Raw genomic sequence first — 63,011 nt, forward strand, 5'->3', positions numbered from 1 at the left:
ACCAGCCCTGTGGTGTAGGCAAGGGCCCCCTGTACTTGGTAGCGCAGCCTCCTCCTTGGGGTGATGCCAGAGGAGCCCCAGTTCCCACTGTGGGTAAAGAAAGGCCTTCCTAGCACTTGAAGGGAGTTGGCGTCATTCTTCTGGGGCTCACTGCAAAAAGTGTAGCAAGCTTCCCCTTTGGACAGAACGCATGCGTGCGTGCGTGCTAAGTCACCTTGGCCACGTCCCACTCTTTGTGACACCGTGGACTGTAGCCCACCAGGCTTCTCTGCCCATGGGATTCTTCAGGCGGAATACTGGAGTAGGTTGCCGTGCCCTCCTCCAGGGGCTCTTCCCCACCCAGGGATGGAACCCTGGTCTCTTGTGTCTCCAGCATTGGCAGGTGGGTTCTTTACCACTAGTGCTACTCAGAAGCCCTGAGACAGAACACAGACCACAGTTACATGGAAAGCCTGTCCCTGAAAGCAGCGGATCCAGAGATTTGGGGAGTTCACAGATATCAGGGGAAAAGGGGGAGGAGGGGAAACAAATATGTATTTGCTAACTTTTTATTTTATCAAGAAAGAGTTTTTTTTTTTTAACTGAAGTATTGTTGATTTACAGTACTATGTTAGTTTCAAGTACATAGCAAAGAGTTTCCATTATATATTTTTTCAGATTATTTTCCATGATAGAATATTATAAGATATTGTTTTATTCCCTGTGTTATATAGTAAATCCTGGTTTTATATCTATTTTATATATAGTAGTGTGCATCTGTCAATCCCCTCTTCCTAATTTATCCATCCCCTGCCTTGCTTTCCCCTTTGGTAACCATAAGTTTGTTTTCTATGTCTGTGAGTCTGTTACTGTTCTGTAATAGATTCATTTGCATTTTTTAGGTTCTACATATAAGTGACATCATATAATATTTGTCTTTCTCTTACTTCACTCTGGGTCTAGCCATGTTGCTGAAAATGGCAAGGTTTCATCTTTTCTGATGGCTGACTAATATTCCATGATATGTATATGTGTGTGTGTGTATATACAAATATATGTATATCAGTTCAATTCAGTTCAGTTCAGTTGCTCAGTTGTGTCCAACTCCTTGCAACCCCATGGAGTGCAACACAACAGTCTTCCCTGTCCATCACCTATTCCTGGAGCTTGCTCAAACTCGTGTCCATTGACTCAGTGATGCCATCCAACCATCTCATCCTCTGTCATCCCCTTCTCCTCCTGCCCTCAATCTTTCCCAGCATCAGGGTCTTTTCAGATGAGTCAGCTCTTCACATCAGGTGGCCAAAGTACTGGAGTTTCAGCTTCAACATCAGTCCTTCCAATGAACACCCAGGACTGATCTCCTTTAGGATGAGCTGGTTGGATCTCCTTGAAGTCCAAGGAACTCTCAAGAGTCTTCTCCAAACTCTCAAGAGTCTTCTCCAACACCACAGTTCAAAAGCATCAATTCTTCGACACTCAGCTTTTTCCAACTCTCACATCCATACATGACCACTGGAAAAACCATAGCCTTGACTAGACTGACCTTTGTTGGCAAAGTAATGTCTCTACTTTTTAATATGCTAAGTTGGTCATACCTTTCCTTCCTTACATACACACACATATATCTCTCATGGAATATATGCGTGTGTGTATGTGTGTGTGTATATATACAATTTGGACTGTAGCCCGCCAAGCTCCTCTGTCCATGAGATTCTAGAGGCAAGAGTACTGGAGTGGGTTGCCATGCCCTCCTCCAGGGGATCTTCCCAACCCAGGAATCAATCCTCAGTCTCCTATGTCTCCTGCATTGCCAGACAGGTTCTTTCCCGCTAGCACCACCTGGGAAGGCCTTGCTTTACACTGAACCTCAAAAATATGTGCATCCAGGGGAAATCCCTGACAGTCCTGCAGGAAGGACTCTGCGCTTCCAATGCAGGGGGTTACAGGTTCGATCACTGGGAGGGGAACTGAGATCCCACATGCCCCAAGGCATGGCCAAAACATAAAATAAACCTTTAAAAAAAGTGTATCCTTCGCTTCTGTTATTTCACAATTGTGTTCCAGGAAATAATTGAGAATGTGCAGACTTCATGTTCACTAAATATCCAACAGTAGGAAGTGGTTTAAATCAGTTACGGTCTATGTAATGGACCAATGGAAGTTTAAATGATATGGGCTTTGTGTTGAAATAGACAGTGGTTCAAACTTTATTGTTTTAAAAAGAGCTATAAACAATAAGCATACTGTTTTGTTTACTCATTGTTTCATTCAACAAATATTACTAAACAAGAGGAATACATTAAAGATCAAGATAGTTCCTTGCTCTTCTATTACATCACATTGCATTTCATTACATTTACTGGGGTGACAGAGTCTGGGGATTGGATAGCAATGAATAAATTAGTGAGAAAACTATCAAATTGTGATAACTGCTATCAAGAGAATTGAAGTTGGTGACTTAATTAATGGGCTTCACTGGTGGCTCAAATGTTAAAGAATTTGACTGGAATGCAGAAGACCTAGGCTGGATCCCGGGGTCAAGAAGATCCCCTGGAGAAGGGAATGGATACCCACTCCAGTATTCTTGCCTGGACAATCCCATGGACAGAGGAGCATGGCAGGCTACAGTCTCTAGGGTCTCAAAGAGTGGGACATGCAAGACTTAATAAATAGATTTTTCTGGCATTTTATACTGAGCTCTGAATAACAAGCAGCCGTGAAGAGATACCCCATGCCCAAGGTAAGAGAAACCCTGACCTTCGCCGCTGGATCATGGAAAAAGCAAGAGAGTTCCAGGAAAACATCCATTTCTGCTTTATTGACTATGCCAAAGCCTTTGACTGTGTGGATCACAAGAAACTGTGGAAAATTCTTCAAGAGATGGGAATACCAGACCACCTAACCTCCCTCTTGAGAAATCTGTATGCAGGTCAGGAAGCAACAGTTAGAACTGGACATGGAACAACAGACTGGTTCCAAATAGGAAAAGGAGTACATCAAGACTGTATATTGTCACCCTGCTTATTTAACTTCTATGCAGAGTACATCATGAGAAACGCTGGACTGGAAGAAACACAAGCTGGAATCAAGATTGCCGGGAGAAATATCAAGAACCTCAGATATGCAGATGACACCACCCTTATGGCAGAAAGTGAAGAGGAGCTAAAAAGCCTCTTGATGAAAGTGAAAGAGGACAGTGAAAAAGTTGGCTTAAAGCTCAACATTCAGGAAATGAAGATCAGGGCATCTGGTCCCATCACTTCATGGGAAACAGATGGGGAAACAGTGGAAACAGTGTCAGACTTTATTTTGGGGGGGCTCCAAAATCACTGCAGGTGGTGACTGCAGCCATGAAATTAAAAGACACTTACTCCTTGGAAGAAAAGTTATGACCAACCTAGATAGTATATTCAAAAGTAGAGACATTACTTTGCTGACTAAGGTCTGTCTAGTCAAGGCTATGGTTTTTCCTGTGGTCATGTATGGATGTGAGAGTTGGACTGTGAAGAAGGCTGAGCACTGAAGAATTGATGCTTTTGAACTGTGGTGTTGGAGAAGACTCTTGAGAGTCCCTTGGACTGCAAGGAGATCCAACCAGTCCATTCTGAAGGAGATCAGCCCTGGGATTTCTTTGGAAAGACTGATGCTAAAGCTGAAACTCCAGTACTTTGGCCACCTCATGAGAAGAGTTGACTCATTGGAAAGGACTCTGATGCTGGGAGGGATTGGGGACAGGAGGAGAAGGGGATGACAGAGGATGAGATGGCTGGATGGCATCACGGACTCGATGGACGTGAGTCTGAGTGAACTCCGGGAGATGGTGATGAATAGGGAGGCCTGGCTTGCTGCGATTCATGGGGTCGCAAAGAGTCGGACACGACTGAGCGACTGAACTGAACTGAACCAACATGACTTGCTAATCGATGGCTGACTCCTAGAACTTCCCCCTCTTTCCTCCTGTTCCCATCAAATGCTTCCAGCTCTAATTCTGGCCCTTCTCTACCAAGGTTAATGTATACCTCCTGCTTTTGGGTTCTGTTGGATGACTTGGACCATAAACTGAATCTCCCTTTCCTCAAAGCTAGCTCAAGCTGGTTTTCATTCCTTGCAACCTTGACTGAGGCTATCGAGCAATAAGAGGGGCACAGCAGTGGAAATAAGCAAAACTCCAAGAGATAAGGCAGCCTGTCCAGTTCGGAACAGCAGAGCAAGGATTCAAACCCCAGGTATTCAGAGCCCGCAGCCAACACTTCCTTTTCTGTGCCATGTGCCAGACTGACGTGATGTTGCTAGCTGTTCACCAAATACCACCAGCTGTCCACCAAAACTGAAGCTCCCTTGTTCCATGGAAAAAGAACAACAGCTGCCTAACTCTATTAATTTCCCAGCCTCCCTTGCAGCTCGGAGTGGACCTGTGACCTCACCCAGTGGACTATTAGGAGAAACGATGATGCAAGCAGAACCCATTTGTTTATGGCTTTGATTATGCAAATCACCAAAAGGCTCTGGGGAGGATGGAACAATGACCTGAAAATAACCGGAATCCCAGAATGAGCACATGGAGTCTGAAGCGCCCACCAGGACAGTGAGAGAAAAAGTTTATAAATTTTATTCCCTAAGTCATATTCTTGTCCAGTCTCTTGATTACAGCATTGTAGCCTTACCCTAACTGATCTATATGTTTTTAAATGCCAGTGGCCTCTTCTGTTAAAAAATAATTTAACCCTATAAACAATACCTCCAGACAATGGGAGATCCTTGTTGGGTCCCTACTCCAATCTGTGACTGAATTTTTCTTCATTTGTGGACTAGATTCAATACCTGGTGTGCTCACAGGAGTGTCTGTAAAACCCAGTTTGGGTTGGAAAACAAAATCAACAAGACCTCCACGCATGAGGTAGGAGAATTTCTTTCTTTCTTTTTTTAATGTACTATTGTTTATGTGTAAAAAAAAATTTGAATTAAGTACTTTATTTCTTGTTCTTTATAAATGCTTAATAATTGATAAAGCAAAGTTTAAAATCATGAAAGTGTTAGTCGCTCAGTCATTTCCAATTCTTTGGGATCCCATGGGCTGTAGCCCACCAGGCTCCTCTGTCCATGGAGTTCTCCAGGCATGAGTACTGGAGTGGGTTGCCATTCCCTTCTCCAGGGGATCTTCCCGACCCAGGGATTGAGCCTGGGTCTCCTACACTGGCAGGCAGATTCTTTACCATCTGAACCATCAGGGAAGCCCCAGATTGTGAAATCTAATATTAATTCAGCTGGAAAAGAAATAGATTTTTATATTAAGTTTATTCCAAGAGGACCAGATTCTGGGGATCAAGAGATCTGGCTTTCACAGGTTAATGAATCATTTTACTAAAGATGTTGGTTAGTCAGGGAGCGAGGTGAAAACCCCAGTTGATCAATGAGAATTTATTTATATCAGTCAAGGAGCTCCTCTCCAAAGGGTCCAAATTTGAACACCATACTAAGAGCCCCAGGGATGGCTGTGACTCGGTTGCTTCCCGGGAAGCACATCCAAATATTTAAAGGAACCCAGCAATCTCCCTGCCCTTCCCCTTGGTTCACGAACTGACAAAGCCTTCCAAAACCTACCAGAACAACATCCCATCAGCAGATCTTGCTCCGTGAACATCCAAGGGCCTGTGGCTGGAGTGATAGCACTACATATTTCTCCACCAGCCTTGGCAGTGCTGCCAAATGTAGGGCCCAAGCTTGCTCTGCGGAGTTGTGAGCATTGATGTTTCCAGCTTAAACCTGAGCAGGAGAGGTGGAGAAGGATGGTCAGGAAAATGGGACACATTCTTAGTGGGAAATGCACTATCTGGGGACTCAGACATGGATTCAGATCCTGACTATACCACGTGTTCATTCAGTCATCGACTTCTCTGAATCTCAGTTGTTGATAAAATAAGAATATCTGCGCCCATCTCAGAGGGTTGCTATGACAGAAAGCTATGATAAACCTAGACAGTGTACTAAAAGGCAGAGACATCACTTTGCCGACAAAGGTCTGTATAGTCAAGGCTATGGCCTTTCCAGTAGTCGTGTTCGGATGTGAGAGTTGTTGGACCATAAAGAAGGCTGAGTGCCAAAGAAATGATGCTTTTGAACTGTGGTGCTGGAGAAGACTCTTGAGAGTCCCTTGGACTGCAAGGAGATCCAACCAGTCAGTCCTAAAGCCTATCAACCCTGAGTGTGGGTTGGAAGGACTGAGGCTGAAGCTGAAGCTCCAATACTTTAGCCACCTGATGCAAAGAGCTGACTCATTGGAAAAGACCCTGAAGCTGGGAAAGATTAAAGGCTGGAGAAGAAGGGGACAACAGAGGTCAAGATGGTTGGATGGCATCACCGACTCAACAGACATGGGTTTGAGCAAATTCTAGGAGATAGTGAAGGGCAGGAAAGCCTGATGTGCTGCAGTCCAGGGGGTTGGGTTGCAATGAGTCGGACACAACTTTGCGACTGAACAAAAGAGAGCACTATGAGGAGGAAGGAAGCATCTATAACATAGAATGTTCTGGCACAGTCAGCATTCAGTAAACAATAGCAAAGCCAAACCCAAACTGATCCTGCCTTGAGACAAAGAAATCGGCAAGCCTTGCCCTTCTGGCCACGTCATCATGAGGAACTGTGGTGCCAGCTGCTCCCCACTTCCTCCATTTCTGAACTGTCAAAAACAGGCTTCTGTGGATGCTGTTGTGGGGCGGGTGGCTATGCTTGCCCACCACTTTCCAGCTGTTCTCCTGCAGCTGTGGCTGCCCGAACCCTCCAGCTCTCCTCCTGGCTAAATCAGTCAGAAAAGCCTGCCTTTTCCACCACCTTATTCTATTGTCCAAAGGCATGAAACGACAGTAAAGAGATGTTTTCTTTTCTTTCTATTCCTGAGCTGATGGTTTGCTTACCTAACCAAAGAAAGAAAAAACAACCTTTATTTTGCCTTACTTTGGTCCTTACAGTGGTGTCTCAGATGATAAAGAATCCGCCTGCAATGTAGGAGACCGGGGTTTGATCCCTGGGCCAGGAAGATCCCCTGGAAAAGGAAATGGTTGCCCATGTCAGTATTCTTTCCTGAAGAATTCCCTGGACAGAGGAACCTGGCAGGCTATAGTCCTTGGGATCACACAGAGTCAGACACAACTGAGTGACTAACACAACACCAGACACCAGTGACTGGCCTGTGGGGAGAAAAGCTGCAGAGAAACAATGAAAACTAGGGCTGCTTTTCTTATAATGAGCACAAGCACTGGGTTTTAGTTTAAACTTGCATACATGCTGTCAAATATGGAAAACAGTGATTTTCTCTATGGAATTTTGGGGCTCGCCCCCCATGCAAAGACACTGGTGATTGGCCCAATCGCCATCTACCCCCTTCCAAGCTTCTCATAACTTCCCAGTCTCTGTAATGAGAACTCACCCCATCCGGCACCTACCTTGATACTCCTCTGTCGTCCACTTCTACAAAGCATTTGGGTCTTCTACAGCTCTGTACCTCCCAGTACAGTCTTAGCACCCTGGGTCATGCTCCCAACAATAATGTGTCAAGATTAATAGACTCTTCTGGGTGGTTCCCCAACTCTTGTCTCTCCAAACCATCTTTTATTGACCTGCCTAAAGTGCAGCTTCACTTCCGTTATTTCTCTACTCAGTAACCTTCAATGGTTTCCTATTAGTCCCCCTGCGCTTCTCTACATGGTGGCCCTAACCTCCTTCTCCATCACATCTCTATTCCAGCCCATAAATTCCAACTAGACAAAACCATTCCTTACTGAGCTTCCCACATTTTGCTATCTCCAGGACTTTATTCATGGGGCTACCCCCCACCCTCCGCCTGGAACATTCTCTCTGCTCCCCTAACATCCACAGATTAAAATCAAGTCCACCCATCAGAGATCATCTCCAATGACACCTCTTCCATAAAGACTTGTTCCCAATCCTTCCAACTAGTGATGAACCTACCTTCTAAATCCTATGACACTGTCTGCCCCTTACCTTGTAGTGTCAACTCCAGAGAGTCGATAGCGACTTATGAGCAGCAGTCTGGTTGGGAGGCAAGGCCAGAGTCTGGCCTTAAAGCTGCATTTGCACAAACACTCTGTGACTATAATCATATGAGGACAGAGGCTGATGAAATGAAAAATGGAGCTGCTGAGGCTCCGCCCCCCACAAACCCCGGCTACTGAGACTTCACTGCTCTGCCTTCCTTTCTCCCACTGGACTGCAAGTGTCTTATGGGCAGAGGCGGTGTTCCTCAAGTAAGTGCCTGCTCCAGGGTCCAGCACAGTCCAGCTGTAGAATAACTGCTTGACACAAAACGCGCTGGGTTTATCAGAGCAGGCAATGCCTCTGCGATGCAACCCACTCCGCGTGGCTTCTTCAGGTCTATGCCGAACGAGTTAAGTCCTCAGCATCCACTCCCTCCTTGTGTCTCACTGAAGCCAGGTGTGGGACAGCCAGTCCCTCTCTAAGAGGCTCCTATGACAGCTCCTGACCTGCTTCTCCTTTAAGCCTCACTTTTACTTTTGAACCTGAATTTACCCAGAAAATCATGACGAAGTGGTACCCAATCCAAAGTGACAGTCGAGGTGCCAGCCCTCAGTGGAGAGCCACACCAGTTCACTGCACACTGCCCGCTGGGAAGCAGCCTTGATCAGCTTCATCGGGAATTTACTTTCAGAGGGCGCACTCTCGCCTACAGGTGCCACCCCTCGCCAGAAACAACTCGGCGCTCCACACCCCAGTAACACAGGGCTCCCTGCACTGGGGGGTGGCGCCTCCTCCCAAAGGCTCCAGCCCGATCAGCCTCACCCACACGGCACTCTTCCCAGCAGACTGAGGCTCACTGTGGAAACCAGAAGCTTGCGCAAGGGACTTGGATTGAGCATCCGGGGCTGGACCTATCCCTTGCAAACAAGAGAAAAGAAAAAAGTAGCCGAGAAGGGGTGAAACCCCAGCCCTCCCATTCTCCTCTATAAATGTAACCTCTCCCAGCAACTCTGTACATGGAACAAGATAGAAACTTACAGATATTAATCTCAGGCTGCATTAGACCTTCACTCCCCTCCCCACCCCTTTCTTCATAATGGCTTTAATTTTTTTTTTAACTCTTGGACCCAGGTGAGCCCATTTCCTGTTCATCTTTTTCAAGAAATTCAGATCCTTTGCAGGAAAGAAAGACAAGCATTCCCTGGAACTTGATATTAGGAGTGTTTCTAGATGGTTGGTTGAGAGCATGTACATTTATTCATTTGCACCCTAAACACACTCCATGGCCTCATTTAAGTCTGACTGCTCATGGGTGCATTGCAACTGCCTTTGCCTGGTTCCAACTTAATCAAGCACTTTAATGAGTAACATTCATATTCGTTGTCTCCTCCACAGGAGCCGGTGCTCATCAAGGTAAATAGCAGCTAGCTGTCTCTACGGCCTTTGGTTAAGCTGGAAATCGTCTGTCCTCATCTAGACAGTGAACTGTTTGTCTCCCAAGAAGGGAAAACCCTGCTGGGTCCTTTCCAAAGGTTTCATTTTAAAATGTTTCCACTTACAGATCTTTTTAAAATGACAAGGGAGTTGGACAAGCAGTAAGAAATTGTCTATTTGGGTGATAGCGATTCAGAGATTCTTGTGGCATGCCTGTCAAGTGCTAGGCACCATACTAAATGCTGGGGACGCAATGAGGACCCCAAGTGGTCCAGACTCCTGCCCTCAATGTGCTTACCGTCTGATGGGAGAAGAACACACTAGGTAAGGGTCATGTTAACCAGTGCATAACTGCAAAGTGAGATCACTATTAGGAAGGGAAACATGTGGTGCTGGAATAGCCATTCCCTAAGGAGGAGAGGTTAGAGCTGAGTTGAAAGACAGAGGAAGGAAGAAATCAGTTTTCACCAACTGTTAGGGCTGGATCTCTCCCCCTCCTGCTCCCTCTCCCAACATGTAGTACAACTCCTCTATTTATAGGTGAGGAAACTGAGGCCCAACAAAGCTAAAACTCTTGCCCAAGGTCAGAGCTAATTATAGAAACCAGCGATCCCAATACCCAATCTCTTCCTGCTAAATCACATGGATTTTATTTATATCCCAGCTATAGACTGTCTCAATGCCAGTAAAACACAGAATGTAGAGTTCAAACCACATCCCTCAGGACCACAAGCATAAACAACGATCACGTTTTAATGTAGATAATACCTTTTTATTTTGCAAATCCAGAGGTCTCATCACATCCAAATCCAAAGACAGCTTGTTTTCTGTTAAAAAAACAACAACAACAAAAACGCCAAGGGCATCACGCCGTCTGAAATGCGCTGGCCAATTTCTCCAGCCGCGCAACGCTAACAGGGGCGTGAGCTGTGTGCTCAGGCTGACTTCAGGGCCCAGCTGCAGTTTCAGATTTTGCGGGGCGATGGGGTGGCTCCTTGTGTGTCGCTGCAGGGATCCAGATCTTTCTCCGGATTCTGCACGCCTCTGGGGAATTTATCGCAGCTCAAGTGGCCGTGTTCTCGCCAGTGTGTGCGTGCGCCGCGCGGTAAAACATTTCTTTTGAAAAGCCCGTGAGAATCCACTTGCAATCCGCGCGTGTGCGGGTAAAAGGGCAGAGCAAGGAGTAGAAAGACCCGCAGCGGAGCACACCCGACCCGAGGTGACCGCTGGGGAGCGGCTGCAAGGTGGAGGGGACGTGGCGCGGTCGTCTTTATTCTCTAGATATGGCTCAGCTTTGTACGCAGCAACGTATTCGTGCACTACACATTTAACATACTTGTGTTAGTTTTCCAACAGAAGAGTCTTAAAACAAACATCTCAGTCTGCAACTAACGTGTGTCTCTGGAGAAAGCAGCGGCGTTTCTCCTGGAAGCGAAGGTCTATTCCAGAAACCTCAGAGCAACTGCTCCCGACCCCGCCCCGGTCCCTGACCCTTGGACCACCTTGGAAAGGATGATGGAAACGTGCTCTCCAGGGCATCCCAGCGGGACATTAGGAAAGTTGGAGGCGCCTCGAGGGTCGCCGCACTTGTCCCCCGCGCCCCTCTGACCCGGGCGCGGTTTAGGGAAGTCTCGATTTGCAGCATGCGCACTCCCAGCCCACCCCTCAACCGGTGCTGATGCGGGAAGGTGCGGCCGCGGAGGGCAGGGCAATCCGAGTCCGCACCGCCGCCTCCTCTCCCGCCCCCCTCCCCGCGGGCCCCGCCCGCCTCGCCCCCCGCCCGCGCCCCGGGCGCCCGGCCCGCCCCCTCCCCTCCGCGCGCAAACGAACCTCGCGACGCCGAGCGCTCGGCGGCGGCGGCGGGCGGGGGCCGGGCGAGGGAGGGGGCTGGCCCGAGCAGCCCGACTCGGCAGTCGTCTCCCGAGCGCCGGCTGCGCCTCCGAGCCTCTGGGCTGGGGAAGCACTCGCCGTTCGCTCTCGGGCCGGCTCCTCCAGGCGCTCGCAGGCATGCAGCCCGGGAGCAAGCGGCGCGCCCCGGGCCGCTGCTGAGCCGGCAGGGGTGGCGGGGACCAGCGCCTGCCGAGCCCCTCCCACCTTGCCCCGAGGCCGAGAGCGGCGCCCAGGCACCCCCTCTTCTCCCGCCGCCCGGCCAGCGCCACCCCCCGCGGGCTGCAGGGGCTCATGCAGCCGCCAAGGTAAGCGCGCGCCGGGAGCCTGACCGACCCGGCTCTGACAGCCCCGAGGCGCCGCCGCCGCCACTTGCCCGGGCCACCGCACCGCTTTGGTACCCCCCCCCCCCCGCCAAACCACCCAGCGTCTCATCTTGCTTTCATCTTGCCCAGATTTGGAGCTTTGCTGCGCCTCGATCGCTTGAGCTCTTGGCAGCAGTAAAGTTTTTGTGGTTTGGTATTTGCTCTTTTTTTTCCCCCTAAAATGCTCTCCCCCGGCTGCCCGCAGCGCGCGCGGTTGGGCACACCCGGCGACCGTCTGTACCACTTGCGCGTGCTGGGAGCTCCGTTTCTCCCGCGCGGCCACCTCCTCCTCGGGCGGCCCTTCCGATCGGCCCGCGGGGCCTGGGACCGAGCGGGCCACCCGGCCGTCCCGCCGTGAGCTTTCACTGGCCGGACTCGCCCGAGCCGCGTCCCCCTGCCCTGCGCCAGGCTACCTAGTTAGAGCCTCGGCTGGAGCGCCGGCCCCGGGGCCGTAGACGCTGCGCTCCGTGTGGGCTCGGGTCCGAGCTGTCCCTTGCCTGGAAGGGCAGGTGCGCAGGAAGATGAGGGGCTTGGGCTGAGTGCTTAAGGGGTAGGATCCCGGGGGGCCCTGGTGGTCCTAAGCGGACAGGTGGACCCGGCGAGCTCCGAGCAGAGAAGGCTCCGCGCGTGGTTCGAGCCGTGGCCCATCCCAGGGGAAGCACCGGGGCAGGGAAACAGGTGTACCCAGGGGGAGGGCCGATGAGGGGGCCTGTGCAATTCTTGACTGCAGCCTGTTAATGCGATTGCGTTGGATTTGCTCGGACGTAGAGTCAATTCCCCCAGATTTAGATTTTTTTTTCTTTTTTTTTTTTTCCCCTGATGGGAGCCTGCGAGCTGCTATTATGTGATGTGGTTTCGGAAGGCGTCGGATTGTATTTATTTTTATAAATCGGGTGTCTTGCGGATGGATTAGGGGACATCGCGCCATCTAGCGGAAATGATGAGCCGCGCGTTTCTTTTAGGCCTCGAAGTTGGATGTTCTCAAAGTGGGAGACTCAAAGTGGGCGTCTCTCTGGGAGGCAGGAGGTACCTCAGGGACGAGTTTTCCCCGCTGTATTTATTTACCTTCCGGCTGAGCTGAAGCGCAGCGACGACAGAGCTCCGCGCGCCCAGCTTATGGGTCAGAATCGCAGGTCACACTGAGTGGCAGGCTTTCACCTGGAGAAGATCCGTCACCTTCTCCTCTGGCTTTAGGGTCCTCTCTCACAAGCATAGGGCTTCCCGGGTGTCTCAATAGTAAAGAATCCATCTGCCAATGCTGGAGACGCAGGAGATGTGAGTTCCATCCCTGGGTGGGGAAGATCCCCTGGAGGAGGAAATGGCAACCACTCCAGTATTCTTGCCTGGACAACTGCATGGACGGAGGAGCCTGGCGGGCTAGAGTACGTGGGGTCGCAAAGCGGGGACGTGACTTGGCCACTGAGCACACACAGCACAAACATGACCTAGAATGTTACCAGCGGTGAGCTTGCGCCTGTTCTCTGGACACGCGTCCAGAAATTGGCACAACCTGTGCATGGAAGGTGACCTTTTCCTGTGCATCACAGACACGAGGGATTTGTCAGGGGAGTCTTGAGCCCTGACCCCCTAGAAAAGAGATGGGCTGTGCTCTGGAGGGCAGCTGAAGGAGAACTGGAAAAGAGTCTGGCACAAATCCATCCAGGAGAGGTATAATATACAAAAATGGCTTTTTTTTTTTTTTTTTGTGCAGAGACTTCCTGCTGTTCCACTCCCAGGGCAGGCAACAAGCAGGCCTCCTTTATAAGAGACGTGATCCCCAGTTAGCAACTGGGGCAGACTTTGTTGGATGGCAAACAGAGCGGACAAAGGCTGTGGGTGGGGCACCCACACAGCCAGGCGGGCTCCACGGTCTCTCGGAGCCTGGTTTTTGCTGCCACCTTCCAGGCCAGATGATATTAGCAATGAGCTGGACTCTCCCTGTTCTGAAGGGTCAGCCGGTTCCTTATAGAGCAGTGTGGTGCTCTTCTTGTGGGGAGGGTCCTTGCCCCCTTGAGAGCCTCTGAGCTGTGGTGATGGTGAGGGAGGTCCCCAGCATCCTTTTTTCAATAACCCTGCTCCCATCCTTTACCTCTCAGGTGGTAGACAGGCACTTACGCTCTGAACAGACATTCCAAATGAGAGGCGGCTTCTCCGCTCACTCCCCACGCTATTGCAAACTGTGTCCCCCTTTGCAGGTGTTTAGTTAATACCTAGATTTAGGACAAAAAGGGTCTTGCCGTAATCCGGCATCTTATTCAAAGAGGGCTTCTGTGACCTTCGCTAGGAAACCTCTGTCTGCTTTCTCTCCTTCCAAGCCTCTCTGAGGCCTGATTCCATCCTTCCCCAGTGTGTGTAATAATAAACAGTGGAGGATGAGAAGCCCCTAGCTCACACGCCCCTTGACTTGGCTTTTAAACCAGCCCGTGGGGGCCAGATAGAGGAGTCCTTAGGTGAGGAGATGCGAAACAAAATGATTAGGCACAGAGCATTCCTAACACAGGGACAGGGCGGCCGGCTTTCAAGTCTCACAGTGATGCTCGCTGCTTCCAGGGAAGCGGTCAGGAAGAGGTGCTGGCGTTTCCGCCTCCCAAAACTGATGCCTTAGAGAGGTGAAGAGGTGTAGCCAAGGTTCTGCAAGTTTAAAGGGCTTTTTTCCTTCAGCCTTGCTTCCGAGCGAATTAAACTCAAGCGCTTGCTTTTGCCAAGTAGTAGGAGTAGTCTGTTGCTTAGTCGTGTCCGACTCTTTGTGACCCCGTGGACTGCAGCCTACAGGCTCCTCCCTCCATGGGATTCTCCAGGCAAGAGTACTGGAGTGGGTTGCCATTTCCTTCTCCAGGGGATCTTCCTGACCCAGGGATCGAACCCGAGTCGCCTACATTCCAGGCAGACGCTTTAACCTCTGAGCCACCAGGGAAGCCCAAGTATGGTCCCCAAATTAAGTCATGTCTTAGGGGGATACTCTCTCCCAAAGTCTGCCACCCAGGAAGAGAGGCAGGATACACCCAAATGAAACTGATCCTAGAGTTGCAGGCTTATTGGCATCTCTTCCATGAAACGAAAGGGCACCCCTCCTTAAAGATCACTGTTCTAGAACTTGACTTATAACACCACCGAGTGTAAGTTCACCCAACTTTTAAGTGTCTGCAGTGTCCCTGTGGCTCTCAAGGAGAATGGCTTTGCTTTTCAAAGAACATTCATTGTTTATTCATTCAACAAACCTAACAGAGACTTAACTTAAAGAGGGGAGATCCAGCCTTTCAGATGACAGGCCTCTCCTTTCCTCATTTTGACTGAGTGACGGTTTCAGCCTCCCTTCCCTTAACAACGTTGCTCTGAAGAGCGATGAACAGGACGGTGGAAAAAATTAAGGACTGCCTTGCCCAGTGTGCAGACAAAGTCAGTCAGAAGTCAGCTTCCTTGGTGAAAAAATGAACATCTTTTAAAAGGATGACAGTTTCTTAGCCAGATCTGACCCATAAGGAGAAAATGCTATATCACATTAGAGCCTAAGGATCAAGAGGCAAGAATGCCCACTGAGGTGTGAAACTCTATAATTCTAAGGACCGGAGGAAAAAGAAATTTGTGATTTGGGCAGAAATTGGGGGAAAAAAAATGCCAAATGCAAATATCTTTTATAGCCCCCTTTGAAAGATTTAAGAATTTGTCTCTGCAGCTTAGAGGGTAAAGAATCTGCCCACAATGTGAGAGACTCGGGTTTGATCCCTGGGTCGGCAAGATCCCCTGGAGAAGGGAAGGACTGCCCACTCCAGTATTCTTGCCTAGAGAATTCCATGGACAGAGGGCTATAGTCCACAGGGTCGCAGAGAGCTGGACATGATCGAATGGCTAACAGTTTCCATCAATTCTGCAACCATTGTGGAGAAGGAAATGACAACCCACTCCAGTATTCTTGCCTGGATAGTCCCATGGACAGAGGACACCAGGCTCTGGTGGGCTCCAGTCCATGGAGTTGCAGGAGTCAGACACGACTTAGCAACTAAACCACCACCACCAAAAGATTAAAAATCACTGCTACTTGACAAACATAAATGCGTGCTGCTGCTGCTAAGTCGCTTCAGTCATGTCCGACTCTGTGCAACCCCATGGACTGCAGCCCACCAGGCTACCCTGTCCCTGGGATTCTCCAGGCAAGAACACTGGAGTGGGTTGCCATTTCCTTCTCCAATGCATCAAAGTGAAAAGTGAAAATGAAGTTGCTCAGTCCTGTCCGACTCTTCGCAACCCCATGGACTGCAGCCCACCAGGCTGCCCTGTCCCTGGGATTCTCCAGGCAAGAACACTGGAGTGGGTTGCCATTTCCTTCTCCAATGCATGAAAGTGAAAAGTGAAAATGAAGTTGCTCAGTCCTGTCCGACTCTTCGCAACCCCATGGACTGCAGCCCACCAGGCTCTTCCGTCCCTGGGATTCTCCAGGCAAGAGTACTGGAGTGGGTTGCCATTGCCTTCTCCGTGTGCTACATACCTTATAAAATTATTATATCCAGATTTACTACAGTAAAGAATGAAAGTGCTGCAGATACTGTTTATGCAGAAAACTATGACAAAATTGCCAGTTGAGTTTACTTTTCTTTTTTCGATTGTTTTGTTTAAAGCAACACTCCGAGATGAAGAGCTTTTAGGAATCAGGATCCTGGGTTTGTCAGAGTCTGAAAATCTGGCAGAAAGTTAAAAACAAAAGATTCCGTCAACAATCTGGTAAAATACAGCTAGGTCTTTTAGACTCCGTGTCCTTCACAGGACCCGTAGCAGGATGAGCCTATACGAGTTCACTTCTATCTCACCAGGGCATCTTGTGGGCTTCCCAGGTGACGCTAGGGGTAAAGAACCCGCCTGCCAATGCAGGAGCCGAAAGAAACTCAAGATCGATCCCTGGGCCGGGACGATCCCCTTGGAGGAGGGCATGGTAACCTGCTCCAGTATTCTTGCCTGGAGAATCCTGTGGACAGAGGAGCCTGGCGGGCTGCAGTCCCTGGAGTTGCAAAGAGTGGGACACGACTGAGCAACTGAGCATGCCCACACGCACAGGAACAAATCCGCTGGGCTGCTGAGGGTTTAGCTAAGCTACCCCGTGGTATCGCTGCCTCTGCATCTGTTTTGTTCTGCTAGGAGGGCTGTGGGGAGCTTAAATTGACACCAGCCCCCTCATGCAAGTGCACGCCATGATCCACAGTCTCTCCTTCTCCCCAGACCCCACTGCTTGTGCCCCTCCTTAGCTGAGACCCCCTTCTGGCTCACTAGAAGCCCACTTTGTTGGTTTGAATTGACCAGTCTGGCCTTAGGTCAGGAACCCCGGCACCCTCTACCCACGGCCCCTAAAGGTGTGTGCCCCGAGTCCTGTCTCTCTGTTCACCCTTGGCCGTGACCTCCCCGTGTGGCCCCGTGAGGTATAGCAGGTCCGTCCTGCAGGACTGGTGAGTGGTCACATCCTTATTTCAGTTTGTCCCGTGGTGAACCGTGGCTTCCCATCTGGCAGCCGGCGAGCCACTGACAGTGGATACACCCCACACCAGAGTGGGGGTTTGACAGATCCTCACACAAAAGCACGTGGGAGTGCGAGTTTCATCCACAGAGTCGTAACAGCTACCAGGTTTCCTCAAAACAGCGGGTACCTTGAAGAGAGTGAGAATTCGTGTTTGTTTGGAAGTTTGGGTATATAACTCTCATTTGTGTGCTGAGTTGTGCTTAGTCACTCAGTTGTGTCCGACCCTTTGCGACCCCGTGGACTGTAGCACGCCAGGCTCCTCCGTCCATGGGATTCTCCCGGCAAGAATACTGGGGTGGGTTGCCGTGCCCTCCTCCAGGGGATCTTCCCAGTCCAGGGATCAAACCCAGGGCTCCCTTATTGCAGGTGGATTCTTACCATCTGAGCCACATTTAATTTAATATTCTTTATAGAAAAGAGGTAAAATATAAATAATAAATAGATTTTTAGTACAACTGTGTTTTCTCACATGGGCTTCCATTTATGCAAGCACAAAGAAATACAGAGCTTATAGGAGTTCCCGGGTGGTCTCGTGGTTGGGATTTGGTATTTTCACTGCTGTGGTCCAGGTTCAATCCCTGGTCAAGGAACTGAGATCCTGCAACCTTTGTGGTGTGGCCAAAATTTAAAAATTGAAACTGTAGCGCTTGAGGACTAGCTCACCTGTAGACGTGAGAAGGTCCACGGTCGCTTCCCTCACAGGTCCAGACCTGCTAATAATTCCTCACTGCTAGGTTTGGTAGGTCATTTCTACTACAGAACAAGGAGTTCATGGGAGCTTATGTTGTTTTGCATCAGTCAGTACAGCTAAAATAGTTGGAAAGTCAAATTTCTGAATGCCAGTTTCAAAGCGCTCCCCTTACTATCCTTGGTTTTGTATCCTTGGGTATCTCAGGTCATGTGGTAAGGAAAAGCTTGATGCAAACCTCTTCCATGTGGTGAGGTTTTACATTGCTTTGACTTTTCTCTGCTGAGAGCATTTTGAGAAAAGAGATTCCTACACTCCAAGCATCTGGTTTCTTCGTGAGCAAATAGATGCTATTGGCAGAGCCTGCTGACTTCAGGGGTGCGTTGCTAGGGAACGTATTGCTCCCTACATGTACGCACCTGGGCCAAGAGTCAGTGAGGGCAAACAAACCCAAGCCAAGACGACACCCGAATCAAACCAAGATGGCGCCAGGCCTTCCCTTTCTGGGTCAGTGACCAAGCTCTAGGTGGAAGCCCATCTGATTTTGAATTTAAGACAGGCTCTGAATGGCTTGAGGTCTGAAGGGACTGCAGTGAATTGATACTGTAGATAACAGTCCCTAAACATCTTGTTGTCTAATATTTACCTGTCGGTCAGAGCCTGTCGGCTTCGCGGGTGGCTCAAGTGGTAAAGAACCCTCCTGCCAATGCAGACAGGAGACGAGGGTTCAGTCCTTGGATCAGGAAAGACCCCCTGGAGGAATAAATGGCAACCCACTCCAGAACTCTTGCCTGGAGAATCCCAGGGACGGAAGAGCCTGGTAGGCTGCAGTCCATGGTGTCACAAAGAGTCTGACACCACTGAGCGACTTCCCTTTCACTTTTCACTTTGATGCATTGGAGAAGGAAATGGCAACCCACTCCAGTGTTCTTGCCTGGAGCATCCCAGGGACGGGGGAGCCTGGTGGGCTGCCGTCTATGGGGTCGCACAGAGTCGGACATGACTGAAGCGACTCAGCAGCAGCAGCAGCAGCAAATGCTCTATGAAAACTTGACCTAAAAATACCTGAAAGAAAGAAAAAAAATCTCTGTTTCAACTTCCTAAGTTTTTGTGGGGATAGAGTAGGGGAGATGGTTCTAGAAAATTTTTCTTTTCTTAAAACATTTTAATATCTTTCTTTGTTTATGGAAAACAGTATATCCCTAAACATGTGCGCATCTCTAATCATGAGCCATCATTATATATATGGAGCGTATTATTTGACTAACAGGAAAAAGTAAACCCTGGTGAAAATGAGAAATAAGTATGATTTGGTGGGAAATACATCGGACTTGGCACCGCAAGACCTGGGTTTGAACCTCTCCCTGCCATTTATGTTCTCAGTGACCTTGGACAAGTCACTTAATCTCCCTGAGCCTCAGTCTCCTCATTTTGAAACAGCTGTGTCCATCACATTGTTGAAACAACCCTACAGTTACGTGGGAGACTTTGTCTTATAGTGGCTGCTCAATAAAACTTGAGTATAACTGAGTTCTAATGCACTTAGAACCCACCCAGAGGTCAATGCTCTCTAAAAGTCATTGGGCACTAATTCAGAAAGATATCATGTACCCCACTATTCATAGCAGCATTACTTTCAATTGCCAAGATGTCAAAGCATTTGCAGCAACATAGATAGACTTGGAGGGCATTATGCTAAGTGAAGTACATTGGACAGAGAAAGACCAATGCTGCATCACGCCGCTTACATGTGGAAGTTTAAAGATACAGCAGACCAGTGAACGTAACAGAATAAGCAGCAGCCTCGCGGGTAGAGAGCACACACCGTGGTTGTCATTGGGGGTCGGGGCGTGGAGGGTACAAGCACTGGGTGTGAGATAGGCTGTAAGGATGTACTTGCGCAACACGAGAAATAGAGCCGATATTTTGTAATAATTGTAAATGGAGCATGACCTTTACAAATTATATAAAAAGTAATTTTTTAATTTAAGAAAACAAAATAAAAGTCTTTGGGGGAATTCTGCGGATTTCCCCTCAATTCCCACACCTCCAAAGGCTCCTAACCTATAGTAGACACTTTGTCACAATCGAAACGATGGTTCTTATTGGTAATATAAGACCAACATTGGCAATTACTCATCAACACTTGCCCTGTTCCTAGCATCTGTTCTCAGCGGTCTACCACTGTGTTAACTGGTGCGATCTTCACAATCATCCTAGAGGCGGCCAAAGTATATCCCCATTTTCCAGTCGGGATAACTGAGGTTTACAGGATCTGTTTAGACTTTATGTTCTTGACCAGCGTGCTATCCTGACTCTCTAAGGTAAAAGTGAAGACAGTCACTCAGCCTCCAACCAATTAAACAAAGAAAACCATGGTGGTGGAGAAAATGTCACGTAAAGCAGTACACTGGCTTTTTCCTAGATTGGCACCCTTCCCCCCCACCCATCAGCTGGGGATCTTCTTTATTTCAGCTTTGTATTACCCATTCTAAACAGTTTTGAACTTGATGAATAACTTGGTTATCTGTTCCTATTGCTAAATGCCTATGGTATTTGTGCTTGGCACCAGCTTGTTCATTAATCCAAATACCGTGGCCTTCTGCTCGTTGGGAGAGATGCAGACGCACTGTCAGTTCAAACAGTTGCCATTTGGTGGATAAATGGGTCCAAGCTGGTTCTTCTCCCAAGAACTTACTGGAATGAGAAGAGGAACATGCTGGGTGGTCTGTTCTCCCTTAGAGGAACCTGGGGCATCTTAGTATAGGCACCCCAAAGTTGTTTTAAAACAAGAGGCTACTAAGTGTTTTCAAGGTGTGGTTTCAGGTATACGGTCATATTGCTGGGAATGATTGCTGAAGAATTTCATGCTGGCACTAAAACATACAAATGTCACTTTTCAAATAACATTTTGTACTTGCTCATCAACATTTCGCTTGGGGGAACCCAGAAATCGTCCAGATGGGGCCCCAGAGTGGCTCCTCGGAGTCAGGTATGGGCAAGGCCATTTAGTTACAGAGCTAATACCTGGTCACTGAATCCCTAGAGATACCAGACTGTGACGCTGGGAGACACCACCCCCCAGGGGAGTGGGGCACCCAGGTCATGATTCTGTAGATTGAGAAGCTGTGGGTCCAGAGATAGGATGGGACAGGGGCCACACAGCTAGACGTAGAACTGCCCCAAACCCCAAGGTCTCGCTCTTTCTCCATCTCCACTTCAGTGTCTAAAAATTCTCAATCTCGGACTTCCCTGGCAGTCCAGTGGTTAAGACTGCGCACTTCCACCGCGCAGGTTCAATCCCTAGTAAGGAAGCTAAGATCCCGCATGCCGCACCGTGCCGCCAAAAAAAGAAAATAAATAAAAACTCTCAATCTCAACCCTGACAAGTAAGCAATTCGCAAATGCTATCACTCCGTGCTGACCTTTGCAGGCAGAATTGGCAGCTGTAGCCCAACTAGCAGGTGTGTGCTGGAGTCACGGATAAGACCTGGAGAGGAAAGTGAGGAAGACTTTCATAAATGAAACTCCAACTATATGCTGGTTGACAATCCCATCTAGGGAGAAAGGGAAGATGTAGCGAAGACATGAACGGAGCTACTCCAGGAGCTTACTGAGAGTCTCAGCGGCCAAGAAGGAGAGGCAAAAAGAGGTGAAAGAAGGGGCTTACATTATGGAAATGTGACACCAGAAACTGTTAGATCATCTGAAGGCCTCCAGCTCAGCTGGAGATGAGACTGGGGCATCTCAAAGGGAATCCTTCCTTCTGTCCTGAGTGAGATGAGCACGTATTAATAGATGGACAAGGGTCAGTAGAGGCGGACAGAAAACCCACCATCTCTGTCCCTGGGCAGGAGCCAGTGAGCTCATCAGAGGTGGCAGGTGACTGCTGGGAGTCACCCAGACCTGCCCAAACCCCACTCAGCCAGCTGGATGACCTGACGCAGATTATTTACCTTCCACCTAAGTTGGGCTAAATGTGGATTTACTAACTTACAGATGAGAGAAGACAGAATACATGTTTTTGAAAATGGGAATTAAGTCCAGGAGAAAAAGAGGATGTAATTTTTTAAAGGCAGCTTGCATTCCTCACATGGACTATTTTATTTATTTTCATTTATTTTTAAAGTGGGGTATAGCTGACTCTACCAACATAGGTCCATATAGTCAAGGCTATGGTCTTCCTGGTCACATACAGTTGTGAGAGCTGGACTGTAAAGAAGGCTGAGCACTGAAGAACTGATGCTTTCAAACTGTGGTGCTGGAAAAGACTTCCTGAAACTCCCTTGGACAGCAAGGAACTCAAACCAGTCAATCTTAAAAGAAATCAACCCTGACTACTCACTGGAAGGAGACTGATGCTGAAGCTGAAGCTCCAGTATTTTGGTCACCTGATGCAAACAGCCAACTCATCACGGATGCAATGGACATGAGCTTGGGCAAACTTTGAGAAATGGTGAGGGACAGGGAGGCCTGGCATGCTGCAGTCCCTGGGGTCGCAGAGTCAGACACTACTGGGCAACTGAACAACAGCAACATAGCTGGCGTACAGTATTATATGTTACAGGTGTATAATATAGCGATTCACAGTTTGTACACGTCTTTCTCCATCTATACTTATTACAGAATATTGGCTATATCGCCCATGTTGTACAATATACCTTGAAGCTTTTTAATGCTTAATAAGTTGTATCTCTTAATTCCTTACCCCTGTCGTGCCCCTCCCCACTCCCTTCTCCCCACAAGTAACCCTTAGTTGGCTCTCTGTAAATCTGAGTCTGCTTCTTTGTTCACATGGACTGTTTTATATTTAAATCTCTCTGTACGGACGTATATCCCCTTTGGCTGGGGAACTCAGTTCTTAATCTCTTCAGCTCCTGCCACGAGTGGAGGGACCTACAGGGCTACTTCACTGAGAGACAGAATGAAATAGGAAATACCTGCTGGGGAGGGAGCATTTGGGGGCTTGCTAATACTTTTTGGTAAAATGATAGCTAGCTAGCTAGAGAAATCGATTGCTCGATTGGTTTTATGTGTGCTTATATGCATACGGAAATATCTAAAAAGATACGCATGTAACTGTAAATAATCATGACCTCCAGGGATAGTGAGTTGATTTCATTTAACAGGAAATTGACTTTTTTTAACATGTGTATAATACTGTTTCAATCTCTTGAAATAAATTTGATGTTAGATTGAAGAACACAGAAAGTCCAGGAAATTTGCTCTCTGTTTTCTTTAAAAAAAAAAATCCTTTTTATATCTTTCCAGCACCGTGAATATGCACATACATGTCTACCAGCAGAGGTGTGCTTCTGGAAGGTTCCGGGGCAGACACTCCACGCAGATGTAATGCCAACGTAGTCCTCCAAGGAGGACCCCTGAGCGGGGGTGCCACCCCACGGGGCAGTCCGGTGTGCTTTGCTCACAAGGTGGGACTTTGGCAGACGGTGTTCCAGTCTGGAGGCCAATAGTGATGTAGCTGTCACCATACCTGGTGCTAATCATGTCTTGCTCTGCAGTCAGTGGGCCAGTTCCTTAAAGAAGCTACTGACAGAGACCCCAGTTCTGAAAGACTCCCCAGCTTTGTTAAGTCCCATGGTGATTTGTGGCAACCGAATGGGAGATAAATATGAGGCTCCTGAGACACCACACAAACACCCCTCTCAAGAGTCCTCAAGACTAGAATTCTTCATCTCCACATCTGACTGCCCCCCCCACCCCGGGGTTCCAGGAAGGGGAGCCGAACTGTCTGCTGCTCATCTGAGAACCCCCAAAACCTGCTCAGAGCCCAGTACTCAGTGCGTGTTTGTTGAATGAATGAAACAGGAAAACTCATTAAAAGAATCTGCCTTGTAGCAGTGGAGGGATCTTACTGACCTGATCATAGACATTAAAAGATACGTGAGGAGTATTAGTTGCTCAGTTGTGTCCAACTCTTTGCGACCCCATGGACCATAGCCCACCAGGCTCCTCTGTCCATGAGATTCTCCAGGCAAGAATACTGGAGTGGGTGCCGTTCCCTTCTCCAGGGCATCTTCCCCACCCAGAGACTGAACCCGGGTCTCTTGCATTGTAGGTGGATTCTTTACCATCTGAGCCATCGGGCAGGCAAAAGACACGTCCAAGAGCAAATAAAATCTGCTAATGTGTTAAATCCATTGAGAGGTTTCAAAGAGAAAGTGAAATATTTATTCAGTTTCTAAAGAGAGCCATTGGAATGTCAGGGAAAGGTGTGTTTCAAAAAATCCATCAAAATATTGTAAAAAAAAAAAAATGCATGTTTTAATTAGTACGAATAAGTGTCCCTCAGGATGAGGGACAGAGCTCAGAACCAAGAAAGCAGTGTGCACACAGAGAGAAAGGAAGCCTGAAGCAAAGAAAAAAAAAAAAAACCAACCAGATAAGCCAAAACGGGAACACACTCTAAGCTTTCCAGAATCAACGGTAAAGAGGTCTCTTGATGCCAGAGTAAGGACAGTGAGGACCATACTTTGGAAGAAGAGAAGCAGGGAGATTCCTAAGTTGTCATGGAAACAAACAGGTCAAGGAAAGCCTGTGGCCCTCTACCCCAGGACCATCTGGAGGAAAGGGAAAAGTAGCAATTAAAGATGGCAGTCATATCTCGGTGGCCAAGAAAGGCAACTTTCCTTCCACACTGGCCCTCACCCAAGGGCGTACATGCCTGCCCACAAAGGAAGCCCACCCATCCAGGAAGGGTCACATTTAACAGTCACTTTGGTGGAACAGATACTAAAAAAGTAGTGTCGGCAGGCACTTTGTAAAGTCCTAATTAACTGGCCAAAGCACAACACACTTTCTGAAAAGAGAACATGAAACTGGACCAGTCATCTATTAGCATTCCTTGAGGAGGTAGAAATAGGCCTGGAGAAACACAGGGAAGAATTATGTTTAGACATTCAAAATTCCTTCTGACAAAGTTCCACCCCAAAGGTCATTTCCAACAGTAAGTTCCTCCAGAATGCAGGGGGAAATCGCCATGAATCGGAATTGTCCTTAGAGATAGGAAACAAAAAATATGATAAACAGGTACTTTTCTAAATGAAGAATTATAAACAGTGGGGATCCCCAAGGATTGCCAGTGCTCCCAGACTTTGTTTAAGTGTCCATAGATCATCTGGAGGAATGAATGGTTCCAGGCCTGCAGATGAAATGGTTCCAGACTCTGTGGAGAGATGGCAAACAAATGGTGATTAACTGCAGGACCAGTTTATGAGTTTACAAGAAGATGCATATTAAGCTTTCGCAGGGGCAAGCCTCATCCAATGCATTTAGGAAAACATAATCCAAATTACAAAAATAACGGACTGTGTCCAGGCTGTTTATAGCTCCCAAGGAATCTTGAGGGTCTTTGCAAAATGTTTGTTTGCTAAAGGCCATGCAGGACCAAGCATTCAGAAATGGTATTGGACACTAAGCCAAAAATAGTGCTCTCCCTGGGCTCTACCCAAACCTGGCAGTTTTATGACCTTCTCCTAGAGAAAAATATCTCAGAACTGTAGGAAGGTGAGCAATCGCCCAAACAGAAGGCTTTCCCTAGAAGCTGGCGTGCTTCGTTCTTGAAGGATGTCAGCGTGGAAAGATGAAGCCAGAAAGGTGATATGATCAAAAGTCTATAAAACCTTAAAGGTTACATACAGATTGAGCAGCTCTAGTTCATCAAATCTGAGGTGGCCAGGCTCAGTGTAGCCCTTGAAGTCTGAAAGAGGAATTTGAGCTGTATGATGCAGGGAACTTAAATCTGGGGTTCTGTGACAACTTAGAGGGGTGGCACGGGGTGAGAGGTGGGAGGGAGGTTCAAGACAGAGGGGACCTACGTACATCCATGGCCAATTCATGTTGATGTATGGCAGAAACCAACACAATATTATAAAGTAATTATCCTCCAATTAAAACTATTTTTTAAAAAAGAGGAATTTGAGGGATAATTACAAAAGAGGATTGGGTCCCCCTAAACAACTGAGTTCCTCAAATTGTGGTACAGGGAAAATTTATTCAAATGTGAGGAGTGGAGGAGGCTCAAGAAATTTTGCCAGTAAATGAGTTTTTCCAGCCAGAAAAAAAAAAGAGTGCCATTTCCCACTCCAGGGAATCTTTCTGACCCAGAGATCGAACCCTGGACTCTTGCATTTCCTGCGCCTCCTGCTTTGGCAGGCGGATGCATTACCACTAGCGCCACCTGGGAAGTCCGGTGGATTAAGACCCATTGACAACACAACAATGGAAACAGTGGGCTCCAAAATCACTGCAGCCATGAAATTAAAAGATGCTTGCTCCTTGGAAGAAAAGCTATGACCAACCTACACAGCATATTAAAAAAAGCAGAGACATTACTTTGCCAACAAAGGTACGTCTAGTCAAAACTATGGTTTTTCCAGTAGTCATGTATAGATGTGAGAGTTGGACCATAAAGAAAGCTGAGCACCGAAGAATTGATGCATTTGTACTGTGGTATTGGAGAGGACTCTGGAGAGTCCCTTGGACTGCAAGGAGATCTAACCAGACAATCCTAAAGGAAATCAGTCCTGAATATTCATTGGGAGGACTGATGCTGAAGCTGAAACTGCAGTACTTTGGCCACCTGTTGCAAAGAACTGACTCCTTGGAAATGACCCTGATTCTGGGAAAGATTGAAGGCAGGAGGAGAAGGGGATGACGGAGGATGAGATGGTTGGATGGCATCACTGACTCAATGGACATGAGTTTGAGCAAGCTCCAGAAGTTGGTGAAGGACAGGGAGGCCTGGCGTGCTGCAGTCCATGGGGTCACTAAGAGCTGGACAACTGAGCAACTGAGCTGAACTGACAACACATCCCTGCACTCCTGAGGATGGCAGAAATACTTCCTGGGACCAGTATTGGGCCTTAGCTTTCTCCTGATTGGTCGGGAATCTGCCTAGACATGAGAAGACCCAAAATCAAACCAGTTTCAGCAAAACTAGGATTTTGTTGGCTCACATAGCTGGAACAGACTCTTAGGTGGCTCCAAGGAGCTAAGACAAAGCTTCAGGGAGAATCACACACTAAAGAGTGGTGTGGGGGTGGTTAGCCCTGAAAATCTCCATCAGTTCCTGAAAAGCTCACCAGACACAGTTCAAGTTTAATAATAAAGATATATATATGCCAACTCCGCAGATAACAGCTTCAACCCACAGCATTCTTCAACATTCACCTTCCTGTTAGATTACTATCCCCAGATCCATCTTACGGAGGAATCAGAGATCAGAACTGGGCGCTTCCTCATGGCAACAGTCTCAGGACAGGTTCTGATTGGTCAGCTTGGGTCACATGCCAGTCTCTGTCTTGCCTGGACTGTAAGTCCAAGAGGATGAACTGATTGACTCAACCTGGGTCTTATGTGCACCCAAGGTTGATGGAGGGTGATGGAACTTAAAACTTACAAGTCCCTACACATTTGTCAGCTGGGAGAGATCATTAAAAATGCAGACACCCAAGGCTCTACCTCCTGAGATTCAAATTCAGATGCTCCAAGTGGCACCTGCATGCTAAGTTGCTTCAGTCATGTCTGACTCTTTGCCACCCTATGGACTGTAGCCCGCCAGGCTGCTCTGTCCATGGGGTTCTCCAGGCAAGAACACTGGAGTGGGTTGCCATGCCCTCCTCCAGGGGATCTTCTCAACCCAGGGATCAAAGCCTGCATCTCCCAAGTCTCCTGCTTTGGCAGGCGGATTCTTTACCACTAGCACCACCTGGGAAGCCCTGAGTGGCACCGGGCATCTGTATTATTGTTAAGTCCCCTGAGATGGTCTCCCAAAGGAATAAATCCCTCTTCTTCAGGAGGCTTTGGGTGGGGCTCCTGATCTCTAAAGATGCACACCCTCGCAGAGTACATGCTGGCCTTGCAGAGGCTTTCCCAGGCTCCTACTCTCTCTGTAGCCTCACCTCTTTCTCCTATAGCCATCATCAAGATCTTCCAGCTCCTCAGACAAGCCACAGCTTGGTAAATGGTATCTTTGGTGTTCCTTCTACCTGGAAGCCCTGCCCTGTGCTCCTCCCTTGCCCACCACCTTCCCCTGGCACACACCCACACTGGGAAAACTTCCCACGCTGCACCCTAGACTGGGCTGGAGGCCCCCAGTGCCTATGTTCTGGGCCTCCCTGTCAGAGTCCGTTATTCTTTATTGAAAGAGATTGTTCAGTTTATCTGTCTTGCCTTGACTTTAAGCCCAGTGTGGACTTGCATCATTAGCATGAAAGACACATATAGCATGTCAGGGATGGGGTTTGGTGTGCTTGGCTCTGCAGTTTATTAGCTGGTAATTGGGTGAGTACTTAAGTTCATCCAGCCTCAGTTTCTTCATCTGCAAAATGGGGATAATAATAGAACCTACCTTAGCGTCAAGTGTCTAAAAATGTAACGCACTTAGCCGGCACCTGACATAACGTGAGAGCACATTGAAGCATAAGCCATTATTATTATCATTCTCTTCTAAACTGTATTATTTATTTGGCTGTGCTGGGTCCCTGCTGCTGCGTAGCCTCTTCTCTGGTTGTGGCAAGCAGGGGCTGCTCTCTAGTAGCGGTGCACAGGCCTCTCATTGCAGCAGCTTCTCTTGCTGCGGAGCACAGCCCCTAAAGCGTGGACTCAGTCGCTGTAGCCCGCAGGCTTAAAATTGTTCTGAGGCATGTGGGATCTTCTCAAATCAAGAATCGAACCTGTGTCTCCTGCACTGGCAGGCAGATTATTTACCACTGAGCCACCAGGGAAGCCCCTGTTACTATCATTCTTTCTGAAAATGAATCTTTGAAGACACCTCGCAAGATTTTGGGTCAAGCCTTCCCCAGGTAGTCAGCTGTTCACTTCTGACCTCTGCTTTCTCCCCTCACCTTCCTCTAATGTCTATTTCAGAAGACAGGAGTTGTCTTATTGATTGCTTTGTCCCCCAGGGACTTTCATGCACTAGTCCTAAATATGTGTTTTTTGACCGATGACTCTCAGGCCCTGGACTTGAGAACACCCTGTTCATACCCCAGAGGCTGGGGAAGCCAGAAGTCCCTGTCCCGGCAGGGCTTCAACTTTATGTAGGCCTTGCCTTCTAGGAGCCCTCTGCCCATTCATCACCCAGCACCACAGCCCCCCAAGGTGGAAAGGGGGAGACGGAGGGATGAGGTTCAGTGGGGGCGCCTCCACAGCCAGACTGAGGGAAAGGGAGCCGAAGCGTGATCAAGTCTCCAGGGAAAACGCAGAAGTGGTCAGAAGGTAACGATAGCTGATAGTCTTGAGTCAGCTACACGCAGAGTTAAGTGAATTTCTAGGGCAAACGGAGTGCTGAGTTCCCAAACCCAACATTACAAGAATTTCTTATTTTTGCAGAGAGCCGGGGAGTTGTCAATAATAAGCTGGCTGGTTTGGCCAGTATAGACAGATTCCTCAAGGTCAACACAACCCCATATTGCTCTATTTGTGGCTGGATTTCTCTCCATAGTCTTAGCTGTGTGAAAGTTAAATCTCTACTTTTACAATGTCCAAATTCAACCCCACACATCTCTCCTTGTGAGAAGGAAGCCCTTTGTGTCCCCTGCCCAAATGATGCCCTTATGCTGTAGGAATTGAATCTCCTCCCCAAATGGAGGCCAGGCCCCAGCAGGAATGCTGGGGTGCGTCCACGGCCCCAGTGTCCCTCCCAAATTGTACAGGCACACCTCATATTATTGCACTTCGCAGATACTGCTTTCTTAAAAAAAAAAAAGAAAAGAAAATGAAGGTCTTTGACCACCCTGCATCCAGCAAGTTTATCGATGCCATTTTTCCAACAGCATTTGCTTCACAGGCTTTGCGTCTCTGTGTCCCATTTTGGTAACTCTCAGTCCTTCAGCCTTTTTCTTTACTGTTACATTTGTTAGGTGGTCAGTGATCTTCAATGTTATTCTTGCAGAAAGATTCCTGACTCGCTGAAGGCTCACTCAATGGTTAGCATTTTTTAGCAGCGAAGTATTTTTGTTTTGGTTTTTTTAATTGGAGGGTAATTACTTTACAATATTGTGGTGGTTTTTGCCATGCATTCACATGAATCAGCCGCGGGTGTACACGTGCTCCTCATCCTGACCCTCCCTCCCGCCTCCGTATCCCAGTGCTAGTGCTTAGGTGCTCAGTCGTGTCTGACTCACTGTGACCCCACGGACTGTAGCCCGCCAGGCTGCCCTGTCCATGGGATTCTCCAGGCAAGAATACTGGAGTGGGTTACCACGCCCTCCTCCAGGGGATCTTCCCGACCCAGGATTGAACCTGTGTCTTGTATATTTCCTGCACTGGTAGCCAGGTTCCTTACTACCAGTGCGACCTGGTATACATATTGTCTTTTTGGCATAATACAATTGCATACTTAACAGGGTACTGCTGCTGCTGCTGCTGAAGTCACTTCAGTCGTGTCCGACTCTGTGCGACCCCATAGACCGCAGCCCACCAGGCTCTGCTGTCACTGGGATTCTCCAGGCAAGAACCCTGGAGTGGGTCGCCATTTCCTTCTCCAATTAACAGTACAGTATAGTGTAAACAACTTTGATATGCATTGGGAAGCAGAAAAAAATTCACGTGACTTGCTCAGTTGCTTTGTACGTTTGTATTCAGTTGTAGCCGAGGGGTGACAATATTATCAGCCTGCCCCTTACAGATGAAGACACTGAAGTGTAGAGGCTCAAAGTCCTGCAGCCAAAGGCCCCCAATCCTGGGCAAGGACAGTGCCTGAAGGGCCGGCTCACAGGCCTCCTTCTCAGCCTCCCTGCGGGGCCCCCGAGTCCCATTCTCTGACCTGGAGACGCTGCAGCTGTGTGGGGGTGGGGCTGAAGTTACCGTCAGGGCTGCTGGGAATGCTAATGGACCCTTTCTCTCTCATTAGCAAGAAGCTTTAGAACTAACTTGTGAAAGGCAGGATCTAGCAGAGGGTGTTAATTGGTGGACCTCAAAGGTGCCTCTGTGCAGTCAGGTTCTGGGCCCGCCTCACTGTGCTGGGGCCGTCCTGCGATTCTAGAGAAGAAATTGTCGGTCTGGCTCCGAGTCCGGCCGGGCCTGAGAGGAATGCAATCCGAGACCTGGATTCTGAGGTGGTGGCCTTTCCTTGGACGAACCTCTAGCATTTTGCCAACGGGGGCTTAAAATAAATCCCTTCTTTTTTTTTTTCTTTTTGAGGGGGGCGGGGGTAGTGATAATTAGAGCCTGTTGGACTGAGATCTGAGGGAAGTATGGTGGCACTCCAGATTGTCAGGGCCAGCTGTGGCCATCACGGCATTTTGCCCCGAGGAGACAACGGCTGGCTTTTGCCCGGTGGCCTGGCTACTTGCGTTGTTAGCCTTCTTTCCTACCTGTTTTGTGGAAGTCAGGTTCAGCAGTCTGACTGCTTCCGGTTGCATACAGTCCTAGGGTCCTCTTCCCCTGGCCCAGAGCTTTCTCCGCTGGAGCTTCACTCCCTTGGAGGCCGGCAGCGTCCCAAAGGCAGACACGCAGCCCTGCGGCCTCGGCGGCCGGCGGCGAGTGACCGACTGCCGCAGTGCTTAAGAGAGACATCGGAGTGGGATAAAAACTCAGAAGTCTTTTTCAAAGAACCAGATGAGTGGGCTTGGAAGTGAGGTGAGGGGGTCACCGAAAGAGGAAGGGGTTTGACTAAAAACACTTGCTCGGGGCTATTTGTGTTCCATCCAAAAGGCCTTTCTCAGGGGACCTTGCCAGTCTCTTTTAAATAGCCCAACAGTCGCAAGACAGCTGCGAGGCCTCGGGAATCTTAAGGAGGAGACATTTTACTCCTGGAAAAATGACCAAGTTAAAGGAAGTCACCACCCTGATGCCCTCCCAGGAGCGGCCTTGGTGGCCTTGCCCTGGCAGTGCCCGGTGTCCCGGCCCTGTGCACGGGGGACCGCAGCATCCACGTGTCTGGGTGGGGGTGGGGGGCAGGGGTCGCTACCCTGACGCCTCTGTTGGGCTCGCGGGCCCCCAGCTCGGGAGCCACGGGATGGGGGTGGGGAGATCCAGAGGGCCACCCACCCGCCCCACCCCGGACACATCAGAGGTGGATCTTTCAGCCTCCTGCCCCCGGGCCACATCTGAGTGAGAGAAGAGCCCGGGTGTCAGTGGCGACTTTGGGACTGGAGTCTAGTTGTAAAGGGGTCCCAGGGTTTTTTTTGTTTTTTTTTTTTGTTTTTTTTCAAGCTCAGTTTCTACTTAGGTTGGCCACTTTTAGGGAAGATGGGGGGGGGGGGGGGTGCCGCGCGGCCATCCTTGCACGCTGCGGGGCTTGGCCGTCTCGGGGGGTTGGGACCTTTCCCGGGTGTACAGCCGCGGGGTTCGGGGCGCCGCGGCGCGCCCACAGTCCCCAGCTTCCCCGAGTCCCGGCGGCCCGCGCCGCGGCGCGGTCCCCGCCCAGCTCCTCTCCGCCCGCCCCCCGCGGGCCGCGCTGAAACCCGAGCTCGAGGGGGCGGGCCGCGCGGCGGCGGGGGCCGCGGGGCCGCGCCGACATTGGCGGGGAGCCGGGCGATGGCTGGCGAGGGAGGGGCGCGCGGGGCGGGGGGGCGCGCCGGGCGCCCGCGGCCGAGGTGGACCGAGCCTCCCGGCTCGCAGCTCCCGCCGGCGGAGCGAGGCCGCCCTTTCTCGGCAGCGTGATTTATCTGCTTCTTTTTTTCCTGAACTCTTCTTCCAGGGAGAGGCTAGTGGTAACAGGCCGAGCTGGATGGATGGGTATGGGGAGAGGGGCAGGACGTCCAGCCCTGGGATTCTGGCCGACTCTCGCCTTCCTCCTCTGCAGCTTCCCCGCAGGTAAGGCACTGCTCCAGCCCGGGGACTGCCGGCTGGGCGCGCGGGGCCCGCTCCCCGGGTCTCCTCGCGGCGCCGGGCCACAGGTCTGCGGACGAGTCGGAGCTCAGGTTCGCCGGCGCCCTCGGGCCCCCGCCTCGCGTTTCCACGCGTCTTTGTTTCTCCCGCGTCCAGCCGAAGGGGCGATGGATGCGCGTGGAGACCTGGGGGGTGGGTGGGTGGGGAACCCACTCGGGCGGTAATGAGAAAGAGCCAGGCGGGGAGATCGCAGGCGCCGGGGACGTCTCCCAACTTCCCAGAAAAGGGGTACCCGGGACGTGCCCCTTAGAGGCCCAGGAGAAGGGGGAGAGAGGGAGGCACGGACTCGGATCCGGGGGGCACTTTCTCTAGCTTCTCGTCCCGCAGTTTGCAGACCTATCCCGTGCCCAGGGGTGGAGCCGGGGGCGCCCCTGAGGTCCCGGACGAGCCCCGGACCGCCCCCTCCCGCGGGACCCCGTCGCGCCCCCACGGGCTTGCCCACGCGGGGAAGCCCACGGACTGGGCACCGCCGGCCCCTTGTTCCTGTGTGATAACATCCCGCGTCGCCCCCTGTTTGTTTTTATTGTGTCAGAAAGGGGGAGAATTTCAGAATTAAAGCTGAAAAAGCCCATCTGTTTCCAATGAATCCCCCATAGTTTTTCACAATGTTTTTGGCAGATCGCTGCTTTCAAATTCCTCCGAGCCGGGACCTCTTGTTTTTGTTGGGGGAAGGGAGACCAACTCCACAGAGAAGCATTTGTTCCTTCCCAAACGCTCCAGTTTCTTTACTTTTTTTTTTTTTTCCTTTCGGGGGGAGGGGGGAAGGCACGAAACTTAAATCCCGGGTCTGTTTTCTTTATAATGTTTCATTAAAGTTTATTCCATTTTTGCCATATGCTACTCACAGCCTGGAAACGCCAGTTAAACCCTTTATATTCATTTTCCCCTTGCTAAAAAAAAATACAAACCCATCATCACGGACCAAATGGTCCCCTATGCAAGGCGGGATTTCCCGGCCACTTCCATTGTGCTGCGGGGTTCCGAGGTGTCTTTTTGCAAAGAGCTTGCTTCATTCAGCAGCCGGAACGAATCCGCGGCCCCCGCGCACTCCCGAGCTTTGCAAGAAAGGACTTGAGTTAGACCGGGGATTGGGTTGTTTTGTTTTGCTCCTCAGCCAACTGGGTTTCAGGAACTGGCAGAACTGGGCAGTCCGGACCCGGCCTGGCTGTAAGTTGGGGCTCCCGGTGGGAGGACCGTGCCGCAGCGGTAAGGGAGAAAGGATCCGTTCACCTTCCTGCCCCAGCCGTGCTTCGGGGCGGGGGACACCCCTCCCCGGAACCCACCCGGCCGCGCGCCCCAAGGGCGTCCCGGGTGAGCCGCAACCTGCTCGTAGCCCAGGATTCCATTGGGGAGGCCCTGGCCAAAGACAGGATGGAGGGTGTCAATGCCTCAAAGAGCCCTTGAACCCACCCGGTGCACCCTCGCCCTGGAATATTACAATCTCCATACCGGGTCTAGCAGCAGGGAGTCCTCCTCCTCTTCCTTTTTTTTTTTTAAAGGCAGTTTCCACCCCTCCACACACCCCCTCCCCCCGCCCCCTGCTTCCTCCCATAGAAGGGTCTGGCTGATTTGGTTTCTTCCCAATAATTAAGAAAATAAAATTTGAAGCGACCCTCCTCTTTCAAAAAGAAAAGGAAAGAAATCCCTCCTTTTGGAGGAGCAGGAGTTTGCAGTGTGTGTGCATCTCGACTTGGTCCAGATAAAGATCCAGCCCATTGGAGGTTTTATCAGATGGGTTGATAAATGGCTTTTGTCCCTTGGCTGCCATGGGGGATGTGATCTCAGCTTGGAGCTGAAATTGAGAAGGGGGGCTTAGAGGCCCTTAAAACAACACCTTCCCGCTCTTAAAGGGGCAGCACTTGTTAGCTTCTTGGGCTGGAGAGAGAGGAAAGGAAAGGCTGGCAGGAGGTACTCAGAGGTAGGAGGGAGCTGCCAGCGTGGTGCTGGTGGTGGGGAGGGGGTTGCTGTTTCATTTCTCCATCTTAGAAAACTTTAAACATCTCCCCCATAGTCTGAGGAAAGCTGGTGGGTTATATAATTCACAGCCCAAATTCCATCACTTGTTTCCAAGAAGCCCATTTCTTTTTGGCTTCAAGGCTGGTAACTAAAACCTGGCAGATAGAGCAGATAGCTGTTGCACTGTCATGCCAACTGGCTAATGTTTCTTCTAATTTGAGGCCTTGACAGGCGCATTTAGTCAAAATTGCCCACCTTGCTGAAAACTGAGCTTCCAGTATGCCCGCATGGAATACACTGGGGGGCACTGAGAATGTGTGGGCTCCGGAATCCTGGGTCAAGAAGAGAGGCTCTTAAGAGGTGAAATGGATCGTTTCCACCACAAAGAGATGGACTATCGGTATTCCTGACCTGTTGGCAGAGGGGCTGCTTGGGGATAAAGTCAAAGAATCTGCATGTCTGGTGGGGAGTGGGGTGGGCATTTGAGAAAAAAGAAAGCGCAGGAGACAGTCAGGGGCCCTGTGTGCCGGCTTCTCCCTCCAAAGACAGGTGGAATCCGCTGGAACAGCCGCATGAAAGCATAGGCTTGTTCAGCGCTAGTCGACTTGAATGGCGTCCAGGAGTAAACCCATAGGAGTGCAAATTAAATTGGACATAGTTATGTGGAGAAAGATGCCTTAACCTCTTGCAAGACTGAGAGGGCTTGTGTCTTTTGAGAGTGCTCACATGTTCTCAGCATGCATGGCACATCTCGTGCGGTCCTGACACACAGGGACTGCATCGGGGGCCCTCATCTGAGCAAAGCTGGCATCCACCTCCAAGGCCTGGTGGAAGGACAGGGGCCCTTCCATGTCCCTCGGCTCGTCAGGGTGTCTGTGGACCTGATGCTGTACTTTCAGCCAATGGACAGGGTGGCCACGTCTAGCTGGGAGGGTGTTGCGTGGCGGGAGGCCAAGAATGGCTTCTTAGGAGAGTCTTCTACTAATAACATCCACTTCAAAACACAATTAATAGATACTTTTTAAAACTTTGAAACCACCTTGACTTAATAAAACAGGTTTCCAAGAGGAACTCATCAAAGTCATATGCTGTAGACACGTTGGCACGCTTCCCGTTGGCTACATATGGATGCTGCACTCCAGCTCCGGTGGGCCTCAAAGTGTGGTCCTTGGACCAGCAGCACCAGCCTCCCCCAGGAGCATGTTGGGAACTGACTGAAGCTGATGCTCTGGGAGTGGAACATGCAGTCTGTACTGTGACAGACGTTCCAGGGGGCTCTGATGCACCTCACCTGTGAGGATCAGTGTTCTAAAAATTATTACCCTGGTCATTCCATGTTTCCTCCTGTCTTTCCCTTTCGTTTTAAACTGCAGTTGTTTTAGAAATTAATCCTCGTGGGGAAACTAAGGCTTGCAGAGACCCAGGCCCCGTGCGGTATCCAAGGACATCCATGCCATTCTAGAGTTGAGAACGTTTATCTGAGAGCTGCCATTCAAAAATGTGCAAGCAAGTCAACCCGCTTATCACATCATTGTCCTCCCAGGAGGACTTTGTGTCCCAGAGGGAGAGACTGAAATGAGTCCCGTTGCCAGAGCCAGGTGGCAGTAGCGCCAGCCTGCAGGCTGGTGCGTGACACGCCAAGGGACCTGCAGGGCCGAGCCCTGGCTCCCAGGGAGGGTGGGATGTGAAGTCCTGCGGATGGTTGGCCCCTTTGGCCCTGAGGATGAGCTGGGGCATAAGGGGAGGATCTCTGGTTGTCAGGTTTAGGAAGGGAAACCACTGCAAGCTTGAAGGAATTGCTAGCAGTCAACCCAGTGCCAAAGGAGAACTGGGCAGAGACGATCAACAGGCTCAGATAACGATGCTCCGTGAGATGGGACAGTTGGGTCCAGGTCTAGGGAACCACATGGGGACCACTTTATGTGCTGGAGGTCATACGGTTCCTGCTAACATGTCCTTCTTGGGTGCAATGTGAACGGCCCTTGGAGCTGGTTGGAGGATCCAGGTTTTATGTTTGGTTGAGGGGTTGGGGCGTTTCAATACCTGGCTGCATTCTGCCTGCCTGAAATTGAGGGCACTGTTTCTTTAGGGCGACTAACTCATGCCAGTGGAGCCGGGAGTTTCTGATTTTAAAGTTGGGAGTCCATGTCTTTAGAAGCCCCCTCAGCCCTGGGTACCCCAGGTTGGTCGGTTTCCCTGGACTCTCCGTGTCCTGGGACCCGGGCTTGACCTGTGTGTGTTAATCCTGCCGCCACAGACGGTTCAGTCCTGGGTGTAAAGGGCCTCCCCTTCTGTCTGTTTGCCCAGCGCTAGGCCTCCTTCCTTCGCCCTGTCCTGCCTGTCTCCGCTGGCACCTGCCGCAAGCAGCTGAGCTGCCCCAGGACCTGCCTCTGGGGTGATCCCCGCCCCCGCCCCACTGTCCAAATTGCTCAGGAGCTCGGGGCTCTGCGTGACCCTCTCCGGAGCACCCAGAAGGGAGAGCCCGCTGACAGCGGGTTCCACACTTCTCTCCAGCCTCATTCCCGTGGCCTCTGGCACTCCCCTGGGCTCCAGGTCCCTGCTGGTCTCCGTACCTGCCACCACCCACCCACCTTATGGGTGGGCAGCCCCCAGGCCTTGCTCATGCCATGCCTGGTTTGGAAAGGGAACGCCCACTGGCAAAGCCCAAGGTCAGTGCCACCTGTCGGGACCCAGCGCCGTCCCTCCGATGACCCGCGGACCGGCCGCCTTGGCTGCTGACACCTGTGCTTCCTCGTAGCCTTGCTTCCCGAGTCTTGGGTTTTTAATCTTCTTCTAAATCACTGGATCTGTTTATAAGGGCAGGAACCCCATTTCCTGTTTCTCCGTGCACTTTTCTCTGATGTGCACCCCAAACACACCTGGCACAATCCTGGAAATTGCAGGACCGTTGCGTTTCTTTGTGTTTTTGTTTGTTTTTTTTTCGCTCCACGGACCGAGATCGCAGGTTTGGGGAGGGGGGTTGTCCGTGTATCCCAGTCATTCTTTCCAAAAGATGTTTTTCTGTTTATAAAGACAGTACTCATTTTTAAACCTAAAGATGGAAAGGGATAAATAAGAAAATGAAAACAACCAAAATTCCAACCTCCCCCAGGCTGCCATCACTAGTTAACATTCATGAATAGCCTTTAAGACACGGTACTGTTATATTCTCCACAATATGATCATTTGAAGGAAAACAATTTTTTTTTAATTTATGATTTTGTATTGGAGTAGAGCCTATTAACAATGTTGTGGTAGTTTCAAGTGGACGGTGAAGGGACTCAGCCGTGCATATACATGTATCCATTCTCCCCCCAAAACCTCCTCACATAGCATTGAGCAGAGTTCCATGTGCTGCACAACAGGTCCTTGCGGAAAACAACATTTAAGAAAATATATATTGATTGATTGATTGATTTGGCTGCATCAGCCTTACTTGTGGCCCTTGAGCTCAGCAGTTGTGGCACACAGGTTTAGTTGCCCCAAGGCATATGGGAACTTAGTTTCCTGACCAGGGATCAAACCTGTGTCCTCTGCAGGGCAAGGCAGAATCTTAACCACTGGACCACTGGGGAAATCCCCCCGAACAACAGTTTTTAAAGCTCTCCCTTTTATCCAGTGGCCAGAGCATCCGAGGTATTCTGCTAAATGTTTGAAATATGTCACCCCTCCCCCGAAGCATCATCACACGAGGAGACAGAGGGTCAGAGAGGTTCCCAACATCACGCAGCTGAGTCAGCGCAGAGCCAAGAGGAGAACTCAGACCCCTGTGCTTTTCCACACGCCAGATTTTGGATAAACACACTCATTAAATGTGTTCTGTAGCATTTCAGACTCTGAGCTGTGTAGCATACAAGGCTTTATGATGAGAGGGAAAAAATAAGAAACTCTGGAGATATGATTGGATAGAAAAATGAAGAGGGACCACACTTCCCCATGGCTCTCAAGTGGTTGCCTCCTCCCAGAGACCCTCTCTGCTCCCTGTCCATCCCCAACTTAGCATTTCAAAGCAGATGCCACTTTGGCAGAGCTCTCGTGGTGCAAATTTTCCCAAGTCAGATTTATGTCTTTGGGGTTTTTGCTTATTTATTCATTTCATGCACCATTTCGCCCGGGCAGTCAGAATACCGAAACGCCTATTAAAGTGATCCCTCTGCGCCCAGGTCCCTGTAAAAAGGAGCCATTATTGCTCCCCGTGCTAAGGAATGTTCCAGGAACACAGGCTCACACATGTGTGTGCACCAGCCGGGCCGGTGCCCTCCCAGTTCTCGAGGAAGGTGCAAGAAGGGCCTGCCTGCGGAGGGAGGTGGGGGAGCAAAGCCACTTCACGTGGTTTTTGACCCGGGACAGCTGAGCAGAGGAGCACAGGGCTCCTGGAGGCAGGACCAGAATGGAAAATTGTCATCCCTGAAGCCAGCCTTACCTAGACTTGCTCAAGAGACATGGGTTCGATCCCTGGGTCAGGAAGATCCCCTGGAGGAGGGCATGGCAACCCACTCCAGTATTCTTACCTGGAGAATCCCATGGACAGGGGAGCCTGGCTGGTTACAGTCCATGGGGTCACAAAGAGTCCCACGCAACTGAGCACAGCAGCAGCTACCTAGACTCAGGAAAAGGGGTGTGCCTCAAAGCAAGAAGCCCAAACTGCTCACCTGCACGCTTCATTTATACCAAAAGTGACACTTTTGCCCCCAAACCATCCTCCCTGTGGAACCCAGGCTTGCTCAGCGCTCTGCCCTCCTGGCAGGGTGGTCTTGGCATGGGGTCCTGCGCCCGGCCCCTGCCTGCTGTGGGCCCTTCTGACCCAGAGGAGCCCTGCTGACAGGCCCGCCGTGGCCTTGGGCCTGACGGTGAGCACATGTGCTTTTTAACGCCCTCTTGGCTGCAGATGCGGCTGCGTGTGGCTCCAGGGGGAGCTGAGGGGAAGGGGAGGGTGTCCAGTTGGGAAAGCTGAGGTGTGCCCTTTTCCTTGGCACTCGGCGTGGTTTCCTGCAGCGACTTGGCGCGTGTGGAAGCTGGGACAGAGAAGCCTGGTTGGGTGTGACGGAGGGGCAGTGCCGCTTGCCCAGCTCGGCAAGTGGCATTCAGCCACCTCTGCCCACACTTAGCAGTGAGTTAACCCCCAGCTCCCCTATGGCTCAGCCAGTAAAGAGTTCACCTGCAATGTAGGAGACACAGGAGCTGGGAAGACCCCCTGGAGGAGGAAGTGGCAACCCACGCCAGTATTCTTGCCGGAAAACAGGGGCAGAGGAGCCTGGTGGGCTGCAGTCCCGGAGGTCGCAGGGTCAGACTTAGCACAAGAGCACACATCCCCTCCTGCCTTCCCTCAGCCAGTACAGATGCTCTGAGAGGCTTCCCCTTGCCTTCATCTTTCTTAGGTCAGCCGGTCCCCAGAGGAAGTCCCCAGTGCTCTCAGGGGGGCCAAGAGGCAGGCTGGAGTCACGGGCAAGGGCGGTTCCTTGGACCGTTCTCAGACTGAGCTGGGAGGAATACCTTTGAGGAAAGGGGATCACTCTGGCTGCTTGTGGGTTAAGAAAGGCAGGGTCCTCTGCACCTGGTGAAAAAGCCAGTCCCTTACCTGGGTGTGTGCCTCTTCCATGTCTGACGCCAGACACCTGCGTGTTTACGCCAGGACGATGGAGCAACAAACCTGGCAACCCCAGGCACCTCTCAAGCTAGGAGACTGCGGAACACTGCCCAGCCAGAGCTTGCCGAACTCTGGCACTGTGTCCGTCCCCTGTCCCCGCCCAGCCTCGGTGAACAGGAGGGGATGGGGAGTGGCCCGCTGCGCCTGCCTGGTGCCACGGGGAGGTGCTCCCTGCTGCGCCCACAGAATGGGAACAGGTTTCCCACCGCCTTGGGGATCCGCATCCCAACTCGTTGCTAAGAGACGAGCCTCAGCATCACTGCTGCCCCGGGTGGGGGTTGCGGGGGGGGCGCTCAACCCCTTCCACTGAGTTCTCCTTGAAGCTGTCCTCCCTCTGCTCCGCCTGCTCCTACCCTAATTAAAGCCACCCTCTCTTATGTTACGCCACTCCCTAAAATAGCCTTCTCATCATGCCACGAGCATACTGAAAATTACTCAGTGGGCTTCCCGCTTTCAGCGGGATCTGACCTGAAATCCTTGTGCTGGCTTATCAGGGTGTTGCCACAGGGAGGCTATTACAGTGGGTTGTGTCTAGACGGGCAGGGGAGGACGCCAAGGCCACGAGGGACCACGGAGGCAGACACAGCATTGCAGGAGGGGACTTACACTCCTGGGACTGGGGGGACAAGGGGAAGAGGACCTTGGGGGCCCGGGGCTGTGAGGAGGGCTGCTGCTGCACTGCTGAGCTGGGTACTGGAACAGCAGCAGCTGAAGGGGTCGAAGGGGCAAGGCTGGGTTGTGATGACCCGGTCAACCTGGCTGGGCCTTGTGTAGCACCGCCTTGTGGAGGAGTCAGGCAACAGGGAGCTGGGTGAATGGGGACACAGGGTTTGCACCAGAGCAGAGCAAAGCAGTTCGAAGCTGAACCACATTTGCCTCATCCCCAGCTTTCACTCAGGGCTTCTGTGTCTGGCTCCAAACTCCCAGGGCACTCTCACCATCCGGCATTTCGCCTTCCGGCCCGTGCCAGCTGTTTTGGAGCCCCTCGGATTTCTGTACCTCTGCCCCACATAACCTGGCGAATCCCACTGCCCTTCCAGACCCCGTGGAACAGCTGATTCTCAGTACTATCTGTCCCCTCCATCCCTCAATCTCTGTACACGTGAACCTTCTCCCCGGCACCCCAGTGGTTTTTGTAGCCGATTTCACCTGAGCTTGTTCCAGGAATGGCAGGAAGCACCTTGCCTGCACGCAGTGGACTGAGTCCAGAACCTTCAGCTAGTGTACGAACCCAGGCAGTTCCCCTGCAGACCACAGATCTGGGCAGACCCAACGTGATGGGGGGCCTCACCTTCTAAGACGCCTTACTCCTTTAAGAAGTGGCAGGTTTTTTTTCTCTTTCCGGGCTCAACCCACCCCTCCTACACCACCAATGAAACCTGATCTAACCCCTTTGCACGAGGGTAATTTATTGGTCTGTTGGGCTTTTCTCGGTGGCAAATTGCATTGTCTCTATTCCCGGGTTCAGGCGCAGGAGCGGCTCTGCATTCCTAAGACTCCTTTCTCAGGGCCGGGCCTTCGCACCCCTCGGCACTTGGAGAAGTGAGTTTTATTGGGCTTCTTTGTTATGCAAACAAGCCGGTAATAATCAGGCTATTATTCTGAAAGATTGGGCTTGATTAACAGTTCAAAGGAGGTCTCCGAAAGCAGCTAATGCCGTGGTGGTGCATAAATATCTCCATCCTGCCTGGGTCTGTACAGCTGTTGCTCCCAGATCCCGGCACCCCGTCCCCCGCCCCCTGCCCTTCTGTTCCAAGAGGCTCTGGGTTGCTATTTAAAGGAAAAGAATTAAGTCAGGCAAGCCGTGTTGCTGTGATTTCTCGCTGCTGTGTCTCAGACCTCGAGGAAGGTAGTCTGGAGCCCGTGCGTGCATGCTCAGTTGCTTCAGTCGAGTTCGACTTTATGACCCCATGGACTGTAGCCCTCCAGGCTCCTCTGTCCATGGGATTCTCCACGCAGGAATACTGGAGTGGGTTGCCATGCCCTCCTCCAGGGAATCTTCCCGACCCAGGGATTAAACCTGCGGCTCCTGCATTGCAGGCAGATTTTTCTTTTAACCACCAGGCTAGATCCCACCTCCCCACAAAGTGAAAGGTTACAGAGGCGGGGTGCCAGGGGAGGGGCACAGGTGCTTTGAGTGATGAGTGCGGGAGTCAGAGGATTCTCAAGGGATCTGTGGGCACGAGGTGGCACCCAGCTCGGCCGTGGATGGTTGACACAGTTCTGTGAGGCCCAAAGAAGGCGGCCCAGGAAAGCCGAGGGGCCATCTCCAGTATCAGCAGGGTTACTGTTGAGCCTTTTCCCTGTGAGCCCCCACCCATCTCCCTCAAGCCGGCAGACCTGGGGTCCACAGCTGGAGCTGCCAAGAGCAGGAGGGGCTGGCCCAGCCCAGCAGTGGAGTGCCGCCGGGCAGGGGGCTTTCCTGCCGCTGGGGCTGGCTGGAGGTGCAAACTGTTGACCTGTGGCCGCTCTCAGGCCCTGGGTTTTAAAATTCCATGCTGTACATTGGGAAGCTGACCTGGAGTTTGCCCACCAAGCAATCCATAATTACAGTGATCTCAATGAAGCCAGTTGCACAGAGAAACAGAAGCCCTGGGCCTCACTGCACAAATTGGGAGCGAATGGATCCCCAGGGCCCCCAAGTCCTGCTGTGGCGAGGGGACCCTCTCCAGGGCTGAGCGTGGGCTCTTGTCTAATACTTACAGATGAATTGTCCAAGGAGACACACGTGTTGATAAAGCAAGAGACTTTATTGGGAAAGGTGGAGAGCAGGAGGGTGAGGGAACCCAGAACTGCTCTGCCACGTGGCTGGCAGTCCCAGGTTTTCCCGGGATGGGGTTAGTTTCCTGGCTGTCTCTGGCCCCTCATTCTGACTCAGAGTCCTTCCTGGTGGTGCATGCATCCAGAAGGATGGATTCCAACAAGGATTCTGGGAGGCTGGTAGGACATACGGACTGGTGTCTCCTGTCTCCTTTTGACCTTTCCCGAATTCTTCCAGTTGGTGGTAGCTTCTTAGCTCCTTGTTCCTTACCAGGACCTCCTGTTGTTAAGATAACTCATGCAGGTGGCTACTGTCTTCCCTGGCCAGGGTGGGCAGTTTCGTTTAGTCAGTTGGTTCCCATAACAGCCCCAGCCTGCACCCCACCTTTTGAGCCAAGTGTCCGGCATCGTGGGGCACCGGAGGGAATTCAGGGGTTTCCTAGTGGTGACCTGGGCTGGCCAGTGTCTTTGCAGCCTCTGGAGTCTCCTCTATTTGTTTCTTAGGAGCTAATCCCCGAAGTCCTAAGTCCCAAGAGGCTTGAGTCAAAAACAAAACAGGTGTCCTAGGCTTCTGAGAAGTGTAAAGTCTGTGCACGGTCTTAGCCTTTTCCTGGGTGCTGAGATGGAGCTCCAGGTACCCAGGGTCAGCACGGGCTTCCTGAGAGCCGCCCCCGCCCTAGGACAGACAGGGCAGCATCTGAGTTGGAAACAGGAGCTCAGGAGAACTGAGGCCCTGGCTCTGCACTCTTCCGCTGCCGCCTGGCCGCCTAGCGAGGTCTGCAGGAGTCAGCCCTGAGCAGAGAAGGCCTCGGTCAGAAAAGCTCGCCTCCTCCTCCCACTCACAGTAAGGTGTTTCAGACTCTCAGACTTGCCTTCCTTCCTTCCTTGAACACTCACATCAGAAAAGGCTAAGGTTTACTGCATGGAATTCAGGTGATTCTGGCTCTTTTTAAAAAGACATGGCACATAAAAATCAGCTGCTTTGGGCTCTGGCAGGTGACGCCCCAGTGCAGAGCTTTTCCTTTTGATGCTGGGCCAGATAACATCCAGTCTCTGACCTGGGAGGTGGCGGTGGGGGGAGCTTCCACCTGTGATTTACAGAAGTGGACACAGGGCGGCAGGATGGCCCCCCACAGGGCTCAGGGCCCCCTCGGCTCCCCACCCGTGGGGACGGTCCAGCTCTGGCATCCCTAACGCCCTTCCCTGGGAACCCCCAGGAAATGATGGCAGCCAGGCTGGGAAGAGCTGCACGACCTCCTGGAGAGAGGGCAGAAGGGAACGGGTTCCCCCGCCTCTGGCCCCAGCTCTCGTTACTCTCAGTGGCCTGTCGCAAGCCTCTCCCCTGATCGGTAGCATGTCCGTTACCATGAGAGCTCCTGGGCTTCCTCTTAGATGCCCAGGAAGCTGTGCAAGGCCGGAGGAGACCCAGGACATCGGGGGTGTGTGGCCACAGGCATCACGGTCCTGGCTCGATCCAGGTGAGGCTGGGCCTTTGGGCATGATGGACCCAGGAAGAGCTGCCCAGACTCTGATCTCAGTCAGGGTGGAAGAGCAGGTTCCAGGGCCAGCCAGGGCCCTGAACTGAGCAGGAGGCAGCAGAGTGGAGGCTATGGGCGGTCCCTGGTTCCCGGGGAGGAAGCGGGGGAGGTGCTGGCTTCCCTCCAGCCCTGCCACGTGACCTTTAGCTTCTGACCCCACAGGGGTTGTATGTGTCCTCCTCTGAGACTGTTGGCAGGGACTCTGATCTAGGGAGTGCCCGCTGGTCCCAGGCACCGCCCGTCCACCTCCTCAGTCTCCAGCAGGCTCTGAGGCTGGTGCTGCCCCCACTTCACAGATGCGGAAACTGAGGCCAAGCCACTCCCCACAAGTGCTAGGAGGGGACAGAGCGGGACCTCGGTCCAGTCCCCCGCCCAGCACCGAGGGCGACCAGCGTCTCCTTCAGACTTCTCCACTTTTGGCCCAGTCCCAGGTGACAGCATCGCAAACGTTCTCCAGACGGTTGAGAGCTTGGAGCTCAGCCCCACCACCACCACCCTGCCCAGATGGAGGTGGAGAGCGGGGCCCTGGCCCCTGGGCACAGGGAGGGCGGGAGAGCACCCTCTGCTGCCACCTGGGGGGCGGGCGGGGCTGCCATCCCCCCCCCCCCCGTCCCTCCCTGTGGCAGGGGGGCCAGGGGCACAAGAGAAGGCGCCTGGATGAGCAGATGAGAGCTGCCCGCCGCGGCCACTCTGTGTTGGCAACTGGGCTCCCTGCTGGGCTTGCTCCTCACTGCCCCCCAGCGCAGACCACGTGCCCAGCGCACATCCCAGACCTGTGCGTGTGGCGGTGGAAGGGGTGGGGAGTAACGGCCCCTTTGAGGCTGTGACTGTTGACAAGAAAGAACCCACTCAGGCCACAGAGGGCCTGGCGGAAATGGCAGATTTCAGGCCTACCAGGCCGGAGGGGTCAGAGCCCACCTGTTGGGCACAGGGACATCTGAGGAGCGCCCTCTGAGCAGATCCCCGAGCATCTGAGGGACTCCCTTTGGCAGGGCGCTTTAAGGGGGATTTCAGTCATGGGTTTCAGACACACCACAGAGCTCTGAGACACGGCTCTGAGCCTGGTTTTCAAAGCTGTGGAGATAGCAGGACAGGCCCCCACTACTGCATGTTTGTGGGGAATGGAGCCACACGTGACAAGGTGAGGAGTGCCCCCCAACATGTCCCGCACCATCTGAGTGCAGGCTGGCCCTGACCTAGGCACCCTGCTGACCCCACCATCTGAGTGCAGGCTGGCCCTGACCTAGGCACCCTCCTGACCCCAGCCTTCAAGTCCCTGCCCGCCGCTGGCTGCACCCTGAGAAACAGACCCCGGGAACCAGAGTGTGGATGCAATGCCACAGAGAGTATGTGGGCCTCCTGGTGGGTGGGGGCCTCTCAGCACCGCAGGCGCAGTCACCCTGAAGCCCATCAGGGGGGAGTGTGCCCGAGAACCACCCAGCGGCCGCTGTGGGGGATCAGGAAGCACCAAGGTTGTCTGAAGCCTTGGAGCTGCTGAGGGCCCAGGCCCTCAGGACCCTTCAGGCCCTTCAGGTCTGCGACTGTGCGCGCTCAGTCGGGTCCGACTGTGCAACCCCGTGGACTGTAGCCCCCCAGGCTCCTCTGTCCATGGAACTCTCCAGGCAAGAGCACTGGAGTGGGTTGCCATGCCCTCCTCCGGGGGATGTTCCCAACCCAGGGATCGAACCCACGTCTCTTGCGTCTGCTGCATTGGGAGGAGGGTTCTTTACCTGAAGGGCCAAATTCAATTCCTGCTTCTTCCTCACAGTGGAACCTCAGGCAAGAAAGCCAGCCTCCCTGAGCCTGGCTCTTTCCCCTAGGAGATGGGGTGCTGTAGTGCCTGCCCACGGGGCTGCCCGGGGCCCTGAATGACGTGGGATCTGTGGGGCCCAGGCCACTGAGCCTGGGACACAGTCCATTGACTGGGACTTCCGTCTCTGCCGCCCCAGCTGGGCTCTGGAGGAGAGCTGAGGCCAACGCAGGCCTACGTGTGCTGCAGCAGTCTAGCTGTAAAGGGACAGGCACTGTCTTTCGTGTTCTTTGGGCATGGTAAGGGCCAGAGGGGGTCCCGGGACTGGTGGGCTGCAGACAGAGCCACAGCAGCCACCACGCAGCACGAGGCTCAGTCCTTCCGGAATGGTTTCCTCCGAGATGCCTATTCCGGAATTCTGAGAAGGCAGCAGGGCAGGGCAGCTCACCTGCTTCAGAATCACTGAGACTACCGGAGTGGACATCGCGCAGACCAGAGGTGGAGGGTTGGGGGTTGCATCGGCCAGTTCCTCTGACCTGTGTTCCTCCACATGGCTTGTTCTGCACGATGCCCTCCACACCCAGCCCTCCGCCTCGAGGTCCTCCTTTACCGTCTCCCACGCAGGCCACGGTAGCGTCTGCAGCCCACAGGGATGCTGGGCCCTTGGGCCTCTTCCACAGGTTGGAGAATCATGAAGATGGCAGGCCCAGAGAATCTTCTCCCCACCTTGTGTTTTAATTGATGACCGTGCTGGGTCTTCCTCGTTTGCACGGGCTTTCTGTAGTCGCGGAGAGCGGGGGCTGCTCTCTTGTTGGCGGCACACAGGCTTCTCACTGCACTGGCTGCTCTTGTTGCAGAACACAGGGCTAGAGCGTGCAGGCTCAGCAGATGAGGCCCACGGACTTAGCTGCATGTGGAATCTTCCTGGACCAGGGATCAAACCCGTGTCCCTGCGCTGGCAGGAGGATTCTTACCCACTGCACCACCAGGGACATCCCGTCTAGGCGCCTTTTAAAGGAGCCCTGGGCCAGGAACGTGCCTTTTCGGGAGGGCGGCCACACGGGGGGTCTCCCTGGCTGGGCAGCTGTTCACGGCCCTCACCACCTATTGTTTACCAGGTCCGCTGCTTTTGGTTGGCACGCTTTTTCAACTTAAAATGGGAAATCTGTAGCTCTCCTGTCAAATCTATTTTATTTTCCCCAATACATATTTAAGTAAGTAAATACATAACTTCTCAAAGTTAAAAGAAGACTGCTTACTCAGATACCACCTGAAATGGCCTTGTTTACCAGCAGTGTGACAAACACAGGTCACGTTAGAGGAAAAGCCTGGACTTCAGGACGAGCATCTTGTTTCCCAGCTGTGTGACTTAGGCAGGCCACGTCTGCTCCAGCCTGCAGGGGTGAGCGACCGCCTCAAGATAGGTTGTCCAGGTGTCCAGGTACGGGGCCGGGCGGCGGCCTGCACAGTGCTTTTGGAAGCCTGCCCCAGTGGACTTCTGTCCCCGCTTGATTGTATAGGTAAAAAGCCAGTTGTTCAGTTGCTCAGTCGTGTCCAGCTCTTTGTGACCCCATAGACTGCAGCACGCCAGGCTTCCCTGACCTTCACTCTCTCCTGGAGTTTGTTCAAACTCATGTCCGTCGAGTCGGTGATGCCATCCAACTATCTCATTCTCTGTTGCCCCCTTCTCTTCCTGACCTCAATCTTTCCTAGGATCGGGGTCTTTTCCAATGAGTCGGCTCTTCACATCAGGTAGCCAGTATCAGAAAGTAAATAGACTTTTCCAAGGTTAAGAGTCAGATTAGCAGCCCAGGCAGGGGTGGCTGGAGCCAGAGCCCCCCTTCTCCTCTGCTGACTGCGCTGAGACACCAAACGCTGGGCCTCCTAGCTGGTCTGCTGGCCCCTTTGCCCCTGGAAGTCAGTGTAGAAGCTTCCCTCCTGCTGCCACGTGCCACGAGCTCTACAGAAGAACCCAGGAGGCTGGTGGGAAAGGGCAGCGTCCCTGTGTGGGGGGGTGCAAGATTCAGGGGTGTTAAAGTCACAGTCCTCAGGCATGAGGTGGGCGGTGGTAAAGCCTCCGCCTGCCAATGTCGGAGACATGGGTTCAATCCCTGGGTGGGGAAGATCCCCTGGAGGAGGAAACGATGACCCACCCAGTCTTCTTGCTGGAAAATTCCATGGACGGAGGGGCCTGGCGGGCTACCATCCATGGAGTTGCAAAGAGTCAGGTACAGCTTAGTGATAACAATAAAATTATCACTAAGTTCTCAAAGCTTGTGAGTGACCTTGGCGGGGAAAAGCATGAACTGGGCCACATCCAAGGTTATCACTCTTAGTTGCTTCCCAGATTGCGGTCCAGAGCAGGATAATGGTGTGTAGAGCTACAGTACTGAGAGGGAAGCTGCCCTTAGTCTGCAGAGGAAGCCAGGGAACCGGGGCCAGTAGAATAATCACAGTGGCCAACATTCACTGAGCTTCCGCTCTGTGCCCCATGCAGGGGTAAGTCCTTTTAGCACTTTGACCAACCTCATAGGGTAGATACTATTATCACCCCACATTCTAGATAGATATAATCAGGCAGGCAGCCTTCCCAAGTGGCTCGGTGGGGAAGATCTCCTGGAGAAGAGAATGGCTACCCACTCCAGTGTTCTTGCTGAGGGAATTCCATGGACAGAGGAGCCTGGTGGGCTGTATAGTTCTTGGGGTCGCAAAGAGTGGGACAGGACTGAGCGCCCACTGAGGCACAGAGAAGTTAAGTGACTCGTGCAAGGTTACACAGCGGCAGAGATCGGAACACATACTGAGTAGTGGGGCTTCATTCCCTGCCAGATTGCTGTTGGTGTGAATGTGTCAAAGGCACAAGGGTGGGCAGAAAGCTTGAGGGGCTGGGCTGGAGTAGGGAAAGTAGGGGCATGCTCCCCCAACCCTTTAAACCTGCGGAGGGCTGGGCACCCAGGGTCGTTAAGGACGGTAGGAAGGGCCGATCTTGCACTGGACCACCTACCACCTGCAGGACCTGGGCAGAGGCCGCCGTCCTCCCTTGCACGTGCCCGCCGCCCTGGCCTGTTGCAGGGGTTCCGGAGGCCTGGGCTCACCATTTCCAACCTGAAGGTGCCCCCTCTTCCCGTCCCTGCAGCCTCCTCCTCCTGCAAGATCCTCAAGTGCAACTCTGAGTTCTGGAGCGCCACGGCGGGCAGCCACGCGCCGGCCGCGGACGACGCCCCCGAGTTCTGCGCCGCGCTGCGCACCTACGCCCTGTGCACGCGGCGCACCGCGCGCACCTGCCGGGGGGACCTGGCCTACCACTCGGCGGTCCATGGCATCGAGGACCTCATGAGCCAGCACAACTGCTCCAAGGATGGCCCCACGTCACAGCCACACCTGCGCACGCTGCCTCCACCCGGGGACAGCCAGGAGCGCTCGGACAGCCCGGAGATCTGCCACTACGAGAAGAGCTTCCACAACCGCGCGGCCGCCCCCAACTACACGCACTGCGGCCTCTTTGGGGACCCGCACCTCCGGACTTTCACAGACCGTTTCCAGACCTGCAAGGTGCAGGGCGCCTGGCCGCTCATCGACAATAATTACCTGAACGTGCAGGTCACCAACACTCCGGTGCTGCCCGGCTCGGCGGCCACTGCCACCAGCAAGGTATGGGGGGGTCTGGGGGGCTGGGGTAGGGGGCAGTGGCGCGGTGTCACAGCACCAGGCCCTAGGGTCAGGAGGGCCCAGACTTTCCCCCACCAGACCCAGACACCTCCTGCACCCAACATTTTCTTATTGTCAGTCAATGAGCTAATTATTTCGGAATTTTCTGGTAGTTCAGCTGGTGAAGAATCTGCCTGCAATGCAGGAGACCCGAGTTTGATTCCTGGGTGATTCCCTGGAGAAGGGATAGGCTACCCACTCCAGTATTCTTGGCCTTCCCTGGTGGCTCACATAGTAAAGAATCTGTGTGCAATGCGGGAGACCTGCCCTTCGATCCCTGGGTTGGGAAGATCCCCTGGAGGAGGGCATGGCAACCCACTCCAGTATTCTTGCTTGGAAAATCACATGGACAGAGGAGCCTGGTGGGTTACAGTCCATGGGGTCGAAAAGAGTCAGAAACGATTTAGTGGCTAAACAACAAAACACCCTGGAACCACCTTTGCCCTTTGCCTAGAGTGGGATGTTTATTTAACTGCCAGCCACCCATCCACTAGGGGGTCTTTGAAATCAGCACTCTAGGGTCACAAGCTAGCACATAGGCAGAGATTTGTTGGGGGTCGGGGGTGGGCAGGCAGAGTAGAACAAGATAGCAAAACCTAGCCTGCCTTAAAGGCAATTTGTGAATGCTTGGTAAGTGGGAGAGTAAACATTTAGGAAACTTACTTTCTGTTGTTCGTGTGTGTGCACATTGGCTATAGATGTAAGACGGATTTTTTTCCTGGGGTTAATAGTCGGGAAAGTTTAGAAACACTCCCAGAGCATTCAGTTTCAAACTTTAGGAGTATTCTTCTCTTGCCTCAAACTGTATTTTGGTAGAAGTCCAGTGTCAAATCCTGATAAAGAGGAGCCTCTATGCAGGTATGTTTCTGCCATTGTTATCACTGCACTTTCTGTCCAGTAGGGGTCAAACCCCACCCCAGACAAGTGGGCCTGACCGCCTCCTGGAGGGGACAGCCCTCCCCAGGGATTCCCATTGCGGCTGCACGTTTACAAACTAAGCAGATTTTAGATGATAGTGGTTCTGGAGCCCCCAAGCCAGATATCTGGGTGGGGATCAGATGTGTTCTTTGTTTAAAGCTCCCAGTGATTCTGGGGCATGACAGGCATTAAAGATGCTGGCTGGAGGACGGGGCTGCAGCATGCTGCCAGGGCACCGGGAAGAGGGAACAAGTGAGGACAGGGCATCAGCCCACTGGGCACCCCAGGGCCCACCCAGGCAGCCTCCCCAGCCCACTGGGCACCCCAGGGGCCACCCAGGGCCTCCCTTTGACACATCCAGAACTGAGGCTTCAAGAGGGAAAGCCGCCTCCCCACCCAAGTGCGTTTGGCTGGAAACCGTGCTGGGATTTCACCCGGGCCAGGGGACTCCAGAGCCTGGCAGGTTCTCCCTGTCAGGAGAGGCGGTTCCCACCTGGAAGCCCCCGAGGCCACCAAGAGCCCGTCGTCTTCTGATCAGGGAGGCTTCAGTGTCCGGGTGGCAGGACTCGAGTGCTGCTCTCAGAGCCCCACCCAGAGGCAGCCCTGATGTGGCCGCAGCCCAGGCAATGGGACATTCCAGTCCCCTCCAGACTCTCCCCCCACCGTTTGCAGGGAGGGTCTCCCATGACCTCACACTCATACTTAGCCAGAGGACATGGTCTCAAGGCCAGGAGGCCTAGGGTGATCAGAGCCCAGGCGACAGGGACGCCTCTGCCTCCCCAGGGCCTGGCCCTCCGAGTCCCCGGGGTTTCCGATCTGGCAGTGGGTCTGTTTTGCCAAGAAGAGCACGTTGCAGGGCAGTGTGTGGAGTAGCGCCAGGCTGACCCACAAGGGTGTTTCTGTTCCTTCTCATCCCTCCACACCCCGGAGTAGGACACCAAGGTGACCTGGCCGCCAGGAAAATTCCTGCCACCTCCCTCTGCTCCGGTGGCCCCTGCCTGCCCACAGGGATCTCTCCGGGGACCGGCTGCTAGGTAGAAAACAAGCAGACCATGGCCCCGTGGATGCTCTTACAGGCCTCTGGCCCCGGGCCATGAACCCTGGTGGGCGGCCTCACCTCTTCGCCACGCCCAGCCCTCTGCAGACCAAGGCAGGGCCCGGAGGCAAGGTCCCCGCTGCGCTCTCTGCGGCCCCTTCCCCTACCCACCTTTCTCCCAGGAGCCAAGATAAATGAGTGTCAGGAGCCTGAGGCTGTGGCTTCTAAATCCAGCAGCAAACATGCCGTGGAGGGGGACCCCGCCTCCTCGCCCCCTCTTGGCAGGGAGCAGAGGGAGGCTCCCGAGGGTGTGAGAGGGCTCTGGGTCTCGGGGGACCTGACCCAGGGTGGTGAGGGGATCAGGGGTGATAACAGACCTGGGCGGGGTTGTGCTCAGAGACCAGCAAGGCAGGACTGCTGGTGCCTTAGACTGGGGCGGGGGAAGAAGTAGAGAAAGCTTTTAGATCACGTATCAGGGAGTCCTGCAGGCCAGGGCGAGGTGCCTAGCCGCAGAACGCCTCCATGCTACCCTGGGCTCTCTGTGGACGCTCGGTGGGACCCTTAGCTCAGGGGCGGTTCATGCCTTCATTCATTCGCTCTTGCGTTCCATTCACTCATTCATTCGTCTGGTCCATACGCTTCAGATGCTCGCTCTGTGGCCAGCTTACTGCTGGGCACCGTGGTCGGCAGAGCTGCCTAAGCAAACTCGGGAGCGCCTCCCTTCCTCTTGCGGCGTGGAGCCTCCAGACGGGCTTGGCACTCTGCTGCAGAGACCCCTAATCAAGGCGGCCCCTTTCTGCTGTGACCCAGGGCCACCTCAGTCTTCCCGGCGGGAGAAGCGCTTGAGCAGCACCCTCTCTGATCTCCCTGGCAGCCAGAAGGCGTTGCAGGCTCTGCTGGAGGCTCCCAGTCTATGGCCAAGCCCGTCCCGGGCCGCAGGGCGGAGACCGGGCCGTGTGTGCCCAGGCAAGAGACACCAGGGGCTGCTTTCCAGCGCTCTCGGCCTGCCTCGGCCTGTTCTCCTGTGGGCCTTCAGTCCTCAGGTGTGTTTGTTCCTCCTCCGATTCAGAAAACATCGGCCAGACGGCTCTTCTGTGCCAGCCTCTGTGCTCCGCGACGCCTCCTGCCCAGCAGCCCCTGGGTTAATGCTGGACGGCCGAGATCACCCCCCGGGGTGCTCGTGACAGCGGCTGGGGCAGCGGCATGCTGAGGGTCTCGGGGTCGAGGGGTCAGGTGGCTCCACTCGGAGCCCTGGGGAAGGCCTCCTGTTCGTCCTGGCCCTGAGCTTACCCTCGAAGCAGGCGGAGTACGGGCTTTTATCCCCAAGGTAGTGGAGCCCCAGCTTCGAGATCCCCAATTCCCAGGTGGCGCTAGTGGTAAGGAATCCGCCTGCCCAAGCAGGAGTCAGGAGACGTGGTTTCGATCCCTGGGTCAGGAAGATCCCCTGGAGGAGGGCATGGCAACCCACTCCAGTGTTCTTGCCTGGAGAATTCCCATGGACAGAGGAGCCTGGAAGGCCACAGCCCGTGGGGTCGCGCGGAGTCAGACACGACTAAAGCGCCTTCGCACGCACGCACTCCCCAGCCACGGTGCCTCAGCCAGGAGCGTGGTATCCTTGCTGCCCAGCCCTGCTCGGCCCGCCCCCGCCCGGTTCTCGTGGAGAGTCCGGATCTGGAGTTTTCCAGTCGCGGCTGACAGGTCAGCTTCCTGTTCCCTTGGGGCTGCCTCCCGTTCCTGCCCACCCCCTGCGCTGCATTTCTCTCCTGCCGTGCTGGGGGCACCCCATTTTGAGCCTCAGGGAGGAGAGGAACTCGGTTCTCCGTGCCCCCGCCCCATGCAGGTTCCCCGGAGCACCCGCATTCCCAGCATCTTTCACCCGCTTGGCCCGTGACATCACCCCCCGCCCCCGCAGTGTGGGTCCGTGAGGAGCGGGGTCATGGACTGCCTCCTCCCGCGTGTGGACACAGCCCCCAGCCCCAGGTCTGGCCCCACAGGTCGTTTGATGACACGGGGCTCCGCCCGCCGCCCGGTGGTGGGGGCGCGCGGGCCCCCGGGGAGGGGGGCGGGCGCTGCGGGAGCGGCAGCCGCGCCCGTGGCCGCGTTGGCAGGCGGCCGCCCCGCTTTCGACAGGCCCCCTTCGTGCTGTTACTTGTGGTTGAGTCCCAGGCCCCGGTGCCAAGAGGAGGCGAGCAGCCTGTCAGCCTTCCAGCAGACTGTCTCCGCGAGCGACGGTGGGGAGAGTGAAACCAGCCTTTCCTGTTCCAGGGAGGCCGATGGCAGCGGGAAGGCTGGCCTGCTCCCCGCCCGCGGCCTCCGTGTGTCTGTGTGGCCCTGCGCACCGCACCGGCCATGGACCCCCGGGCCCCGCGGCCCCCCCACCCCCAGGGCAGGACCACCCACTGCCCGGACCACCCTGGCTGCCCCCCCCCCCCGCCCCGCACCGCCCCCCGCAGGCAGGCGGCCTCCGCATGGGGTGAAAGCCTTGGCTGGAGGTGAGGCAGCCAGAGGTGGGTCCCCGTGCAGGCCTGGGTGGTGGGGGAGTGGCCGCTCCGTGGGCTTCCGCGAGGCGCAGGGCCCGGGCGGAGTGGTGGGGCTGCAGCCCCCGCTGGACACCCCTCAGTGAACCAGAGGGCCGCCTCCCCAAACCAGCTATGACCTCCCGCGGGGAGATGGGGAGACGGAACCCGGGGCCCAGGGAGCTAGGCACGCGGGCCCCCCGACGTCGCCCTCTGTGGCTCGGACAGAGCCTCCAGCCTCAGCTTCGGAGCACCAGCCCCTGCTTGCGTCCGGTGAGGACCACACGGGGCGCCCCCTTCCCGCACCCCTCCTCATCCGCCGGGTCCGCATTCCCAGCGCCTCCGCCCCCAAACGTCTAGGGCCCATGAAAAGGCTTGCCTTCCTTTTAGAGCCCGAAAGAGAAAACCAGCGTGAGCCAGCCTGGACTATATTAGTTTTTACACCCATGCAGTCACAAGAGGTGGCTTTTTAGTGTTTCTTTTTTATATATTTATTTATTGGTTTGGTTGCACCGGATCTTTGTCTTTGCACATGGGATATTCGATCTTTGTTGCCGCATGGGGGATCTCATTCCCTGACCAGGGATTGAATCTGGGCCCCCCTGCATTGGGAGCGTGGAGCGATAGCCCTTGGACCACCAGGGAAGTCCCTAATTTTTACCATTTCTGATGGAGGCAGGGACGCAGGAAGGCCTAGGGGCCTGGAGTTCCCCCAAAGCCATGCTGTGGTCGGCCTCTCCCAGACATCCCCCCTCATCCTCACATTTCTCAGGAACAGGGTGAGAAGGGCCGGGGTCTTGTCTGTGTTCCCCCCGAGGGCCCTCATCCGCCGCTGGTTACCCCTGGGCTTTACACTACATGTGGGGACCTGCAAAACAGTGGCAAAACGCAGCCGGGGACGCCTCCGCAGGCTCTCGCTCTTTCTGTCTTGTTGGTTTGCTCAGCCCAGAACCTTCTGTAGCTGGTGGTTTGCCCCCTCCAGTCCTTGGGGCTCTCAGCCCCTGCTCCCAAGGCCCCCAGCCAGGACCAGCTAGCTCCCCCTCGGGCTCCGGGCTGTGCCCCTGGCCACCCTAGAACTGCGGGCCCACCACACACCTGCGGCCCTGGCTGCCCCTCCCCGACCCTCACTGCCCCCACGCCGCCACTCTGGGTTTTCTCCTTGGTGCCCGGGAGGTCTGGGCCCTTGCTCCGTCGCACGCCCACCCTTAGGCCAGATGCTTCTCTCGTGCATTGCTCCGTTGCCCTGGGCCGGGAGAAGGGTGCAGACCACCTTCATGGCCTTCAGCCACCACACCGCCCCCAGGGCCCAGGCAGAGAATTCCACTGAGGCCAACCTCACCCGGCGTCAGCAGCGCCCTGCCCTTTGCCGAAGCCCCTTCAGCCTGCAGACATCACAAGGAGGCGGGGTGCCCAAGCTGGTGAGGCTCTTCTCCAGGCCTAGTGGGGGTGACAGGGCAATGCCTGAGAACGGGGGCCGGGGGCCCTGCAGAGGTCGGGGGTGGGCTTTTAGCCAGGGACCCACAAGGCCTGGGCACCGTCTTGCCCCCATCACCCCTCCTCCCTGCCTGGCTTCAGGCTGCAAGTCCAGGTTCCAGCTGCCCTTGGTCAAGGCACCCAGAGCCACCGGTGGTAAAACAACAGGCCCCTGGCAACAGGAACGGGCATGGGGGGCTTCCAGCTTCACTCACGTCTCCCCCCCCTCCGTCTTCCTGGTTGCATCAGGAAGGAAAGCACAGCCACGCGTCTCACCCTTGATGGCGGGGAGACAGGTCACTCCGTGGGCAGCTGGTCTCTTGTCCTTCTTCCAGGCCGCCCACCCTATGATTGTTTTGGCTAGAAATGTCCAGCGGATGCAAACCAAGAGACCAGTCCCAACTCTGCCTCCTGCTGTCTGTGTGACCTTGGGCCAGTCGCTTTACTGTCTGAACGAAAATGTCCTCATCCGTAAATCGGGGGTATTGTCCCCTCCCCTGCAGTACCATACGGGTGCGTTAGTAATAAATGCGGCCAGTGAGCCTGTGTCTGTGTTCTTAGGAGGAGAGTTCCTGATGGAGCTTCTTGGCCTTCTGCTTCTCCTAGCAGCTCAGCGCAGCCCCTGCCCCGGCTGCAGGCTCAGCAGAAATGGGCCTCCCTGCTCCGGTGGCCGGAGCTGCCCTTTCCACCGGGAGCCCCCGTCTCCCTTCTGCTGACCAGCACCGCCCTCCCCCACCGCTTCCTCCTGCTCACCAAGGCCAGGCTGGGAGACCCCCTCGGGCCAGCCCCGCCGCCGTGGCCGCTGTGGCCTCTGCCTCTGCGGGCTCTGCCTGGTGGTTCTTTCTGTGAACAGCAGCCTCTTCCGTGCTGTCTGGTTCAGCCTGGGGCTCACCGTCCTTTGGTTGGGGACTGTATCAGTTCCCTGTCGCTGCTGTAACAACTACCACAGACTAAGTGATTCGGACGGAAATTGGGCCCCTTATACTCCTGAAGGTGAAAAGTCTGAAACGAGTCTTTGATGGGGACTTCTCTGGTGTCCCAGTGGATAAGACTCTGTGCTCGTAATACAGGGGGCACAGGTTTGATCCCTGATCAGGGAACTAGATCCCACATGCCAGAACTGAGAGCTGGCTCCGCTTAAATAAATAAATAAAATAGCCTAAATTTTGAAAAAAAAAAAAAAACAACCCTCAATGTGTTGGCCGGGCCAGTCCTTCAGGGAGTGTCCATTCATTGCTTTTTCCAGGCCTCTGCTGGTTGCCGGCGTCCGTCAACTTGTGGCCACGTCCCTCTAGTCTCTGCCTCTGTAGAAACACCGCCTTCTCTTCTGCGGTCAGATTTCCTGCCTCTGTCTTACGAGGACACGTGTGATTACGCTTAGGGTCCATCAGGATTGTTTCTCCATCTCAGTGTCCTTAACCTACTCCCACCTGTAAATCCCATTTGCCATTGTTGTTGTGGTCCGGTCTCCAGCTCTTTGCAACCCATGGGCTGCAGCCCGCCAGGCCTCCCTGTCCCTCACCGTCTCCTGGAGTCTGCCCAAGTTCTTGTCTGTTGTGTCGATGATGCCATCCAACCATCTCATCCCCTGTTGCCCCTTCTCTTCTGCCTTCAGTCTTTCCCAGCATCAGGGTGTTTTCCAGTGTGTTGGCTGTTCCCATCATGTAGCCAAAGTATCGTTTAACAGGTTCCAGGTTTTAGGGCGTGATATCTTAGAGGGTATTATTCAACCTACCACAGTGGATAAAGACCTTTTATTTTTAATTAGCCCTGCTTGTCCTTTTATGATTCCCCTCTGCATATAGTAAATGAGCTGCTTTTCTACTTAGAAAAGTATTTTCTAAAGTTCCCTTTATAAATAATAAAAAAAGAAAATTAAGCAAATTGTCTTAAAGAAAAATATTGAATGCACAATAGCGCAGGTCTCACCAAACAGGGACTAAAACAGGGAAGGGACAGTGTGGAGCGTCCTGGCGCCTCTGGCCTTCCGTCTGCTCGGTGCAGAGCATCGTGAGGAGTCCAGGGCTGGGCCTCATGCCCCTGCAGTCACCAGCACCATCTCACCCCTCTCTGTTTCTGTACCCTCTGGCCCACAGCTCACCATCATCTTCAAGAACTTCCAGGAGTGTGTGGACCAGAAGGTGTACCAGGCTGAGATGGACGAGCTGCCGGCCGCCTTTGCGGACGGCTCCAAGAATGGCGGGGACAAGCACGGGGCCAACAGCCTGAAGATCACCGAGAAGGTGTCAGGCCAGCACGTGGAGATCCAGGCCAAGTACATCGGTACCACCATCGTGGTGCGCCAGGTGGGCCGCTACCTGACGTTCGCCGTGCGCATGCCCGAGGAGGTGGTCAACGCCGTGGAGGACCGCGACAGCCAGGGCCTCTACCTCTGCCTGCGGGGCTGCCCCCTCAACCAGCAGATCGACTTCCAGGCCTTCCGAGCCGGCACGGCCGAGGGCCCTGGTGCCCCGCAGCCACCGGCCGCCAGCCCCGCGCCCCCAGCCCCAGACACCTTCCCCTACGAGACGGCCGTGGCCAAGTGCAAAGAGAAGCTGCCCGTGGAGGACCTGTACTACCAGGCCTGCGTCTTCGACCTGCTCACCACAGGGGACGTGAACTTCACACTGGCCGCCTACTACGCCCTGGAGGACGTCAAGATGCTTCACTCCAACAAGGACAAGCTGCACCTGTACGCGAGGACTCGGGAGCCACCAGGCCGGGCGGGGACCGCCCCTGGGCCACCCCTGGCCCCCTGGCCCCTCCTCGGCACCCTCCTGCTCCTGGCCTTGCTCCCCGCGCTCCCGGGGGCCGCCTAGGACGGACCGCGGGGTGGCCCCTCACTGCACGGGGTCTGGTGGCTTCCTGCTGGCCCTGTGGTCCCCACAGGGCTCACCAGCAGGGAACAGTTACCTCCCCACCGCCTTGGGCTGCCTGCTGGCGAGGGCTGGGGGCATGGGATGTCCCCTCTCCGCCCCCCCCCCCCCCCGGGGGACCCGCGACCGGGGTGGTGGCGACGGGTGCTGTGACGTGTGTGACCTCCAGCTGTGCAGAGAACAAGCTGCCCACCCTGGCCCTCGTCTCCGCGCGCCCCAGCGTGTGAATGTGCAGATCAGAGCCCTAGCCCCTACGAAGCCCCCACCCCCACCCCCACCCCCACCCCCACCCCCACGCCAGAGACCTTGGGCGGGGCAGCATGTCAAGCTGCTTCCGCCCCTGCGATGCACTGAGAGAGGCCCGGCTGACTGCTGCACACGCGCCCCCGGGGCCGCCTGCGCCCACCGCACGCACACACTACACACTCGCACACACGGAGCCGGGGGCGGGGGTGGGCCCAGGCTGGATCCCCGAGCAGGGCATCCCTTCCTGCTGGGCCTTTAGGACACGCGCAGGGCGCTGCTTGGCGTCTGTAGAAAGCTGAGGGAACCCTTTGGCCAAAACGTTGCACCCTCCCCGTGTCTTACCGCGCGTGGCCTCCCCGTGAGCCCAGGAGAGGCCACCAGGCGCCCCCCAGCTGGGCACGGGTTCGGGCCCCGCATGTTGGCATGCGCTCTGAGCAATGACTTGCTCTGGCCCCTTACCCCACCACCCGTCCTTCCGTCCCCCATCCCGTCTACCGTCCTTAGGAAGTCGAACCTTTGTTTCTAAATTGTCTACACGGAGAACTACCGCCTTGATGTCTGGTCCTCCCCAGCCGGTGGTAAGATCCGGTGGGCAGGGAAGCTGGGGCCGCAGGCTGTGGACCGGGGACCCAGCGGAGAGGGCTAGCTGGCCTGCCCTCATCCTCTGCTTTCTCCTCGCTTGCCCCCACCCCCAGAGCCCCGCTCCCCACCCTGCCCACCCACACGTCTGCCTTCCGGGGAGAGGAGCGGGAAGACGTCCCAGCCCTTAGCATCCTTGGCAGGGTCCCCTCTGGCTCGGACTTCCTCTTAAGCCCCGCTCCACACGGAGACTTCCCCACTGTAGGTCAGCCAGGTTGTCCATCCGAGGAGCCCCAGACCAGTCCCGCCTCCGCTGCTGTTTCAGAGGCCGCCGCGGGCTGGGCTCCGCCCCCAAAGGCGTGGCCATGCCCCTGAGGGCCCCCCTTCCGCAAGCCCCGCAGCCCCCATCACTGTCCCCCCGCCGGCCGCCCTCTGCTGACCCCGGGGACCTCTCATACACTGGCCCAGGAGGCTGCGGACTGGTCCCCGCCTCCCCCTCCAAGAGGTCCCCTCGGAGCCCTGCCAAGCCGCGGGCTGGGCGGGCGGGCGGCGGGAGTGTGGCCCCGGCCCCTCCCTGCTGGTTTTTAGATGGTCCCTATGTTGGAAGTAAGGAGTGAAGCACTTTATTTTGGTTGTGTTTGATCACGTTCTGCTTGGAAGTGGGGGCCCCTCACTGTGTCCAGCGTCTGCGACCTGTGTGGAGTGTCACCGCGTGTACATACTGTAAATTATTTATTAATGGCTAAATGCAAGTAAAGTTTGGGGGTTTTTTTGTTTTGTTATTTTCTTTTGGACTGTGTGTCAGAGTTTGTTTTCTGAACGGACGTTGGTCCTTCGGGGATGGTGGGTGTCGGTGGTGGGTGTCCCCTTACAGGGGGCCGTCCCCCCTGTGTATATACCTGGGGGGGGGCAGCATGTGAGTGTGTGTGAGAGAGCTGAGTGTTGTGAATGCCTGCAGAAGGGGAGGCAATTAAACAACCAAAGCCCCCTACTTCTCTGAAATTACTTTCCTTGCTATGAGCTGTCTTTGGGGCTTGAGGGGTCCAGGTTCCCTTGCAAAGCTGGCATCATCCCCAAAACAGATGACCGCGTGCTACAGAGTCTGACATGACTGAAGCAGCCAAGCACAGAACAGGGACTTCCCTGGTGGGCCAGACTTCACCTTCCAGTGCGGGGAGTGCGGGTTTGATCCCTGGTTGGGAGCCAAAATCCCCCAAAACATAAAATATCATAAAAAACATACAGTGTCACCAAAAAACATAAAAGCAATATTGTAGCAAAATCAACAAAGATTTTTTAAATGATCCCTATCAGAAAAAAAAAATGATTAAAAAACACATAGTATCATCCCACTTTAAAGCTATCCAGTGATTCAGGCGTGTATATGGACGTGTAAAATGCACGCCCATTTTACAGACTCCAAAAGAGGCTCAGGGAGACTGGCCCACGGTTCCTCAGCAAAGGCAGGGCCAACATGTACACCGAGGTGTGTTTTGTCCCCCAAATCCCTGCCAGTCCGTTATACCAAAGGCCAGGTGGCAGACGAGCTGCACTGTGACGCCAGGCCACGTCCGAGCCTTTCCACGGTGCCAGCTCCGTGACTTTGGACCCGTCACTAACCTCTCTGAGCCTCCATCAACTCCCTTGTAAAGTAGGGGGTGCCCATCCCCTAGGGTTGTTCGAAGATTCAGCAAGTACATTCCTGTGAAGCACCAAGGGCAGGGCCTGGCACAGCGCGCACCCGATGTTGGTGCCACTGCTGTCCTGCGGCCAGGGGGGCCGAGTGAGATGGTGGGGGAGGGGAGGGGAGAGCGCCGCAGAGCCCTGAAGTGCGGAGCGCGGGCAACCTAGACTGCGCATGCGCACCACCCCAGAGCCGAAGTAGAAGGGGAGCTCTTTCTAAGCCTCGAGCTTATTTAAGCAGGCTCCCAGAGAGAACCAGGGGCCTCCCAGGTGGCGCTAATGGTAGAAAACCCTCCTACCAAAGCAAGAGACTTACGAGAAGTGTGTCCCACAGGGTCCGTGGGGTCACAAAGAGGCGGACACGACTGAAGCGACTTGGCACACACATTACTGGGCGGTGGGGGGTGCTTCCCCAGTGGCTCAGCGGTAAAGAAATCACCTGCAGTGCAGGAGCCACAGGAGATGTGGGTTCAACCCCTGGGTTGAGAAGATCCCCTGGAGGAGGGCACGGCCCTCCGGTATTCCTGCCTGGAGAATCCCATGGACAGAGGAACCTGGCCGGCTGCAGTCCATGGGGCCACAAAGAGTCGGACAAGACTAAAACGATTTAGCACACGCACACCAGAGAGAACCAGGAGTCTGGGCTTTGGGAGGAAGAACCAGCTTAGAAGGGACACGAAAAAGCTGGGACATCCCACACACGCCTTACCCAGTTACCCGGTCGCCCAAATTGATAGGCTGCCCACCGTCACTAGAACCTGGGATGGAATGAACACTAATGGTGGCGGGGAGAGTAAGTACCACCAAGAGCTGTTGGCAGCCAGCCAGCGCAGAAGGACAGATTATTAAGAAGCTGGGGCACACAGGAGAGAGGAAAAACAAGGAAAAAATCAGGAAAAAAAATCAGGCCATGAGATGAAAAGGCTACGGCGGTCGCCAGATAAGAGGCTTGGTTTGGAAAGTGTTCAGGACCTTAAACTCTACCAGCTGGAATTCTTTCCAAGTACCGTGCCACTTGCTGCCCTCCTGAACATGGAAATTTGCACTTCATCGTGGATATGGAACACGAAGTCGTGAGTTAAATGATTCCCAGGAAGCAGCTTCCTCTGGCTCCGCAGGCTGGGTTTGGAGCAGAGACGCTCCAAGGCCCTGAGCCTGGAGGTAAATGCATTAGCAGACAGAACTCGGGCCCTCTCCTTGCCCCATCCCCACTCACCAGGAACTTGGACATCTTGGCAAGGCAGAATTCTTAAGGATGGAAGACAGGGGAGAAAGGGCCGTTAAACACAAAGGAGCATGGGTCGTTCGTAATGAAGGGGGCAGATTCTGGGAGGAAAACAGTGGAGCCAGGCCAGAGGGGTCTCTTCAGAGTCAGGCCAGCGTGCAGGGTGGGGGCAGACTGGCACAGAGCGGGGGTGGCCTTGGTCCCGGGCGGCCGGCCGGCTTGGCATCTAGACTGGCTCTGCCCGTCGCTGACTGTGTGGTCTCCCTTGCATTTTTTGAACCTTGGATTCCTTATTTGTAAAATGGAATTATGAGTACCTACCTCCCAAGGCCATTACAGAAATCCGATGAGCTAACATTCATAAATCACCTCGCACACGGGTCCTGGCGC

General features: G+C 53.6%; 1 protein-coding gene across 2 annotated transcripts; it reads left to right on the plus strand.

Annotated features, from left to right (window-relative positions):
• The first annotated feature begins 11,280 nt into the window (after window positions 1-11,280).
• Window positions 11,281-60,500, plus strand: RGMA (repulsive guidance molecule BMP co-receptor a). Of its 2 annotated transcripts, XM_069560252.1 has the most exons (5): window positions 11,331-11,603; window positions 31,244-31,456; window positions 32,520-32,635; window positions 49,498-50,012; window positions 58,109-60,500. In XM_069560252.1, the coding sequence occupies exons 3-5, from the start codon at window positions 32,554-32,556 to the stop codon at window positions 58,829-58,831; spliced, it is 1,320 nt and encodes a 439-aa protein (XP_069416353.1). In that variant the 5' UTR covers window positions 11,331-11,603; window positions 31,244-31,456; window positions 32,520-32,553; the 3' UTR covers window positions 58,832-60,500. The 2 variants fall into 2 exon arrangements, with proteins under 2 accessions (XP_069416352.1, XP_069416353.1); XM_069560251.1 differs by lacking the exon at window positions 31,244-31,456 and having other exon boundaries at window positions 11,281-11,603.
• The last annotated feature ends 2,511 nt before the right edge of the window (window positions 60,501-63,011 follow it).

This window comes from Ovis canadensis, chromosome 18, assembly GCF_042477335.2.
Source record: "Ovis canadensis isolate MfBH-ARS-UI-01 breed Bighorn chromosome 18, ARS-UI_OviCan_v2, whole genome shotgun sequence".
NCBI classification, from domain to species: Eukaryota; Metazoa; Chordata; class Mammalia; order Artiodactyla; family Bovidae; genus Ovis; species Ovis canadensis.

Excerpts from the sequence above, each read along its gene's own strand:
- RGMA (XM_069560251.1), top strand. Across the intron at positions 32,636-49,497 it reads CCTCTGCAGCTTCCCCGCAG|CCTCCTCCTCCTGCAAGATC; the intron begins GTAAGGCACTGC and ends CCGTCCCTGCAG. Across the intron at positions 50,013-58,108 it reads CGGCCACTGCCACCAGCAAG|CTCACCATCATCTTCAAGAA; the intron begins GTATGGGGGGGT and ends TCTGGCCCACAG.